This window comes from Chlorocebus sabaeus, chromosome X, assembly GCF_047675955.1.
Source record: "Chlorocebus sabaeus isolate Y175 chromosome X, mChlSab1.0.hap1, whole genome shotgun sequence".
Taxonomy (NCBI): domain Eukaryota; kingdom Metazoa; phylum Chordata; class Mammalia; order Primates; family Cercopithecidae; genus Chlorocebus; species Chlorocebus sabaeus.
Window position 1 is genome coordinate 100,678,077 of NC_132933.1, and position 72,089 is coordinate 100,750,165.

The window sequence follows — 72,089 nt, forward strand, 5'->3', positions numbered from 1 at the left end:
AAGTCCTCTATTACTATTGTATTTCAGTCTATCTCTCCATTCAGATCTGTTAATGTTTGCTTTATATACTTGGAAGCTCTGGTGTTGACTGTGTAGATATTTATAATGGTTATATCTACTTGCTGAATTGATCCCTTTATCATTTTATAGTGACCTTCTTTGTATCTTTTTATAGCCTTTGATTTGTAGTGTATTTTATGTAATGTAAGTATAGTTGATATTGCTCTTTTTTGGTTTCCACTTGAGCAGAATATCTTTTTCTGTTCCTTCACTTTTAGTCTGTGTTTGTCTTTATTTGTGAGATGGGTTTCTTGTAGGCAACATACAGTTGGGTCTTGTTTTTATCCATTCTGAAACATAGAGTTTTATGTTTTTAATTCGAGAATTTGGTTCATTTGCATTCAGTGCTATTATTGGTAAGGACTTACTACTGCCATTTTGTCGCTTGTTTTCTGGTTGTTTTGCAACTTCTCTGCTTCTTCCTTCCTTTCTTACTGTCTTCCTTTGTGGTTAAATGATTTTCTCTGGCACTACATTTTAATTCATTGCTTTTTGTGTATCTATTACAGTGTTTTGCATTGTGGTTACCATGAAGCTTGCAAAAAATATCTTATAGATATAACAAGTTATTTTAATGAGGTGACAAAAGTATTAGAAACAAATAAAAGTAACCCTCTACACTTTAACTCCATCCCTCTACATTTTGACTTTTTGCTGTCTCAAGTTACATATTTTCATATTGCCTATCTCTTAACAGGTTGTTGTAGCTATTATTGTTTTGATAGATTTGGCTTTTGGGTTTCATACTAGAGATATGAGTAGATTGCTCACCACAATTACAGTATTAAAGTATTCTGGGTTTGTCTGTGTACTTAATTTTACCAGTGGGTTTTATACTTTCAAATGATTTCTTGTTGAATATTCAGTGGCTTTTTCTTTCAGATTGAATAACTCCCTTTAGAATTTCTTGTAAGATGGATTTGATGGTGGAAAATTCAGCTTTTGTTTGTCTGGGAAAGAATTTATCTCTTCTTCATTTTTGATGAGTAGCATGGCTGGATACAGTATTATTAAATGACACATTTTTTTCAGCATTTTGAAAATGTAATAAAACTCTCTCCTGCTCCCAATCTGCATGGTTTCCATTGAGAAGTTTATTGCCAGATGAATTGGAACTCCTTTATATGTTACTTGCTTCTTTTCTTTGCTGCTTTTAAGATTCTCTCTTTGCTCTTGACCTTTGATAGCTTGATTATTATATGCCCTTGGGTAGTTTTATTTGAGTTTTATCTGTTTGGTGTTACCTAAACTTCCTGTACCTGATATATTTCTTTTCTTCTCAAGTTTTGGAAAGTTTTCTGTTAGCATTTCTTTGAATACACTTTCTACCCCTTGATCTTGCTCAAATTCCTCTTGAATACCAATAATTCTTAGATTTGTTATTTTGAGGTAATTTTCTGTATCTTGCAGATGATCTTCATTCCCTATCATTCTTTTTTCTCCTTTGACTATGTATTTTCAAATAGCCTATCTTTGAGCCCACTGATTCTTTTTTGTTTGATCCAGTCTGCAGATGAGGGCCTCTAATGAATTTTTCAGTTCATTAGAAAATAAAGATTTCTGTTCCAAAATTTCTGTTTGATTTGTTTCATTATTTCAATCTCTGTGTTAAATTTCTCTGATAGGCTGGGCATGGTGGCTCATGCCTGAAATACCAGCATTTGGGGAGGCTGAAGCAGGCAGATCACTTGAGGCCAGGAGTTTGAGACTAGCCTTGGCAATATAGAGAGACCCCGTCTCTACAAAAATTAAAAATACATACATGCATACATACATACATACACACATAAATTTATTTCTCTGATAAATTCCAGAATTGATTTTCTGTGTTATCTTGGAGATCACAGTATTTCCTTAAAACCACTATTTTGAATTATTCGTCAGAGAGCTCACATATGATCATCTCATTAGGGTCAGTCAGTTGTTTCTTGGTTTGTCCATTTGGGGAGGTCATAGTTCCCTATCTGCTGTTGTTTCTTGTAGATGTTTCTGTGAGACCTTACGCTAGTCTCATAGAAAGTAGGAGGTCCTTATTTAGGCCTCATTTTATCTCTAAGAACTTTTTTTTGAAGTAAAAATAGAGCTTTTATTTCTAAGTTGAGTATACAAAAGACAAAAATTAGATATTTTTCATATGGAGGACAGAAATACACCAAGTTATAATTCTTTTTTAGTTACCAGTATTATTGTCAAGTTTAAGCTTTTTTTTCTGTTTATTGACAAGTTGAATAATTGTACATGTTTTTAAGCATATATAGTGTTCATGGATGGTATTTAAAGTTTTAAGTTTCAGTCTCAATTAACATAAGGCTGATCTCAATAGTTTAGGCAAAAATACAAGTAAAATTATTGCATGGGAACACTTTGTATAGTTTTGTTTTTGAATTTTTTAACAAAAATATTTATTCTTATAATGATTTCCTAACAGAGATCTTAGAAACTGAAAAACAACATAATCAGTCTTAAGTTAAAAATTACCTGAAAAATATGCCATTTCTGGAATTTACTTTGAGTAAAGTAGTTGTAGATTCACATAATATCTGGCACGGTCTGTAAATTATAATATACTAGTTGGACACATACATCTAGGTTTGCCTAATCTTAAATATTTATGAATGCAATATACTGATTTTTCAAATCAGGATAGGCTGAGTATCCCTTAACCAAAAAGCTTATGACCATAAGTGTTTCAGATTTGGGGATTTTGTTTGTTTGTTTGTTTGTTTGGTTTGCATTTTGGAATATTACCATATACATAATGAGATATCCTTAGGTATAAGATCCTAGTCTAAACAGGAATTTCATTTATGTTTTGTGCACACCTTATGCACATGGCCTGAAGGTAATTATATTTCTCCTTTAAGGATGCTGAATAAACTGAGTTTTAGGTGCCTGTGTTTTTTTAAAATTTTTTTTATTATACTTTATGTTCTAGGGTACATGTGCACAACGTGCAGGTTTGTTACATATGTATACATGTGCTATGTTGGTGTGCTGCACCCATTAACTTGTCATTTACACTAGGTTTATCTCCTAATGCTATCCTTCCCCTGACCCCACAACAGACTCCAGCGTGTGATGTTCCCCTTTCTGTGTCCAAGTGTTCTCATTGTTCAATTTCCAACCATGAGTGAGAACATGTGGTGTTTGGTGTTCTGTTCTTGTGACAGTTTGCTGAGAATGATGGTTTCCAGCTGCATCCATGTCCCTACAAAGGACATGAACTCATCCTTTTTTATGGCTGCATAATATTCCATGGTGTATATGTGCCACATTTTCTTAATCCAGACCATCACTGATGGACATTTGGGTTGATTCCAAGTCTTTGCTATTGTGAATAGGGCCGCAATAAACATACGTGTACATGTGTCTTTATAACAGCATGATTGATAATCCTTTGGGTATATACCAAGTAATGGGATGGCTGGGTCAAATGGTATTTCTAGTTCTAGATCCTTGAGGAATCACCACACTGTTTTCCCCAATGGTTGAACTAGTTTACAGTCCCACCAACAGTGTAAAAGCATTCCTATTTCTCCACATCCTCTCCAGCACCTGTTGTTTCCTGATTTTTTAATAACTGCCATTCTAACTGGTGTGAGATGGTATCTTGTTGTGGTTTTGATTTGCATTTCTCTGATGGCGAATGATGATGAGCATTTTTTCATGTGTCTGTTGGCTGTATGAATGTCTTCTTTTGAGAAGTGTCTGTTCATATCCTGTGTCCACTTTTTGATGAGGTTGTTTTTTTCTTGTAAATTTGATTGAGTTCTTTGTAGGGTCTGGATATTAGCCCTTTGTCAGATGAATAGATTGCAAAAATTTCCTCCCATTCTGTAGGTTGCCTGGTTACTCCAATGGTAGTTTCTTTTGCTGTGCAGAAGCTCTTTAGTTTAATGAGATCCCATTTGTCAATTTTGGCTTTTGTTGCCATTGCTTTTGCTGTTTTAGACATGAAGTACTTGCCCATGCCTATGTGCTGAATGATATTACCGAGGTTTTCTTCTAGGGTTTTTATGGTATTAGGTCTAACATTTAAGTCTCTAATCCATCTTCAATTAATTTTTGTATAAAGTGTAAGGAAAGGGTCGAGTTTCAACTTTCTACTTACGACTAGCCAATTTTCCCAGCACCATTTATTAAATAGGGAATTCTTTCCCCATTTCTTGATTTTGTCAGGTTTCTCAAAGATCGGATGGTTGTAGATGTGTGGTATTATTTCTGAGGGCTCTGTTCTGTTCCATTGGTCTATATCTCTGTTTTGGTACCAGTACCATGCTGTTTTGGTTACTGTAGCCTTGTAGTATAGCTTGAAGTCACGTAGCGTGATGCCTCCAGCTTTGTTCTTTTGGCTTAGGATTGTCTTGGCAATGTGAGCTCTTTTTTGGTTCCATATGAACTTTAAAGTAGTTTTTTCCAATCCTGTGAAGAAAGTCATTGGTAGCTTGATGGGGATGGCATTGAATCTATAAATTACCTTGGGCAACATGGCCATTTTCACAATGTTGATTCTTCCTATCCATGAGCATGGTATGTTCTTCCATTTGTTTGTGTCCTCTTTTATTTCATTGAGCAGTGGTTTGTAGTTCTCCTTGAAGAGGTCCTTTATATCCCTTGTAAGTTGGATTCCTAGGTACTTTATTCTCTTTGAAGCAATTGTGAATGGGAGTTCATTCATGATTTGGCTCTCTGTTTGTCTGTTACTGGTGTATAAGAATGCTTGTGATTTTTGTACATTGATTTTTCATCCCAAGACTTTGCTGATGTTGCTTATAAGCTTAAGGAGATTTTGGGCTGAGACAATGGGGTTTTCTAAATATACAATCATGTCATCTGCAAACAGGGACAATTTGACTTCTTCTTTTCCTAACTGAATACCCTTGATTTCTTTCTCTTGCCTGATTGCCCTAGGCAGAACTTCCAACACGATGTTGAGTAGGAGTGGTGTGAGAGGGCATCCCTGTCTTGTGCCAGTTTTCAAAGGGAATGCTTCCAGTTTTTGCCCATTCAATATGATATTGCCTGTGGGTTTGTCACAAATAGCTCTTATTATTTTGAGATAATAAATTCGTCAATACCGAAATTATTGAGCGTTTTTAGCAAGAAGGGCTGTTGAATTTTGTCAAAGACCTTTTCTGCATCTATTGAGATAATCATGTAGTTTTTGTCTTTGCTTCTGTTTATATGCTGGATTATGTTTATTGATTTGAGTATGTTGAACCAGCCTTGCATCCCAGGGATGATGCCCACTTGATCATGGTGGATAAGCTTTTTGATGTGCTGCTGGATTCGGTTTCCCAGTATTCTATTGAGGATTTTTGCATCAATATTCATCAGGAATATTGGTCTAAAATCCTCTTTTTTTGTTGTTTCTCTGCCAGGCTTTGGTATCAGGATGATGTTGGCCTCGTTAAATGAGTTAGGGAGGATTCCCTCTTTTACTATTGATTGGAATAGTTTCAGAAGGAATGGTACCAACTCCTCCTTGCACCTCTGATAGAATTTGGCTGAGAATCTGTCCAGTCCTGGACTTTTTTTGGTTGGTAGGCTATTAATTATTGACTCAATTTCAGAGCCTGCTCTTGGTCTATTCAGGAATTCAACTTCTTCCTGGTTTAGTCTTGGGAGAGCGTAAGTGTCCGGGAAATTATCCATTTTTTTAGGTTTTCTAGTTTATTTGCATAGAGGTGTTTATAGTATTCTCTGACAGTAGTTTGTATATCTGTGGGGTTGGTGGTGATATCCCCTTTAACATTTTTTATTGTGTCTATTTGATTCTTCTCTCTTTTCTTTATTAGTCTTGCTAGCGGTCTATGAATTTTGTTGATCTTTTCCAAAAACCAGCTCCCACATTCATTGTTTTTTTGGAGGGTTTTTTGTGTCTCTATCTCCTTCAGTTCTGCTCTGATCTTAGTTATTTCTTTCCTTTTGCTAGCTTTTGAATGTGTTTGCTCTTGCTTCTCTAATTCTTTTAATTGTGATGCTAGGGTGTCAATTTTAGATATTTCCTGCTTTCCTTTGTGGGCATTTAGTGCTATAAATTTCCCTCTACACGCTGCTTTAAATGTGTCCCAGAGATTCTGGTATGTTGTATCTTTGTTCTCATTGGTTTCAAAGAGCATCTTTATTTCTGCCTTCATTTTGTTATGTACCCAGTAGTCACTTAGGAGCAGGTTGTTCAGTTTCCATGTAGTTGCGTGGTTTTGATTGAGTTTCTTAGTCCTGAGTTCTAGTTTGATTGCACTGTAGTCTGAGAGACAGTTTGTTATAATTTCTGTTCTTTTACATTTGCTGAGGAGTGCCTTACTTCCAACTATGTGGTCAATTTTGGAATAAGTGCGATGTGGTACTGAGAAGAATGTATATTCTGTCGATTTGGGGTGGAGAGTTCTGTAGATGTCTATTAGGTCCGCTTGGTGCAGAGTTGAGTTCAATTCCTGGATGTCCCTGTTAACTTTCTGTCTCGTTGATCTGTCTAATGTTGACAGTGGGGTGTTAAAGTCTCCCACCATTATTGTATGGGAGTCTAAGTCTCTTTGTAAGTCTCTAAGGACTTGCTTTATGAATCTGGGTGCTCCTCTATTGGGTGCATATATATTTAGGATAGTTAGCTCTTCCTGATGAATTGATCCCTTTACCATTATGTAATGGCCTTCTTTGTCTCTTTTTGATCTTTGATGGTTTAAAGTCTGTTTTATCAGAGACTATGATTGCAACTCCTGCTTTCTTTTGTTTTCCATATGCTTGGTAGATCTTCTCCATCCCTTTATTTTGAACCTATTTGTGTCTCTGCATGTGAGATGGGTCTCCTGAATACAGCAAACTGATGAGTCTTGACTCTTTATCCAATTTGCCAGTCTGTGTCTTTTAATTGGACCATTTAGTCCATTTACATTTAAGGTTAATATTGTTATGTGTGAACTTGATCCTGTCATTGTGATATTAGCTGGTTATTTTGCTCGCTAGTTGATGCAGTTTATTCCTAGCATTGATGGACCTTACAATTTGACATGTTTTTGCAATAGCTGGTACCTGTTGTTCCTTTCCATGTTTAGTGCTTCCTTAAGGATCTCTTGTAGGGCAGGCCTAGTGGTGAAAAAATCTCTAAGCATTTGCTTGTCTGTAAAGGATTTTATTTCTCCTTCACTGATGAAACTTAGTTTGGCTGGATATGAAATTCTGGGTTGAAAATTCCTTTCTTTTAGAATGTTGAATATTGGCCCCCACTCTCTTCTGGCTTGGAGAGTTTCTGCCGAGGGATCTGCTGTTAGTCTGATGGGCTTCCCTTTGTGGGTAACCCTACCTTTCTCTCTGGCTGCCCTTAACATTTTTTCCTTCATTTCAACTTTGGTGAATCTGACAATTATGTGTCTTGGAGTTGCTTTTCTTGAGTAGAATCTTTGTGGCATTCTCTGTATTTCCTGAATTTGAATGTTGGCCTGCCTAGATTGGGGAAGTTCTCCTGGATGATATCCTGCAGAGTGTTTTCCAACTTGGTTCCATTTTCTCCGTCACTTTCAGGCACACCAATCAGACATAGATTTGGTCTTTTCACATAATCCCATATTTCTTGGAGGCTTTGTTCATTTATTTTTCCTCTTTTTTCTCTACACTTCTCTTCTTGCTTCATTTCATTCATTTGATCTTCAATTGGTGATACTCTTTCTTCCAGTTGATTGAGTCAGTTACTGAATCTTGAGCATTTGTCATGTAGTTCTCATGTTATTGTTTTCATCTCTATCAGTTCTTTTAAGGACTTCTCTACATTGGTTATTCTAGTTAGCCATTCATCAAATCTTTTTTCATGGTTTTTAGTTTCTTTGCGCTGGTTACATAGTTCCTCCTTTAGCTGTGAGTGGTTTGATCGACTGAAGCCTTCTCTCAACTCGTCAAAATCATTCTCCGTCCAGCTTTGTTCTGTTGCTGGCGATGAGCTGCGTTCCTTTGGAGGGGGAGATGTGCTCTGATTTTTTGAATTTCCAGCTTTTCTGCACTGCTTTTTCCCCATCTTTGTGGTTTTATCTGCCTTTGGTCTTTGATGATGGTGATGTACTGATGGGGTTTTTATTGTGGGCATCCTTTCTGTTTGTTAGTTTTCCTTCTAACAGTCAGGACCCTCAACTGCATGTCTGATGGAGTTTGCTTGAGGTTCACTCCAGACCCTCTTTGCCTGGGGATCAGCAGTGGAGGCTGCAGAAGATAGAATTTTGCTGAACAACGAGTGCTGTCTGATTCTTGCCCTGGAAGCTTTGTCTCAGAGGTGCACCCAGCCATGTGACGTGTGAGGTGTCAGTCTGCACCTCAGTTGAATATGCAGAAATCACCCATCTTCTGTGTTGCTTACAGTGGTAGCTGGAGGCTGAAGCTGTTCCTATTCGGCCATCTTGGGTGCGCCCCCTCCCACATTTTCTTAGTCCGGTCTGTCACTGATGGACATTTGGGTTGGTTCCAAGTCTTTACTATTGTGAATAGTGCCACAATAAACATACATGTGCATGTGTGTTTATAGCAGCATGATTTATAATCCTTTGGGTATATACCCAGTAATGGGATGGCTGGGTCAAATGGTATTTCTAATTCTAGATCTTTGAGGATTCGCCACACTGTCTCCCACAATGGTTGAACTAGTTTACAATCCCACCAACAGTATAGAAGTGTTCCTATTTCTCCACATCCTCTCCAGCACCTGTTGTTTCCTGACTTTTTAATGATCACCATTCTAACTGGTGTGAGGTGGTATGTCAATGTGGTTTTGATGTGCATTTCTCTGATGGCGAGTGATGATGAGCATTTTTTCATGTGTCTGTTGGCAGCATAAATGTCGTCTTTTGAGAAGTGTCTGTTCATATCCTTTGCCCACTTTTTGATGGGGTTGTTTGTGGGGTTTTTTTGTAGATTTGTTTGAGTTCTTTGTAGGTTCTGGATATTAGCCCTTTGTCAGATGAGTAGATTGCAAAAATTCTCTCCCATTCTGTAGGTTGTCTGTTCACTCTGATGGTAGTTTCTTTTGCTGTGCAGAAGCTCTTTAGTATAATTAGATCCCATTTGTCAATTATTCCTTTTGTTGCCATTGCTTTTGGTGTTTTAGCCATAAAGTGCTTGCCCACGCCTGTGTCCTGAATGGTATTCTAGGGTTTTTCTTCTTGGTTTTCTTCAAGGGTTTTTATGGGTTTAGTTCTAAGCTTAAGTCTCTAATCCATCTTGAGTGAATTTTTGTATAAGGTGTAAGGAAGGGATCCAGTTTCAGCTTTCTACTTATGGCTAGCCAGTTTTCCCAGCAAAATTTATTAAATAGGGAATCCTTTCCCCATTTCTTGTTTTTGTCAGGTTTGTCAAAGATCAGATGGTTGTAGATGTGTGGTATTATTTCTGAGGGCTCTGTTCTGTTCCATTGGTCTATATCTCTGTTTTGGTACCAGTACCATGCTGTTTTGGTTACTGTAGCCTTGTAGTATAGTTTGAAGTCAGGTAGCATGATGCCTCCAGCTTTGTTCCTTTGGCTTAGGATTGTCTTGTCAATACGGGCTCTTTTTTGGTTCCAGATGAACTTTAAAGTAGTTTTTTCCAATTCTGTGAAGAAAGTCATTGGTAGCTTGATGGGGATGGCATTGAATCTATAAATTACCTTGTGGCCATTTTCATGATATTGATTCTTTCTATCCATGAATAAGGAATATTCTTCCATTTGTTTGTATCCTCTTTTATTTCATTGAGCAGTGGTTTGTAGCTCTCCTTGAAGAGGTCCTTCACATCCCTTGTAAGTTGGATTCCTAGGTATTTTATTCTCTTTGAAGCAATTGTGAATGGGAATTCACTCATGATTTGGCTCTCTTTTTGCCTGTTATTGGTGTATAAGAATGCTTGTGATTTTTGCACATTAATTTTGTGTCCTGAGACTTTGCTGAAGTTGCTTATCAGCTTAAAGAGATTTTGGGCTGAGATGATGGGGTTTTCTAAATATACAATCATGTCATCTGCAAACGGGGACAATTTGACTTCCTCTTTTCCTAATTGAATTCCCTTTATTTCTTTCTCTTGCCCAACTGCCCTGGCCAGAACTTCCAACACTATGTTGAATAGGAGTGGTGAGAGAGGGCATCCCTATCTTGTGCCAGTTTTCAAGGGGAGTGCTTCCAGTTTTTGCCCATTCAGTATGATATTGGCTGTGGTTTGTCATAAATAGCTCTTGTTATTTTGAAACACGTTCCATCAATACCGAATTTATTGAGAGTGCTTAGCATGAAGGGCTGTTGAATTTTGTCAAAGGCCTTTTCTGCGTCTATTGAGATAATCATGTGGCTTTTGTCTTTTGTTTTGTTTATATGCTGGGTTACGTTTATTGATTTGCATATGTTGAACCAGCCTTGCATCCCAGGGATGAAGCCCACTTGATCATGGTGGATAAGCTTTTTGATGTGCTGCTGGATTTGCTTTGCCAGTATTTTATTGAGGATTTTTGCATCGATGTTCCTCAGGGATATTGGTCTGAAATTCTCTTTTTGTGTTGTGTCTCTGCCAGGCTTTGGTATCACGATGATGTTGGCCTCATAAAATGAGTTAGGGAGGATTCCCTCTTTTTCTATTGATTGGAATAGTTTCAGAAGAAATAGTACCAGCTCCTCCTTGTACCTCTGGTAGAATTCAGATGTGAATCCATCTGGTCCTGGACTTTTTTTCATTGGTAGGCTATTGATTATTGCCTCAATTTCAGAGCCTGCTATTGGTCTATTCAGAGATTCAACTTCTTCCTGGTTTGGTCTTGGGAGAGTGTATGTGTCCAGGAATTTATCCATTTCTTCTATGTTTTCTAGTTTACTTGAGTACAGGTGTTTATAGTATTCTTTGATAGTAGTTTGTATTTCTGTGGGGTCGAAGAACTTTGAATTTGACATTTAGATGGTGCAAGTTGAAAACCCATCCCATGCCCAAGTCGTTGGCTTCTGCTATTTCTCAGTTAGAACTGACCACTTAAGTCCTCTTCAGTAATTACTCCCCTATATCTAAATAATCGTCTTTCCTTGCATGCAATTTTAAAAGTGTATCTCACATTTTACCATTTCCTTGAAATAGACAATATACATCACTACTGCTCTTTTGAGAAATCTATTATAGCTATTACTAAGTAATATTTTGAAAATATTTGGCACAATACTTTTTGGCTTCTTACCAGTCACCACCCACACTCCCCACAAAAAGAGCTTAAGATAAAAAGGGATTATTTGAGTATAATTTTTTTCTTAATAACCACTCTGAATCAGCCTGATAAGTATTCTGGTTGATCAGGCACTTGGTTAAGTCTGTATTAACTGTTCTAAGGCTGCTAGTTACCAATGGACAACCAATGCTGGACTCCTACAAGTTGTCATGATGGTTTTTTCCTCTGTCCTTCCCAAATAAATACCATTGTAAAGCCATACCCATGCCACATGCACCATTAAAAGGTAGCCAGACATTAATCATTGTAAAATTTAAACTACCCCATGTTTCAGGAGAAAGGAAAGGAAGACCTTATGCGAAAGCTAAAATCACAGAATTACAGAGGCTTCAGTATGGGAAGCATTTCTCTATTAGAGCTCATTCAACTATGCAAAATATTGCCCATAATACTCTTTCAAGGTCAAGTAACAATTCAGGCCTATGGTGAATTAAAACACTGTGGACCTTTGGAAAAATCAACATTTAAAGAAAACGACTGTTTGCTCTGAGTCTCCTTATTCTCACAATACCTGCAAGAACGTTCTTGGTATCTAATGATCATGGTTCCAACATTTTCATGGCTTGTGAAATTAAATTCTCTATTTCATTTTATAAGTCTGATATAATGAATCTCCAATACTAGCAGCAGGGCACATTCCATTTGGAATTCCTTGTTTTATCACTGAGAAAACGATTCAGTTTCACCCCCTGTGCCCCATTGTGGGGAATTCTCCATGGCATATTATACAAAAGGCTCAATATTTTGTTCCTTTTTTCCTTTAACATCAATGCATACATCAGTCTACTACCTTTGCAATATGTGTTTCCCACACAGACACATGAATGCAGCTTGCTTCTGAAAGTGGAGTGCCTTCTTGTCCTTGGCCCTTTCCCTGCAGCTTTATTACTGATGAGATGTTGGCAACTAGCTTTTCACCAAAAGCAGTGCCTAAAGTGGGACCTTTCTTATGTTAAGTTTTACAAACAGCTTTAATTTCTCATAGCTAATGTTAAAAGTTTGTGGTAAGGAAAAGAAAAGGGGAACTTATGGAATTTCATATTTTGATCACTGCACAGCCATCAGGAAGACACGTTTCTGTGCTTTCTTTCTGCTCCTGGCTTTCTGCTTGTCACCTTGTGGTACAACCTCCTGTCTCTCTCCTCCATCGCTCCCTCATCTCCCCTGCCTCTGCTCTCTCTGTTTGTTGCTATCTATTATCTATCAATTATCTATCTATCTATCTAGCTAGCTAGCTAGCTATGTATCATCTATCTATCTAGCTCCCTTTCTTTCTCTCTCTCTTCCCCTCCTTCCCGCATCGTTTCAGTCCTCCAACTGACTTTTCATTCCATCCTTTTCCCATCCATGTTTTCTCCTTCTATATTCCAGGCTTGGGACTCTTTCATCACTTTGCTCTCCCACACACATCCCTGTCTGTTTCCCCACTACCAGGGAAGCCAACATGTGGGAAGACCATCAGTACATACATATATCCACCAGTCTCTCTGTCAAACCATGCATCTTTTCCATTTGGTTTTTCAACTCATTCATTCATTCATTCATTCATGCCTCCAACAAACATATTTGAGATTCTAATATATAACAAGCACTGGACTAGGCAGGCTCTTAGGATATACAGTGGAGAAGAAAACAGACAATGATAACTTTCACCCTGGGGCTTTCACTGCAGTGGGGAGAGAGATGTTTCAAAACGAATCCCTCTAAAAATATATATCATTATGACATATATTGGGATAAATGGTATAGAGGAAGTTTCCAGAGCACTAAGAGAAAGTAAAAGAGCAAAAATAATTTAAATTGAGGGTGAAGTGGTTTGTGGCCAGAAAATGCTATCATGAAGTAGTGACATTTAGGCTGAGGACTTGGAAATAAACATGAGGTATACAGGTGAACAGCAAAGAGGGTGACCAGTTCAGGGGTATTGGGAGCAAAGCTATAAAGTCAGTCACTAAGACCAAAAAGCATGGCTTCAACAGCGGCCTAAGAGAAGGTCAGAATAGTTCAAGCAAGGGGAGGGCGGGGATACGGTAGGGTTAGAGGGTTGAGAAAACCATTTCCAGCTCATATCACTGTTCTTGCCATTCTTTTAGGCAAGGCCCCCTTCTTGTTGCCATTCATTTATATGATCCTTTTGTTTGCATTCTCTACTCCCACTTCCCACTCTGCACTGCTCATCTAAATGTACCATTCTAATATGTTTATCATTTATCATTTTTCTTATGTGATGAACAACATGTAATGTGTGACATGTTCTTACTTTATGTAAGATTATCTTTAGCTATATCATTATGCATGTTATATAATATGATATATAGATAGATATGGATATCTCATACTGTGTCTATTTTTTATTTATTTATTTTTTTTTAGAGACAGGATCTCACTCTGTCACCCAACTTGCAGTGCAGTGACATCCTCTTAACTTACTGCAGCCTGGAACTCCTGGGCTCAAGTGATACTCCTGCCTCAGTCTCCCAAGGACTACAGGCATGTCCCACCACACCTGGCTAATTTTTAAATTTTTCGTAGTGACTGGGTCTTACTATGTTGGTCAGGTTGATCTTCAACTCCTGGCCTCAAGTGATCTTCCTGCCTCACCCCTACAAAGTGCTGGGATAACAGGTGTGAGCCACCATGCCTGGCTTCTTTACAGCTTTATTAATTATAATCGACTTATGTTAGACTGAGCGTATTTCGCATATACGATCTAATAAGTTTTGGTATCACACCTGTGAAACAATCATTATAGTAAAGATAATGAACATCTGTATTACAAGCAAAAATATCCTCGGGCTCCTTTGAAATTCCAGAATTTTAATAGATGTAATCTTATTCCTGCACCCTTTTTTTGGTCAACTTCTTTCAGACAGCATATTTTCAGATGCATTTATGTTGTCCTAAGTGTCAACAATTCATTTCTTTTTAATGCGCTGTAGTATTCCATTCTATGGACATAGCACAATTTCATAATTCATCTCCCTGTTGATGGACACTTCGGTTGTCTTCAGGCTTCGGCTCTTACAAATAAGCTTGCTATGAATATTCACAAACAAGTAATCATATGAAAATATATTTTCTTTTCTCCTGTGTATGTCTTGGAATGGAATGGCTGGTTTATGGGAGGTGAATATTTAACTGGGTAAGCGACCACCAAACCATTTTCCGAAGTGTTTTCATGACTCAGAAGCTCCACATCATTGCTAGCACTGGGTACAATCAGTTATTTTAATTTCAATCATGCTCGTGTATCTACAACGGTATTGACATTGATTTTAATCTGCATTTCCTGAATGATAAATGATGGTATCTTTTCGTGTGGTTATTAGCCATCTATATCTTCTTTGGTGAGGTAGTCTGTCGGAGTCTTTTGTCCGTATTTACGGTTGAGTATTTGCTTTCTTATAATTGAGTTATAAGACTTCTTTAGAGTCTAGAAGTGTCCTGCGTTGGATATAGATATATGAATTCTAAATATTTTATCACAGACTATGGATTTCTCTTTTATGGTGGAATCAAATGTATTAATATTTTTTCCTTTATAGTTTGTGTTTTGGGTGTCTCATTTTGAAAATCTTTGCCTAAACCAAAAAGATGAAGAAAGTTGTAATTTCCCCAAAGAGGGCATTACATAAGGGTAAAGGATTCAATTCAACAAGAAGACTTAGCTACCCTAAATATATACGTACCCAACAATAGGAGCACTGGCACCCAACAACAGGATCACTCAGATTCATAAAACAAGTTCTTAGAGACTGACAGAGGGACTTAGGCAACCACAAAATAATAGTGGGAAACTTCAACACCCCACTGACAGACAGCATTCGACAGATCATCAGGCAGAAAACTAACAAAGTTATCCGGGATCTGAACTCGATACTTGACCAAATAGACTGAACAGACTATTCTACAGGACTCTACGCCCCAAAACAACAGTATGTACATTCTTCTCATCTGCACATGAAACATACTGTAAAACTGACCACATAATTGGCCATAAATCAATTTTCAGCAAAAGAGAAAAAAAAAAAATTACCAACCACCCTCTCAGACCACAATACAATAAAAACAGAAATCAATACTAAGAAGATCATTGAAAACCACACAATAACAAGGATATTAAACAACCTGCTCCTGAGTGACTTTGGGGTAAACAATGAAATCAAGGCAGAACTCAATAAATTCTTTGAAATTAATGAAAACAAAGCTACCACATACCAGAATCTCTGGGACACAGCTAAAGCAGTGTTAAGAGGAAAGTTTTTAGTGCAAAATGCCCACGTCAAAAAGTTAGAAAGATCTCAAATTAATCATCTAACATTATACCTAGAGGAACTAGAAAAACAAGAGCAAGTCAACCACCAAGCTAGCAGAAAACAAGAAATAACCCAAATCAGAACTTAACTGAATGAAATTAAGTTGCAAAAAACCACACAAAAGATCAATGAAACCAGGTGTTGGTTATTTGAAGGAAAAAATAAGACTGATAGACCACTAGCTAGATCAATTTTAAAAAAAAAAAAAAGAGGGAAGATCCTAATAAACACACTCAGAAATGACAGAGTGGGCATTATCACTAACCCCAGAGAAATACCAAAAAACCCCAGAGACTATTATGAACACATCTATATATGAACACGAACTAGAAAACCTATAAGGAATCAATAAATTCCAGGATACATACACACGCCCAAGACGGAGCCAGGAAGAAATTGGTTCCCTGAGCACACCAATAATGAGCTCCAAAATTGATTCAGTAACCAATAGCCTACCAACAACAACAACGACAACGACAACAACAACAGGACCTGAGGAATTCACAGCTAATTCTACCAGATGTACAAAGAAGAGGTGGTGCCAGAAACTATTCTAAAAAAACTGTGGAGGAGGGACTTCTCCCCAGCTCATTCTATGAGGCCAGCATCATTTTGATACCAAAATCTGGCAGACACACACACACACACATACACACACACACACAGAAAACTTCAGGCCAATATCCTTGATGAACATCGATGCGAAAATCCTCAACAAAACACTGGCAATCCAAACCTAGCAGCACATCAAAAAGCTAATCCACCACGATCAAGTAGGCTCCATCCCCGGGATGCAAGTTTGGTTCAACATATGAAAATCAATAAATGTGATTCATCATATAAACAGATCTAAAGACGAAAAACGTATGATGATCTCAATAGATGCAGAAAAGGCTTTTGATAAAAGTTAACATCTCTTCATGGTAAAAACTCTCAATAAACCAGATATTGAAGGAACATACGTCAAAATAATAAAAATCCATCTGTGACAATCTCACGGCCAGTATCATACTGAATGGGTAAAACCTGGACGCATTCGCCTTGTAAACCGGCACAAGACAAGGTTGCCCTCTCTCATCACTCTTACTCAACATAGTATTGGAACACCTGGTCAGGGCGACCAGGCAAGAGAAATAAATAAAGTGCATCCAAATAGGAAGAAAGGAAGTCAAACCACCTCTGTTTGCAGATGACATGATTCTATATCTAGAAAGCCCCATAGTCTCGGCCCAAAAGCTCCTTCAGCTGATAAACAACTCGAGCGAAGTTGTAGGATACGAAGTCAATGTACAAAGATCACTAGCATTCCTATACACCACCAACAACCAAACTGAGAGCCAAATCAGAAAGGCAATTCCATTCCCAATTGCCACACACACAAAAATAAAACACCTAGGAATACAGCTAACCAGGGAGGTGAAAGATCTCCACAATGAAAATTACAAAACACTGCTCAAAGAAATCAGAGCAGGCAAGAACATATGGAAAACCATCCCATGCTCATGGAAAGGAAGAACAAATGTCATTAAAGTGGCTACACTGCCTAAAGCAATTTATAGATTCAATGCTATTCCCATCAAACTACCAAGGACATTCTTCACAGAGCTAGAAACAATTATTTTTAAATGTACATGGAACCAGAAAAGGAGCCCGGATAGCCAAGGTAATCGTAAGCAAAAAGAACTGTACTGCAAAGCTACAGTCACCAGAACAGCATGGTACTGGTACTGGTACAAAAACAGGCACATAGACCAATGGAACAGAATAGAGAGGCCATAAATAATGTCGCACATCTACAACAAGCTTTTCTGTTTTTCTGACAAAGCTGACAAAAACAAGAGGTGGGAAAAAGACTCCATATTCTATCAATGGTGCTGGCTAGCCATACGCAGAGGATTGAAGCTGGACCCCTCCCCTTACACTATATACAAAAATCCACATGAGGTGGATTAAAGGCTTTAATGTAAAACCCAAAACCATAAAAACCCTGGAAGACAACCTAGGCAATACCACCCTGGACATAGGCGCGGGCAAAGATCTCACGACAAAGGCACCAAAAGCAATCACAACAAAAGTAAAAATTGACAAATGGGATCTAATTAAACTTAGAGCTTCTGCACGGCAAAAGAAACTATCAACAGAGCAAACAGACAACCTACAAAGTGGGAGAAAATTGTTGCAGCACTATTCATCTGACAGAGGTCTAATATCCAGCATCTATAAAAAGCCTAAACAAATGTACAAGAGAAAAACAAACAACCCCATTAATAAGGGGGCAAATGACATGAACAGACCCTTCTCAAAAGAAGACATACATGTAGCCAAGAAGTATATGAAAAACAGCTCAATATCACTGATCACTAGAGAAATGCAAATCAAAACCACAACGAGATACCATCTCACAACAGTCAGAATGGCTATTACTAAAAACAGAAAAGAGCAGATGCTGGCGAGGTTGCCGAGAAAAAGAAACCCACACACACTGTTGGCGGGAGTGTACATTAGTCCAACCATTGTGGAAAGCAGTATCGCAATTCCTCAAAGAGCTAAAAGCAGAACTACCATTTGACCCAGCAATCCTATTACTGGGTATATAGCCAGAGGAATATAAAGCATTCTACCATAAAGACACATGCACCCGGACTATTCACTGCAGCACTGTTCACAATAGCAAAAACATGGAATCAACCCAAATGCCTATCAATGACAGACTGGATAAGGAAAATGTGGTGCATATACACCATGGAATATTATGCAGCCATAAAAAAGAACAAGGCCATGTCTTTCGTGGGAACATGCATGGAGTTAGAGGCTATAAGCTCAGCAAAGTAACGCAGGAACAGAAAAGCAAATCCCACATGTTCTCACTTATAATTGGGAGCTAAATGATAAGAACTTATGAACACAAAGAAGGAAACAACAGACGCTGGGGTCTACTTAAGGGGGAGGGTGGGATGACGCAGAGGAGCAGAAAAGAGATAACTATTGGACACTGAGTTCAATACCCAGGTGATGTAGTCATGTGTGCAACAAACCCCCGTGACACATGTTTATCTATGTAACAAGCCTTCACATGTACCCCCAAACATAAAAGTTTTAATAAATGTTACAGTGCGAGTCTATTGATGATCAATTCTTTCAACTTCTGTATGTCTAAACACCTATTTTAACTTCATTTAAAAAGGTATTCATTGAGTACAGACTTAACAGTTGACATTTATTTCTATTTCACGATTTTAAAGATGGTGTGCCACATGACTTCTGACTTGCACATTGCTAATGAGAAGTGTGCTGTCATTCATTTCTTTGGACATCTAAATGTTTCTTATGTTTTTATCGGATTTTCTAGTTACTTAGGAGAAAGGATATATCTCTGGGAGAGCAGATAGGTAAAATGTCAGGAATGCGCCCCATGGATTCTCTGTGCATAGCCCCTTGGATATACTTTAGATTATGCGTGGCAACATGGATGCATCTTGAAAGCACAGGGCTCAGTGAAATACTTGTATTTCCAGCCATGATGGATTAACAGGAAGCGGATTTACCGTCTCGCCTAAATACGTACAAATCAAAAAAATTATAAGGCTTGACGTTATGGCACCACCTGCATATGGGACAGTGACCGCGGAGAGAAAGGGAACCTGACCAGGTGAGCACTCTGATCACCCAATTCCACCAACTTGTTGCCCAGAGAGAGTTTGCAGGCTGCAGCACAGGGGAGCCGAACAGGACAGAGCCTGGCGGACAGTCTGAGTGAAGGAGACAGAGTTGAGAGTTCAAGAGGTCCATAGGACCAGAATTTGCCGGGAGTAATGGAGAGGAGGCAGCTGCACAGAGAGGCAGCTCTGGAGACCCTTCAGAGCTTGCCTGTCTGGATGCAGTGTATGAGAAAGGGGGGAGTGGTGATCGATGACTCCCAGTTTCTGGAGTGAGTGGTTGTGTGGATAATGGTGCCATTTACTGAGATTGTGAAGATGGGTGGGGCGGGGGGATGTGTGAGTGTATGGGAGGAGTGAGTATACCAAGTGACCAGTTTTGGACAGGTGAACCATGAAGAGCCCTTGAGACATCCAAGTGGAGATGCCACGTGGGTGGGTGAATGTATGTACTTGGACCTCAAAAGTGAAGTTCAGACTGGGGTTGTAGATTTTTGGAGTGATTAGCACGTAGCACTTCCTGAAGGCTTTTGTTTGTAGGGTGTGTTTCTCTCCCGCAGAGGACATGTTACAGGGGAAGGGCTAAAGAGACACAGGCAGATGACAGGAGAGATTGATATACAACAGCTGGAGAAAGCCACAGAGACAGGCAGAATGGATACCGGTCAGCGGAGAGTAAAAGCTGCGGTCCTAGCAATACCTTCCATTCATACACAGGGGTTCTGGTGAGGCTGACGTAAAAACAAATATAAAAATCTACTACAAATTTTACAAACAGTCCAGGTTCGACTGCAGATGAGACCACAGCATTTTCTGCCTCAAAAAACATCCGAGCGGAGATGTCACATAGGAGGGTGAATGTACTATGCACTTGGACCTCAAAAGTGAAGTTTGAACTGGGCTTGTAGATTGTTGGAGTAATTAGTCAGACACACAGGTGTCCGATTGTCCTGACAGATACCAGCAGGGTCTCAGCGGCAGCGTGATTGTATCACTGATAAGGAAGAGGCCTGACAATCTAAGCAGAGAGTGGACCCGGTGGAGCAATTCTCATACCTGGATGGACCCACGTAGAGCCGCAGAGGCGGGGGGGCGGGGAGGGGAGAGGGTGGGGCTCTGTCTCCCTGTGTCCTGAGTGCAGAGCATGAGCTTAGGCCTTCTACAGCACAAACCTTGCTTCTTTGGGACAGATGTTGGGGTGGGAGATCTGTCACTCAAACGGAGGTGCCTCAGTCCCCAGGCCAGCAGGAGCAGGAGGTGGGCTTTGGAGTCCGGAAGACCCAGGCCCAAATTTTGCATCTTCTGTTTCCTGGCTCTGTGGTCTAGTTCATGCAATGTGTCTGTGCCTCAGCTTCCTGATCTGTCAAATGGGGATGCTGACATCCACCTCCCAGCACTGCTGTGAGAGGAAGAAAAGCCCCAGCACAGATCCCTCTGTGACATACAAGCTGCATAAAGGGTAGCTGAGGAAGCAGATGTTCCCAGGACGTCTGGGGGCCAGAGAGTTGGCTAGTGGAGAAGCACACAAAGCGAAGTGCCATCCTCTGGCCATGTCCATTTCGTAGCCCCGCAGGTTGAGGATTTCCACTTGTTGCAGTTTAGAGACCCAGCTTATTAATTGTGAGACCTCGCTAATTGTGACCTAAGGCGTCGTGCCGGGGAAACGGGGCATAGTGTATCCCAGACCAGGCTGGAGGAGTTTGGGTGAAAGGGCAGGGCAGGACAGAGAAGCATTGTGCAAAAGTGGGGGGATTGAGAAGAGATGATTGGGTGGGTCGAGCTGCACTGCAGGGTATGAGTGTGCGCGCCCGCAGTAGGAGGAGGAGGAGGAGGAGAGGTGAAGCGGGTCTGGCGGGAAGAGCGCCCCCACCCTACCTTCGACCCCACCGCCCACCCACCCGCGGAATCGCATGCGCACTGGAGACCTGGAGGAAAGGGCTTTTGTTGGGAAAGCGGGCGGGCTGGAGGGGTCCGCGCATGCGCAGGCTACCCAGCCGCGGGGGGTGCACGGAGAAAAGGGGCGGGGTGGTCCGGGCTGCTGTGCTGGCAGCAGTAGGCGAGGGCGCGGCTGCGGGGTTCCTGGTGCTGAGGACGGACGCCATTGGAGCCCCAGAGAAGGTAAGGATCCAGCCCCAGACAGGACCGGGAGAGGGCGAGTGGAACCCGACACGCTGCGCCCTCCCTCCGCCTCCGGATCTGAACAAAGCCCAAGCACTCAGAACCGGAACCCCATTAGACCCAAGGTCTAGATAGGAGCCCCCATCACCATCAGACCCAGGCGCCCCGACCTGAGCCCTACTGAAACCGGAGCCCAGGATCCTCACCCCTTTAGCGGACCCCTGTGCTGCGAGCTGAGCTCCCTTGGAGCGGAGGCCCCACCCCCACCCCAATCACTCCTAGATTACTCGAACCGAGCTGACCGCTTGCCCCCTTCCTGGAGTGCCCAGTCCTCGCGTTTGAGATCTCCAGCGCTCCGATTGGAGCCTCACCTAGGTCTGAGGCCCCCACTCCATCCGCCTCTAGTGCTCTAGTCTGAGCCCCACCTAGGCCCCCCGCCCGGACCTAGCCAAAAGGTCCCTGGGATTCTGTTTCGCAGAGCTTGCCGCTTGCCGCTGTCCGCGTTGTCTGAGCTCTCCCATCTGCTCCCCCGTCATCCCGGTCCCCTTCTCTGGCCCTTAAATCCAAACCCTTTGTTTCTCTCTTCCCCAATGCATCCCCTTCGGGACTCTTCGGACCCCAGCCCTCCAGAACAGCCCCTCTTCAAATCTAGCCGCTGGGATGGCGAGTCTGCCCATCCTAAACTCCGCTTTCAGTGCGGCGCCTCCTGCGACCTCCTCTGTCCCTTTCCTTGGGCTCTGTCCCTGACCAGGTCTACCCCATCAGAGAGCCAAACCGTCTTCCCCCCACCTCCCCCCCTGCCCCCTACTGCCTAATATTGCCTAGTAACCTGATGATTGTCGCCCCTCACCTCCCGGGAGATCCCGCCTCCCGTTGGATCCCGCCCCCTCCCCCTGCAGCTGCTTCACCCTCCCTCTCAGGCTTTGCTCTCATCTCCCTGGGACCCGCAGCATGGCTGAGGGAAGCTTCGGCGTGCAATCGGAAAGCTACAGTGTTGAAGACATGGATGAGGGTAGCGACGAAGTCCGGGAGGAAGAGATGGTTGAAGGCAACGACTATGAAGAATTCGGTGCGTTTGGTGGCTACGGCACCCTCACCAGCTTTGACATCCATATCCTCAGAGCCTTCGGAAGCTTGGGTCCAGGGCTTCGCATCTTATCGGTGAGGCCACCTGCTGGCCTGGGCCTTTCCCCTGTGAATGGGGGAGGGAGGAGGGGGGAGCAAGGAGGGTTGTGTGGGAAAGGACTGCCCAGCTTCCCCAAGCCTTTCCTCCCCTGCTCGGAAGAAGAGGATTTGGGAAGGTCTTGGGGTGTTCAGGGCTGACTGCTGGGAAGAGGCTGGCCAGCACAGGCAAGCTAACACAAGTGTGTCGTCGAGTGACCTGCCTTCCCCAACCCCTCTCTCTGGCCTTGCAGAATGAGCCGTGGGAACTGGAAAACCCTGTGCTGGCCCAGACCCTGGTGGAGGCATTGCAACTGGATCCGGACACACTTGCCAATGAGACCGCCGCCCGTGCTGCCAACGTAGCCCGCGCCGCCGCCTCCAACCGTGCGGCTCGGGCCGCTGCCGCCGCTGCCCGTACCGCCTTCACTCAGGTGGTCGCTAGCCACCGGGTGGCCACGCCGCAGGTCTCAGGAGAGGATACCCAGCCCACGACCTACGCCGCCGAGGCTCAGGGGCCCACCCCTGAGCCACCCCTTGCTTCTCCGCAGACCTCCCAGATGTTAGTCACCAGTGAGATGGCTGCCCCCGGGGCCCCGGTAACCTCCACTAAGTCCCAGACAGGCTCCCCGGCCCAGGAGGCTGCTACCGAGGGCCCTAGTAGCGCCTGTGCTTTCTCTCAGGCTCCGTGTGCCAGGGAGGTGGACACCACCCGGCCCAGCACAGCCTTCCTGGGTCAGAATGATGTCTTTGATTTCACTCAGCCGGCGGGGGTCAGTGGCATGGCCTTCCCACGCCCCAAGAGACCTGCCCCAGCCCAAGAGGGGGCCACGGAGGGCTCCAGTGCTGCCTCCGGTGTGCCCCAGACTGGACCTGGCAGAGAGGTGGCAGCCACCCGGCCCAAGACCACCAAGTCAGGGAAGGCGCTGGCCAAGACTCGGTGGGTGGAGCCTCAGAACGTTGTGGCAGCAGCTGCTGCCAAGGCCAAGATGGCCACGAGCATCCCTGAGCCGGAGGGCGCAGCTGCTGCCACTGCTCAGCACAGTGCTGAGCCCTGGGCCAGGATGGGAGGCAAGAGGACCAAGAAGGTGAGATCCCCCTGCCCCCTGCCACCTCCACACCCCCTTGCTCCTGCCCTTTCCTTCTCCTCCCTTTCCTGCTCCTCTCCTCCCTCTCCTCTCCCCCTTCTTCCTCTCCTCTCCTCTTTCCTCTCCTTCTCTCCTCACCTCCCCTCTCCTCCCCTCCTCTCCTCTCAGCTAGTCCATGTTTCTCCAACACAAGTTTGCTGAGCATGTTTTCACTCCACGTAGTCCCTACCCTCAGGACTGGTGGGAGAAGAGGCTGGCTCAGTGCCTGGCACTTAGTAAGCATGCAGCACATGCCAGCCGCTGCTGGTACTGCTCTCATTTCCAAGAGCCTGCTACGGGTGAGGTGCGTGCGGGGCGCTTTGGCACGGGGAGCCTGGTAGCCCTGGGTCTCTCCTCTCTCCAATGATACAGTCCAAGCACCTGGATGATGAGTATGAGAGCAGCGAGGAGGAGAGAGAGCCTCCTGCGGTCCCACCCACCTGGAGAGCATCACAGCCCTCATTGACGGTGCGGGCTCAGTTGGCCCCTCGGCGCCCGGTGGCCCCGAGGTCCCAGATACCCTCAAGGCACGTACTGTGCCTGCCGCCCCGCAACGTGACGCTTCTGCAAGAGAGGGTAAGAAGCCCACCCTCCCCCATCTCCCTCCTCTCCTCCCTTGTGGGCCATGTCTCTGCCCTCACCCATGCCTTGACCTCCCCGCGTGTTCCTCCTTCTCCAGGCAAATAAGTTGGTAAAATACCTGATGATTAAGGACTACAAGAAGATCCCCATCAAGCGTGCAGGTAGGCAGCCTGTGCCCCCTTCGCCATCCCCTAGTCTGTGGGCATCCCTTTGCTTGGGTGCTGCGGCTGGTCCCCTCCGTCGCCACAGGACGGGGTCCTGGCTGCACCACCCTCGGCAGGGTTGACCGAGGGGCTACAGCTCTATGACCCCTGCTCAGCCCAGGTGCTTTCTCCAACTCTTCCCCCTCCTGCAGACATGCTGAAGGATGTCATCAGAGAATATGATGAACATTTCCCTGAGATCATTGAACGAGCAACGTACACCCTGGAAAAGGTGGGTGCGGGATGGGAGTAGCTCTCTGGAGGAAGAGCGGGCATAGAGTGGGGCGACCCTGCAGCCCCTCAAGGCCCAGTCTCTGGAGCCATCTCTAGCCTCTCCGACTCTGAGCTTCCACTGCACTGGCGGTTTGACTCGTGCTTCCTGCCCTTGGCTTCTCTCTCTCATGCTCTCTGAGTGTCTCGCCATCTTGCGAGGTGGGTCTCATCGCCTCTGCCAGCGTCAGCTCCCACAGCAAAGGTCCTCCGTGTGCTGTCTTCTTCCGCCCTCGCTCACGAGTTTGGATTCCTTGCTGAGGAGCAGTTCTAACAGGGAATCACTGTCTGCCGGCAGTGGGGTTTGGATCTCACACTCTGTTTTGCCCAGCATGGGGTTTGGATCTCACACTCTGTTTTCTCCCCCATGTAGAAGTTTGGGATCCACCTGAAGGAGATCGACAAGGAAGAACACCTGTATATTCTTGTCTGCACACGGGACTCCTCAGCGCGCCTCCTTGGAAAGTAAGAAAGGGAAAGCGGGTTGTGGCCTTCCTCGGTGGTGTCCCTTCCCTGCCCACACCCCTTCAGTGAAGCAGGAAGACAGGGCTTGAGTGCGGTGCACGGCTCCCACACACAGTGAGGGCTGCCTGGCGACTGCTGGATGAAAGGAATGATACCTGGGGTGAGGCCTTGCTGCCCTCAGGTCTCCCCAAGCGGCTGCCGGGCTTTACCCGCAAAGCTTCGGAGGAAAGTGGCTTGCCTCTTCCTCCTGCCTGCCTGGCCTGGGCCCGGCAGAGCTGGCCTAGGGGAGAGCTTCCTCTTCAGTGTAGGTCCTGATGTGGAAGGGGCAGGAAAGGTCTGGAGCCATCTCTGGACACACGTTTGCCATTTGCAGAGCTTCGGCTCCCTGCCTCGCCCTGTGCTCTGCAGAACCCTGTCAGGGAAGTGTTAGTACCCATGTTATAGAGGAGGTGATTAAGTCTCAGGCGGAGGTGCGAATGGTCTGCCAGCAGCTAGTGAACCGTGCCTGTCCTGGGAAGAGTTCCCCTCAAGCTGGGAAACCTGAGAGAGGCTAGTTGGGAAAGCCTGGTGGTGTCTCTCAGGCAAATAGCTGCTACACAGGATTTCTCTTTCTACACCTTTAGAACCAAGGACACTCCCAGGCTGAGTCTCCTCTTGGTGATTCTGGGCGTCATCTTCATGAATGGCAACCGTGCCAGCGAGGGTGAGTGGCTGGACCTGCAACTGGGGGGCTGCCCATAGTCTCATCTTCTGGGTGCCAAACTCTCGTACCTCCTCTCCCCTCGCAGCTGTCCTCTGGGAGGCACTACGCAAGATGGGACTGCGCCCTGGGTATGATTGGCCTCTCCAGCTCCTCCCCTCGGTGCTATCCTCTGGCCAAAGAGGTCCCGGGATTGCAATAGCCTGGTGGTCTGGCGCAAGGGTGTGGGGCCCCCTGGGCTCGGTAGAGAGCAAAGGGTCTCACCGGGGCGGACGGGGAAGCAGTGCCGGACGCTGCTCGGCCCCCTCTCTGCTCTGTGGCCCCAGATGACATCTAAGAGAGACAGTCAGAGTCAGGGGCTCCATCAAATCCCTACCCGGGGCATCCCTGACCAACAGTCCTCTGGCCTCTGCTCCATGCCCAGGCCTCCACGGCGACTCCCCGTGGGCTGGGAAGTCATAGTCGTGCTAGGGAGGGCCCTTGCCACCGCCTCTGCTCATGGATTCCTTTCCTTGCCCTCAGGGTGAGGCACCCATTCCTCGGCGATCTGAGGAAGCTCATCACAGATGACTTTGTGAAGCAGAAGTAAGTATCACCTGAGCTAACTGCAACGCTCACTCGAGCATCCCTTGTGTGCTGGTCTGGCTGAGAAAGCAGTTCCCTATCCCACATCTTCAACTGGAGGGATGGGTGCCTCTGGCCTGGGAGTGAGTGGCAGTGGGGGTATGCGAGTGTGTGGGGAGCCGAAGGTCAGGGGGGTCTTGGGAAAAGGGAGCGCACGTCACCTGAGAACACGGTGTGGGGTGTGATAACGGCCACCATCTCCTTGAGCACCTGCCCTGTAGACTGACACGAGAGTTCCCCCTGGTTTACACCTAAGGAACCTGGAGCTCAGAGAGGGGACGCCTCTGAGCGTGGCTCCCAGCTGGTAAGGGCCTCAGCCCGACTCTCCTGATTTTCAGGCCAGGGCCCACCCTCTCCCCGTCCCTGGAGGACTTGCCAACGCACAGGCGCGCATGCACACCAACAAAGGGTCAGGACTTGAGGAGGATGCCTGGAGCACGCTTCTCCTGGCTGACTGTTTCTTCCTTTCCAGTCGTTTCCTCTGGTGGGCCTCTCCAGGGCTCCGCCGGGGTGTGGCCAAGACCCTCAAGGTGGGGTGTGCTCAGAGCAGGCGGCCTGAAGAATGGCTCCTCTGTTTACAACACACCCAACAGGAAGCTGGGGCCATTGTGATGAGGGGCACAAACTTGTGGCCTCCCTACAGACAAATGCCCTACATGTGGCCCCCCTGCACCTCCGCATGGCTTCCGGGGAGGACCAATGGCAAAAGGCTTTGAAGGCCTCACTTTTGCAGGCAGAAGTCCTGGGAGTGGGTTTGGGAATGAGTGAAGGGCTGGAGGGGCAGGGCAGTCCTCTTCCAGGAGCTGAGCTGCATCGGGTTGAGGAGGGGCCCCCTGGAACCCATCCGTTCAGCAACAGGTCTGCTTGGCTAGAAGCAAAGTTCACTTTCCTCTCATGCCAAGGTACCTGGAATACAAGAAGATCCCTAACAGCAACCCACCTGAGTATGAATTCCTCTGGGGCCTGCGAGCCCGCCATGAGACCAGCAAGATGAGGGTCCTGAGATTCATCGCCCAGGTAAGGGAGAGCCTCTGTCGGGTGCCCGGCACCGGGGGTGGTGCTCTCCATACCTTGCTTGTTTCTTGGTTGAGGCCTCCTTCCCATTACCCCATATTCCAGTGAGGGTACCGAACACTCACAGAGGCACCTGAGCACCCTACGCAAGGTCACAGATGGGGTAAAATCCCAGGTCTGGCACAGGATAGTAGGAGCCCCTGATCCCTGTGGTCCTGATTTTGCCGTCATTGCGCAAAGCACACGGGATGGCGTGAGGCGGGCGGTGGGTGCTCAGCCACTGTGGGGTAGCTCTGTGTCTATGCTTGCCCTTTTCCTCCACAGAATCAGAACCGAGACCCCCGGGAATGGAAGGCTCATTTCTTGGAGGCTGTGGATGATGCTTTCAAGACAATGGATGTGGATATGGCCGAGGAACATGCCAGGGCCCAGATGAGGGCCCAGATGAATATCGGGGACGAAGCTCTGATTGGACGGTGGAGCTGGGATGACATACAAGTCGAGCTCCTGACCTGGGATGAGGACGGAGATTTTGGCGACGCCTGGGCCAGGATCCCCTTTGCTTTCTGGGCCAGATACCACCAGTACATTCTGAATAGCAACCGTGCCAACAGGAGGGCCACGTGGAGAGCTGGTGTCAGCAGTGGCACCAACGGAGGGGCCAGCACCAGCGTCCTAGATGGCCCTAGCACCAGCTCCACCATCCGGACCAGAAATGCCGCCAGAGCTGGCGCCAGCTTCTTCTCTTGGATCCAGTAAGAGTTTCAGCAGAGAAATGAGACTCTGCAGGAGGGCTGCGGAGGGGGGTGAGATGTCAGAGGGAGGGCCGGGATGGGGGCGTTGGGGGCAACGGCAACAGCATGGACGGACACTTATTTTGTTACGTATATCCCTCCCTGGTTCGCATGTGTCCATGGATGTTGTCACTTTGGTTTCTTGTGCTTTTACAGGCACCGTTGACGAACTGCAGCGATCTGACTGGCCAAGCCAGAGTGCCTCCTCTCAGATTCCTTCTCGACACAGCACCCTAGGCAGCTTCTTCCTGTCAGTCAGAGGTGGCATGCAAGATGAAGCTCTCTTTGCTCTTCCTGCTTTCATTTTGTGCTTTTCCTTGCGCTTTCATGTTTTGGGTATCAGTGTTACATTAAAGTTGCAAAATTAATTTGGACGTTTCTTCCTTTACCTGCACACCCGTTGCTATACCTGGCCATGCTTGGGCTTGTAGCAAGGAAACTTCTTCAGGCTCTCTGGGATAGGTGGGCCCCACCTCTGCCAAAAAGACCCACAGGGACAGGTGGGATGCTGGGAGGTGCAGAGGTTGGTTACACTTGAGTGTGCGACCAGGAGTTTGGAGAGGCCCCAGTGCTCACAGTTATGTGATTTTCTAGAAGCCTTCCTTGCTCAGCAGCCCCAGGGACATGGCAAGAGGGGAGGGCCAGAGCAGGGGTTGGGCGGAAGACTGCAGCTTGGTGCCACTGCCCCTCCCGCCGAGGGACAGGGTCCAAGGCTCTCACCAGGATCCACCTCCCACACCCCCTCCTTGGAGACGATGTTCTGGAACCCTTGGCTCATCATCCACACAGTTCAGGACCCCGTCCTCGGTACCGAGTCTGACAGACAATGAGGTGGGCCCCGCAGTGATGTTCGCAGCCCTCCAGTGGGTAGAAGGAGGGGCTGTGATTGCTGAGGGAGCAGGATGTAATAAAAACAACGCACGGTGCACACGTACACAGCCCCTTGCCGGTGATGGAACGCCGGCCTGTTTGGGGCTTCACAGCCCTTCTCCCACAGCAGCAGGGCTCTCCCAGTGAGGACACCACCAGGCCTACCTAGGTCCCGGTGTGTTCAAGGGCTGGGTGACGTCTGGAGGGGTCTGAGGTAGGGCTGCACATGCTTCAGGTACAAGACAGTGAGGGCAGAGACAGTTTGGTCTCCTGGGAAGGGCTCAGTGGCAGGCAGGGACAGTGTCCAGGGCTTTCTGGAGTTCCCCGGTAATGTCCAGGGCTTGGGAGGACAGAGCCCTAGATAAGGAGGGAAAACATAGCAGTGGAAGGCTCCCTGCCTCCCACTCCCCACCCAGCCCCAGCTTCTGTTTCCCCAGGAGGGGCTGCCATCTCCACCATGGCCAGATCCTGACCCAGACCGGGCTGCCTAATTTGGGAGGCCCAGTGGAAAATGAAAACATGAGTCTCCTTGTCAAAAACTACGAAGGATTTCAAAACAGCAACAGCAGAGCATGGAGCCACATAGGGAGCCCTGGTGAGGGTTGGACTGCATTGGTTGCACACCCCAGAAGCTGTCCGTCAGAAAGGCTTTGGGTGGGTCTCCATATTGGCTGTCGCTGTGATTTCTGCTTCTCTGGTGCTTGGGTCCATGCTTGGCAACACTGACATTCTGGGACTCTGACAGAAATCCAGTCCCAAAGTTTTACTGGAACACACACACACACACACACACACACACACACACAATGGAGTCCCCTGGTCTGTGGTCTGGGCTGTGGAAGAGATTAGGGATGCCTGGGACTCCACCCCTGGCATCATAAATTTAATGCTATTTGGCCAGGACCTCCCCAGACACCCTTGTGCACATAGCGGGCACATGCCTGTCCTTGGATCAGGGTGGGGGTCGTCACCATAAGCCACAGGAGTGAGTTTGAGCACTGTGTGTGGAAGGCACTTGAGATACGAAAGCTCCACCGGAAAGGAACAAGCAGCAGCCCTCAGAGGCAGGGTGCTGGCCAGGTCACGGCCTCCTCAGGCCTCCAGGCTTGCTGGACACTCCCCCTTTCACGTCACCTTGCAGAGGTGGGGCCTCACCAGGGACCCACTCCCTCTACCCTGTAGGGGCAGCGCTGAGGGCACCTGGGAAGAGAGGAGGAGAGCAGGGAGGCAGGAGCACCTTGGTGGGAAATGGGGGTGGACTGGACTGCGTGTCCTGCAGGAGGGTCAGATCGGCCACCCTGGAGATGGCCACCACCTCGCTCACATGGCAAACAGGAGACCCAGGCAGGCTTCCCTCCTGCCCCCAGCCTGGGACCTTCTGTAGACCCCACACCGCAAACGCCCACAGTCCATGTCAGCAAGTGTTTTCTGAGGCCCTGCTGTGGCAGTGGACAGCACTCACAACCTTCTCCCAGCCGGGCCTGCTTCTTCTGATCACTCCTGCCCCAGGCCTGGTGATAGACGAGCATTGGTGCATTCGCTTGTTTCCAGCTATTGATATCATGCATAAAGTTGTTCTGAATATTCATATACAATTTCTTGTCTGGACCTATGTTTCCATTTCTCGGGCAAGTCTGAGAGGTGGGGGCAGTAAGGCCATTTCATGGTCTCAGCCAACTGAGGCTCTGAGAGGGAAGACGCTCTCCCCAAGTCACACAGCCAGGAAGTGGCAGAGCACAGACTTGAACCTGGGACCCTCTGAGGTCGGGGTGCGTGCACTGGGCCCTGCTGTCGGCCGCTCCTGCCATCCAGGGGCTCGCAGTGTCCTGGGGGTGATAAACCCACCTGCTGCGCGCTCTCTCCTGACACCCACCCTCCCGCCCATGTGCACATACCGCTCCCCATCTCCCTTCATTGTGCATGATCGCCACCCCTCACGGCTTCCCTGAACGACAGGTTCCACCCTAGGTTTCTGAGGCCTGCCACCGCCCTCCCAGCCTCCTGAGACATCAGGTTGGGTGTTTTCCTTCCTGGGCATCCATCCTGCTGCTCCTCTTTGTTTTCGTCGTCATCAGGCCCTGGGCCAAGGGCGTTTTGCCCACTACCTCATGACACCCTCAAAGATCGTCTGAGCTACTACTGTGCATTTGAGGAAACAGACTCAGAGAAGGGAGGTGACTTGCCTGAGATCTCTGACCCAGCTTTGCCGCTGCCTCCACTAGTGACCTTGGCCCAGCCTCTTCTCTTGACCAGTTGTATATCGTTTGGTGTGGCATGTGAAGAACCATTCACATGGTTGGCACATTGATTATGATTTGTCGTCTTAATACTGAAGTATAAGAGTGCTTTTTTGCGTGCAAACTTTTCCATTGTCGGGTAGTATATATTGCAAACATTGCCACAATGAATGGTTTGCTTTTTCATTTCTCTAATGATGAAAAGCCAGATTTCTAAATTTGATGAAATTCCCTTAACGTGTTTTTGCGTGGCCATTGCTTTCTGTGTCATAGCTAGAAGAGTCCCTCGCCTACAGCAAGTTTTTCAAGGCTTTATCCTGAATTCTCTTCCAGAGGTCTTATGCTTTAGCTTTTGTGTTGACATTTAGGATCTTCACAAACTTCAGAGGTTTGAAATCATACCAATTATCTTTTCTGACCACAATGGAATGAAACTAGAAAGCAATACCAGAAGGAGAATTGAAAATGTCACAAATAGGTGGAAATTACAACACTCTCTTCAATAACCAATGGGTCAAAGAACAGACCACAAGGAAATTAGAAAGCATCTTGAGACACATGAAAATGAAAACACCACATACCACAACTAAGGAGATGCAGGGAAAGCATAGTGTTAAGAGGGAAGTTTATTGTGGTAAATGCTTACAGTGAAAAAGAAGACAGACCTCAAATCAACGGCCTGTCTTTATGTTTCGAGAACTAGAAAAGGAAGAACAACGTAAACCCAAAGTTAGCAGAAGGAAGGAAGTAATAAAGATTAGAGCACAAATAAAGGAAATAGAGAATAGACAAATAATAGGGAAAAAAAAAACAGTGAAACTAAGAGCTGGTGTCTCTGAAAAGGTCAACATAGGTTAAGCAGATTCAGAGAAAAACAGAGAAGGGTCAAATAACTAAACTCAGAACGACGGAGGGGCATTACAATTGATACTACAGAAACAAAAAAGATTAGAAAGAGAAGACCAGGAACAACTATATCCCAACAAATTTGATACTCTAGAAGAAATAGATAAATTCTGAGAAACACACGCTGCCAAGACCGACTCCTGAAGAAGTAAAAAATCTCAGCAGATCTCGACAACTCGTAAGGAGACTTAACCAGTATTCATCAACCTCCCAACATAGAAAACCCCAGGACTAGATGGCTTCAGTGGAGAATTCTACTAAACATTTAAAGAAGAATTAGGACCAGAAACATACGGACACACACACACACACACACACACACACACACACTTCCCAAAAGAATGTTTATGCATACATATTCAACAAAAGCCTAGCACACCGAGTTCAACAGCACATGAAAGGCCCATGACCACGTGGGATTTATTCGTGGAATGCAAGGAAGTTTCGATCAATGAAAATCAACTAATTTAGTGTACGGTATCAACAAAATGAAGGACAAAACCACATGATTGGCTCAATTGATGCACTAAAAGCATCTGACAAAAGTCAGCTCCCTTCGTGACAAAAACACTCAAACTCCTTGGAACAGAAGGAAACAACCTCAGCGTTACAAAAGTCCTATATAAAATACTCACTGTGAACACTGTACTAGATGCCGAAAGAGTGAAAGCTTTTCCTCCAAGATCACGAGCAAGGCAGAGATGCCCGCTTTTGCTACTTCTTCTCAACATAGTCCCGGAAGTTCGGAGGGCAATTAGGCAAGAAAATGAAATAAAAAGGCATCCTTTTTATTTCACTTCCTTTTATCTTTAGAAAAGGCATCCTTTTTATTTCCTATTTTCTAAATAACCCATAGCTCAAGGAAAACATCACCAATGAAATCACAAAGTATTTTGAACCTGATGAAAACTTATGGGATATATTTTAATTGTCTAGATTGCATGAAAAAGAAAGACACAACATTTGCATCTTTCCCAACCATGTTGAGCAACAGATTAAACCTGAAGAAAGCAGAAGAAATGAAATAACAATAAAAGTACAAATCAGTTAAAGATAAAACAACACAGCCAGAGGTGGTTTTTTGTAAAGATGATGTGATTAAGACATGCCTTGTGTGGGCCTGAACAAAAAGGAGAGAAATAATGAAGCAACCAGTGTCTGGAGTGGCTAAGAAAACATCACTATGGGCAACGAAGATATTAAAGAGATCATTATTCAAAATCATGAACAGCTTTATGCCCACAAATGTGAAACTTTGGATAACAAAATGACAGAAAACAGACTAAACATCTGAATTGTCCTACAAATTCTAAACGGGCGGAATCTGAAGGAAACAACAGCAACAGCCACAAGAACCTACAGGCTCTGATGCCGCCACCGATTGATTCTACAAAACATTTGTGAAGGAAAGAATGTCAATCTTATCTTCTTGCCAGGTAACATAAAAAAAGGGAAATGCTTCCCATCCCATTTTATGAGGCAAAAACCTTAAAGGGCATGGTAAGAAATGAAATGCACAGGCCTATCTTTCACATAAGCACAGAAGAAGAAATCTTGGATAAAGCATTAGCAAAACAAATCAGTTAAATCTCCAAAAATGAAAACGTATCACAAACAAGTCGAGTATTCTCGAAATGAAGCGGTTCAGCGCTTGAAAAATCTCTCTCAGAAGTAATGTGTGAAAGAGAAAAAATATGATATTCCCTACAGATGCAGGAAGGGTATTTCACGGGTTTGATTTTTTTAAATGACCACGCACTTATGATAAAACCTCTTAGCCAACTGCAAATAAAAGGGAACGCTCTTGATTCAGTTGGAATATTTTTTAAAAGCCTACGAAAACAACGATACTTGCTGGTGACATGTTGACAGCTTTCCCTCCGAGATCAGGGATAAATAAATAAATAAATACCGCTACATCCACTGTCACCACTTACAGTGCCATGAAGGAAGAAAAAGTAATCAAAGCAGTCCTGCAAGCACAGCCTTAAATGCAAAAGCATGTCAACTAAAGGACATCCTTGTGAACGTGCACCACAATAATAACACTAACACTCCAGCGCTGGAAACTACTGAAGAGTCCATTAGAAATAAAAGGCATGAATAAATTGTGGCATTGTCATACAATTCAAAATACTGCGCAGGAAGGCAAAGAAACGAAATTCAGCTACACAGCACGACAGAAGTCAATAGTAAGGAGAAAAACCTTACTGAAAACCCAAGAGAAACCCAGATTACAAAATATGTACTGTAAAATATGTACTGTACTGATTCTACGTACCTGTAATGCGTTCACAAACAGGCGGGATTATCTTCAAGTGTTAAAAGTCACAAGAGTGGTTAGATTGGCCGAGGTGGAAGACAAGAGTGACTGGCATGAGAGTGCTTTTGAGCTGCCAGCAATACAGTACACCATTTCTTAACCCAGATCGTAGGGGATCAGATGTCCCTGTGGAACCATTTACTGAGCGGTACCTTCATTTTTCATGCAACTCCATTTTTGTATTATATTCCACTACAATGTACACAAAGATATTTAAATGAATACAATCCCAGGAATGTCCATAAACAATGGATTCTTCAGCGATTTGTATATTCTCTGACCACAATGCCACAATGGGATCTAGAAATCAATAACAAAAGATCATTACAAACCCCCGTATGTGTTTGTAAATTAAGAAACATCCTCCTTAGTAACCCATGGCTCTAAGAAAAACTAACGTTGAAATGAGAAAATGTTTTGAGCTTACTAACGAAGCAAACTCCAGAGGTCTTTGCCTGCCAATATTACTAAGTCTCCTCTCAGGGGAAGTTTAGATTACACAGGAAGACTCTCCTGCATCTCTGAGAAGGGGCAAGATGCCAGCAATCTGGACGCCAAACTCCAGCGGAGGTGAGGGACTGCAGATTGCTGTAGACAGCAACTGAAATCCCTACGCTGGGTTGGGATGTATGCCTTCAAGCGAGTCTGAAGTTCCAAAGCCCATAAATCTGCTGGTTCATGCTGTGCAGACAGTACATTTGTCCTCCAACTCCCAGAGTTGGGGGAGAGTGATTTGTCATGCTACGAGGAGCTGAGAGGGGATCTGGGTGTCTAAGTGATTTTTAACTACACTTTCTAGAGCAATCATGCAATTTACAGCCCCCACCATTACCAACAAGATGCAGGGATACACGGCAATGCCAGTGTGGTAGACAGCTGGAAGGTCTGGTGACAGGGGTAAGTCGGTTGCTTTCCGGCTGTCCTCACTGCCAGTTGATGCTCAAGCTCTCTTGGCAACACAAGTGAGACTCTGTCTCTAAAAAAGCAAAACATAAAAAAAAAAAAAAAATTAACATGTAGTCCCAGCTACTCTGGAGGCTGAGGCTGGAGGATCCCTTGAGCTCAGCAGTTCGAGGCTACAGGGAGCTATGATCGTACCACTGCACTCCAGCCTGGGGGACAGAGCAAGCACCCGCCACGCCCTCCAAAAAGATCAAGCTCTCTTAATCAGCTAAGTCAGATGTCACTCACCTGTTTCCTTACCATCTTCTGCTACTTTCTTTCTTTTGTCTCCTCAGCCAGTTTCTTTGTCTTTATGGGGTAAAGCCTTAAGAAAGAAGGATGTAGCCAGGAAAGAGGGAGGGGGAAGAGAAGGGAGAAGTGAAGGTGAAAAAGAGAAGAGGTGAGTGAAGTACATGACCAAAGGTGCCCTGGGGAACCTGGGAGCAAGAACAAGGGTCCCCAGGCGAGTTGAAACTACCCCTCGTGCTCTTTGGTCTGTTGGGTGCTCCGGTTGCAGGGAATGAGCATCCGGTTGGACTTCAGGAGAACTCACACTTTGGGGTGTGGAGGGCAGGACACCATGAGAGGAGTCCCACCCTGCTGCAAAAGATAGAAGAGGAGAGTTGTCCCCAACATAAAAGGGAAGGCAGTGCCAGAAAGAGGCAAGCAGAGGATGGTGGATGGCAGAACAGAGACTATCATCAATGACATTTTCTTCACTGAGCCCACCCCAGAAATGAGCTCCCTTCCTGTGCACTCTCACAGCTCCTTGTTGAATCTCATATCACTGATGGTAATTTGCAGAGGAATAATTAAGTTGGTGATTCACTTTAGGATGTACTGCCCTCCGAGGCTGAAAGCTAAACACATAGGGCCCACGTTACGCCCAGTGCCACTTAAGGAACTAAGGATTAGTCACTGGGTAAGTATCAGGGGAAGGGAGGGTGGGGAGGGTGAGGGGAAGGAACGGCGTACAGAGAAGGAAAAAGCAAAAGGAGGGGGAAACCAGGGAGGACAACATGCGAAAGGAAAGAGGGAGAGAAAGGGCAGTGAGGGATATGGGAACTCGGAGGGAGGACAAAGGGAAAGACAAGGCATGGAGGCGAGAGAGCAGAGAGGGGAGATGAGGGGTGATGACGGAGGCTGAAGTGAGGTAGGATGAGAGAGGAAAGAGGAAAGAAGTGTAGAGGAATGGATGAGGGAGTAAAGAGAGAGGAACAAGGGGAGAGGTCCTTTACCAAAGGGTGATTGATGAGCGGGGGGCAAGACGAAGGGGCAGTGAGGGAGAAAGGGTAAGGAGGAGAAAACTGCCAGCGTTGAGAACTCTACTGTGCCTCTGGAAAGAGGGGATCCCCATTCCAGGTCAATCTGGGGCTCCCCATGGGACTATCTCAGAGGGAGGAGCTGGATAAGCCAAGAGCAAAGGGTGCACGGGACCCCTCTTGCCTGGCTGCATGTGTCATTCGGGGCCTTCCCACCCAAACAGGGCAACCGGTCACATCAACAGCCACCTCTGATGAATCCAAGCTCTGCACCGGATCCTCCTTTACCCTGCCTGTTTCAACAAGCAAATTTAAGGGAATCACTCCCCTTCCTGGGATCCCTCCCTGACTGTATCAGTTGCAACCCCTTTCATGGTGGCAGAGACCTGGCCTCTCCCACAAGAACCCTACGGGCCAGCCAGTGTGATGCACCGTACATCATCTCTGTTCAGGATGAAGCCTGTGTGTGTGTGTATGGGGTGGGAGTGTGTGTGTGGGGTGTGTGTGTGTGTACTAATAATCGCAGGGATCAATACATCTGTGGGAATTGTGAATTCTTTCGATGTGACTGCCTTGCTAGAATCCCCTCTCCCAGGGGCCTTTATTTCAAGGACCAACTCTGCTTTTCTCCCACAGCCCAATGAATGCATCAGACACTCAGCTTCAGTTCCCATGGCAACAGGGGCTAATGGTCTAGAGACTAAGGATGAGACAAAGACAAACGCAGAGAAATGTGCGTGTTCTGTCTTCCTCTGAGGTACGCAAGCCCCTATTCAGGGATTGAAAAGAACATTCGCTTTAGTTCTACCCTGCCCTCCCCTCGATGCTGGGTGGAGGAGGGCAGAAATGCAGACGGGCCCGACATGAATCCAGAATTTCTACATCCTCTCAATGCACCTGCACGGCTTGGAGACAGGCTTGTTTGTCCCCGAGCCATCATGTTACCAACAATGTATTGTACCTGTAAACCATGCCTGTGGAACCTAGGATTCCCGCTACCCCAACTCACTTTCCTCTTTCCCACCCTCTAGCCTCTATCATAGTAGGGGAGTTTTTTCAGTCATTCTGATTTTCTGACAGGAAGTTCCAGCCAGCCGGATTTCAGAAGCGCTGTCTCAGAAGGGCTCCCTGATCCTTCCTGCCAGAGTCACATAGGACACACCTCCTCCCTCTTCTCCTCTGTGGCCTGTTAGACCTCCGCCCAGACCATGGGACCAGTTCCTAGGACTCCCCCTTCCTGCCACACTCCTGTTCCGCCTAGCCTTGGGGAGACTCCGAGGAGGGAGGTTTCTGGTAGTCTCCCACTTCTGGAAGCAGCCCAACTAATGAGAGGCCTCTTCCCTGCCCCTCTTCCTGAGAAGCCCAACACCTCCTGTGTATTGGCTCCCCTTACCAGAGGCTGGACAAACAGGGTGCCAGGCAAGACATGAGACGTCTCACACTGTAGATTTGTGATAAACAACAACTCAAAAGCTGGGCAAATGCCCCCAACTTCCCCTCTCTTCTTTCCGTTTATTCCAGCGAGTGTCAGAAATCCCTTTGTCCAGCTGCACTCTCCTCTCCTGGGACCCAGCCGCCCTCCATTTCCCATGTCCTGGAACCCCTCAGTCCAAAATATCTAAATAAACTCCACTTCACTGCAATGGTGCAACCCACACCCGTAGCCATGCCCTATGCCAGAAGGAACCACATGAAGTCCTGCCCATCTTCCCCACCTCCACGGATGTTGCACGACATCCAGTCTCCTCTGGGTCAGGGGGTTTGTCTCATATGCGCTCCTGAGTGCTCACCTGCCAGTGACTCCCCTGTGTTTCACACCCCTCTCAGGGGATCTCAGATCCACTCGGCTGCTGGTCTCTGTCTGGATGACCACGACCAGTTTCCCCTGGAGAAGGACCGATGCGGAATGGCAACGCCAGGAAGGCAACGCTTCGCTTGACTGCTCTGCTCCATAAATCCCCAAAAACACCACTCACAGGACTGTAGATGCTATGCCAGTTACAGACTTCAGTGAAGGATCAATAGTGACTACATGAAATGACAGTGGAACAAACTACTAGCGAGCGATGGCTAAGTATCCATGCTGCTAACATCCAAAAAGAATCACCCACCCCCTGCCTCCCACGGAAAAGATAAGATCTTCTGAGGACATTCCATTTCCGGTGAATTCCTGTTCATGGCTTTTCTTCCTGTTTTGAGCACTGCCCTTTTCTCTCCCTGGAAAGGAGGAAGTCCCCTCCATTAATCTGCTTCATTGTAGGGATTTCTTTATTTCTCAGTAATGGGATCTGTCTATGTCTCCACCTCCCTGTGAACACATGAACAGCCAGAGACAATCCCCAAACACCAAGGAGCTATGAGTGTCACATAATCCCTCACCTAGCTCTGTGCAGTGGCTCACACCTATAACCCCAGCTATGCAAGACACTGAGGCAGGAGGATTGTTTGAGGCCAGGAGCTGGACACGAGCCTGGTCTATGTAGTGAGACCTCATCTCTAAAATTATAAAAATCGAAAAAATTAGCCTTATATGGTGGCACGCATCTGTGGTCCCAGCTACTCGGGAGACTCACGTGGGAGGATCACTTGAGCCCAGGAGTTTGAGGCTGCAGTGAGTTATGACAGTACCACTGCATAGAGCTTTGGGAGGCTGCACTTTGAAGCCATGAGTTCAAGACCAGCTTGGGCATCACAGCGAGACCCCATCTGCAGAAAAAAATAAAATTAAATTTAAAAAATTAAAAATATCTCTGACCGATACATTTCTCAAAATTTGAATTTGTCAGTTTACATTAACCTGCGTTACTCAGCCTGGATCCTATGGACTTCAAACTTCATTTTCTCATCCTCTGGACATCTCTGCCCTGGCAATCCCTCATTCTCAGTTTGGCCATCCCCGGGGATGGAGGTTATCAGTATGGCTTTAACTGAGAGTATGACGCATGGGGCTGGTGGCTCATATTTTCAACAAAGTCAGCCTCTCTGGTTGATCCTATTTTTACCCCTCACTGTTTCACAGTTTGTATTCCTGCAGATGTCCACTGTTTCTCTGCATCTTCACATTCTCCTGCTCCAGCGGTTATTCCCATCAGCATACAATTATGCTCCACTGTCCTCCATTTTAAACAAATACCTTCCCTTGGCAACACTTCCCTACCGGCTGTTCTCCTACATACCTGCTGCCTTTCACAGCAAAACTTTTCTGGTAAGTTGTCTGAACAGGTTGTTACCACTTCCTCGTCTCCACCTCCGATGTCTTGCATGGCCTTCTGTCCTCCAATATGCTTTTTTTGTTTTTCATGTTCTTTAATAACTTACACGATGTCAAATCCAATTATCATCCCTCTGACCTGGCTTGCCCTCTTAGTAGCATTGAACGTGCTGCCCACTATCGATCTCTTGAAATCTTGTGGATTCCATGAAACCATCCTCTTCTGGTGATCTTCCTTCCAGGATAGATCCTATTCTTTGAGTTATTTCCTGTCTCCTCTTCTTCTAAACTCCTCTACTTGTTGATATGCTCCAGATTGTGGCCTTGTTTCCTCTTTTTCTACATTTTTTCTCTAAGAAATTTCCTTTCACTTTATAGACGTAAAGAACACCTACATCTGCCACCTCCTGTATCCATCAGTATGTTTGGTTAGAAACAACAGAAAAACACTCACGATTGCTCAACCAAAAAAAAAAAAAAAAAAATGGCTGCAAGAATACCAGGTTGCACATGGAGTCAGTAAGAGGGCTGCATAACCAGGATTGGAAAGCAGGTAGGATTCATGGGAGTCTGAGACATAAAAACAATCACGAAGGTCATGCCTGAGAAATAGCTTTGTCTAGACATGGTTCTTGGAACCTTGCTACTCTGCCAGAGAGGCCGCTTTGGAAGCCTCCTACCGCATTTAATTTTTCAGCCTTCTGGAAGTCTTCATATAGGTTTCATTTTGTAATAATTCAAAAATATCCCTCCGACTTGTATCCTAATATATTAGCACGTATGTTAACTTAGGAATAAGTTATGAACATTTTGAATTCCTTCAGCGATTCTTTCCTCCTTCATTAAAAGAAACAGCTTTATTGAGATATAATTCAGATACCACAAAGCTCACCCTTTAAAAGAGTACAGTGCAGTGTTTGTTAGTATATTCAAAAAGTTGAGCAACTCCCATTCTGTAGGCGGCCTTTTCACCATGTTGATTGTTTCATTTGGTTCACCATAGGTTTTTGGTTCGACATAGTGTCACCTATCTAATGTGGCTTTTTGCTGCTTGTGCTTTTTGTCATATTCGAGAAGTCATTTCCAAGTCAAATGCCATGGAACTTTTCACCTATGTTCTCTTCTAGGAGATTTATTGGAAAAGATATTTGAAAAGGATATATATGATAAAGGATTAATATCCAAGCTATACAAGGAACTCCTACAACACAATACCAAAAAAGAAGACAACAAACTGACTAAAGAATGGGCAAAAGACTTGAATAGACGTTTCTCCAAAGAGGACATGCACATGCCCAACAGTGTATGAAAAAGTGCTCAACATCACTACTCATCAGAGAAATGCAAATACAAACCACAATGAGCTACCACCTCACACTTTGAAAGATAGCTATTATCAAAACAAGAAAGAAAAAGAAAAAAATGAGAGAAAGAAAGGAAGAAAAGAAAGAAAGAAGGAAGGAAGGAAGGAAGGAAGGAATGAAAAGAAAGAAAGAACGAACGAACGAACGAAAGAAAGAAAGAAAGAAAGAAAGAAAGAAAGAAAGAAAGAGAAAGAAAGAAAGGAAAAAAGAAAGAACAACAAGTGTTGTTTTGGAGAAGATGTGTAAAAATTCCAACACGGGCACACTGGGGTAGGCACGTAAAGTGGTGCAGCCACTATGGAATACACCATAGTGGTTCCTCAGAAAATTAAAAATAGAATGACCATATGATCTGGCAATCCCACTTTTGGGTATATAACCAAAAGAATTGAAATCAGGACCTTGAAGGGAATATATGCACTCCCACCTTTATTGAAGCATTACATCTAACAGTCAAAATTTTAAAACAATATGGAAACAACCTAAATGTTCATCGACAGATGAATGCATATTAAAAATGTGGTATATACATAAAATGGCACATTACTCAGCCTCCATGAAGAAGGAATTCCTGCCATCACACACAAATAATGTGGGTTCTAAATATTTCAGCTGTCTAAAATAGTCAATCTTAAAATCCAGAGTGCAATGTCGGCTGCTTGAACCTTGAGGGAGGGGGAAACAGGGAGTTGCTGTTCTATGGGTATAAAGTTTCCATTGTGCAAGGGGAATACATTCTTGAGATCTCCTGTACAAGCCTGTGCCTATGGTTAACAATATGGCATTCTGCACTTAAAATTTTAGTGAGGGCGGATCTCATGTTACATGTTCTTAGTACAATAAAATAAAATTTAGAAAACAGAAAGTTGTGCAACTATCACAACCATGTAATTTAAAAACTGTTTTATTTAAAAAAACACACTGTATGTATTTAAGTGACTTAATCTCCCCTCTTCTTCAAACCACTGGTACCCTCTGATCTATCTTCTGGCTCTCTGATTTTGCATGTAGTGAATGTTTTTTATAAATCAGATCATACAATACATGACCTTTTTGACTGGCTTTTTTCAGCAAGCACTGTGTTTTCCAGATTAATCAATGTTGTGGCTCGTACATTTGATTAACTACCATATAATGGTTACTCATTCAACTGTTGATGGACATTTAGATTCTTTCACTTTTTGGGTTTTATGGATGAGGCTGTTATGGACACTCTTGTACAGGATTTTACCTGAGTTACTTTTTCAAATCTCCTGGGTGAATACCTAGAGTGGACTTGCTGGGTCATAAAGGAACTCTAACTTTTGGAGGAACTGCTGCACCCTCCCCCAAAGTGATTGAACCATCTTACAATCCCATGAGAAATGTCTTAAGATTCCAGTTCCTCCACAACCTTGCCAACATTTGTCATTGTCTGTTTGATTTCAGCCATCTTAGTGAGTGGGAAGTGGTATCACAACGTGGATTTGACTTGCACTTCCCTAATGACTAATGACACTGAGCATCTTTTCTTGAGCTTATTAGCCATTTGTGTATGTTCTTTAGAGAAACATCTATCACAATCCTTTCCCACTTTTATTTGGGCTGTGTCTTTTTTATTAGGCAGTCGTAAGTGTTTATTAGATATTGCAAATAGAGTCAAATATGAGATATATGATTTTCCAGTCTTTTCAATCATCTCATCTCATAAGTTGTCTTCCTTGTCCTTGATGGTGGGCTTTGAAGCACAAAAGTATTTAATTTTAATGAAGTACAGCTCCTCTGTGTTTCATGTTCTTCACCCGTGATATGGGTACCATATCTACAAAGCCAATTCCAATTTCAAGGTCATGAAGATTACCCCCAAAGTTTTTTTCCCAAAGTTACATAGTTTTTTTCCCCTTAGGTTTATGTCTGTCATTCATTTTGAATTAATTTTCAGACATGGCATGAGATGGTGGGTCCGCTTCATCTTCCCCACGGGCATAACCATTTGTCCCAGCACCCTTGGTGGAAAATGCTATTCTTTCTCACTTTGAGTTGCCTTGAGACACCTGTCGAAAATCAATTCAACTTAAAAGAAGAGGTTTATTTCTAAAATTTGCATTTTTATGACACTGATATATACCTAAATTTATGCCAGTACCACAACACATTGATTACTGTAGCTTTGCAGTAAGTTTTGAAATAGAGACGTGTGAGTCCTCCATCGTTGCTCTTTTTCAAGATTGTTTTGGCTTTTCTGGGTACCTTGCATTGCCAGGAGAACGCTAGAATCAGATTGTCAATCATGGCAAGAAAATCCTGGTGGGATTTTAAACAGAGAGTACGTTGTATCTGTAGATCCACTTGTGGACTGTTGCTATTCTAATGATACACAGTCTTCCCATCCATGCATAAGGGACACCTTCACATTTCTTTAGGTCTCCTTTAATTTCTTTCAATAAGGTTTTGTAGTGTTCTCTGTACAAGTCTTACACTTCTTTTGTGAAATTTATTTCTAACTATTGTGTTTCTTTGGATGCTATGATAAATGGAATTGTTATAAAAATATCCTTTATTGGATTATTCATTGGTAGTATAAAGAAATAAAATTGTGTGTTTTACATTGATGTAGATATTATATAGAATAAACTCAATGACTCGTCCTAATAGTATTTTATTTTCTGGCTTCTTTAGTGTTTTCTACGTACATGATAATGTCATCTGTGAGCAGAGAGAGTTTTACTTATTCCTTTCAAGTCTGGAGGTCTTCTATCTCTTTTTCTTGCCTAAATGCATTAGCTAGAAGCTCTTGTACAATGTTAAATAGAAATGGTGAGAGCACACATTGTTGCTTGTTGAGGGTGAAAGTTTTCAGCCTTTCACCATTAATCATGATGGCAATTGCGGGTTTTTCATAGAGTCTACTGAGTTGCAGAAGTGCCTTTTTTCTCCAGTTTTTTCATATTTTTTTTAATTGTGAAATGGTTTTGGATCTGTCACAAGTTTTTCTGTGTCTATGGAAATGATGATATGGGATTTTTATTTGGTTAGTGTGGTATATTATATTGATTGATTTTTGTACGTTGAACCAACTTTACATTCCTGGAGCAAGTTCCACTTGGTCTTTGTGTGAAATCTTTGTGTGTGTGTGTGTGTTCGCACGTGCACGTGTGTGTGTTGCTGAATTAGGTATGTGTGAAATTTGTGGAGGAGATTTGTGTATACATAACAGATATTCACCTGTAATTATGTTGGTGATCTCCTTCTGATGCCTTGTCTAATTTTGGAGTTTGGTTAAAGCTGGGCTCAAAAACCTAGCTGGGAAGGTTACCCTTCTGTTCTTGAACAATCTTGTGAAGCCTTGGTGTTAAGTGTTCTTTAAATATTTGGTAGAATTCCACCAGTTACCTCTGGACTTTTCTTTGGGGAAATATATCTGTTAGTAATTCAATCCCTTTACTTGTTGTAAATCAGTTCAAATCTTCTACTTCTCCTTTAGGCAGTTTCAGTAGTTTGTGTGTTTCTGGACATTTGTCCTTTTCAGAAGATTATCTAATTTGTTGATATGCTGTTGTTCACAGTATTTCCCATAACCTTTTTATTTCTGTAAGATTGTATTAATATCCTATATTCTAGTTTTGAGTTTTGTAATATGCATCTTTTCTATTCTTTTGTAGTCTGGCAAAAGCATGTCAATTTTATTGATCTTTGTTAATGAACCAACTGCTGGTCTTTTAAATTTTCTCTATTATTTCCTATATTATTTTTATTTCTATCACTCTAACAGTACTTATTTCCTTCCTTCTGCTTGTTTGGGGTTAGTTTAATTTTCTTGCTCCTGTATCTTAACATAAAAATTTAGGAGAATTGTTTGAGAGCACTACTCTTTTTTTTTTTAATATAGGCGTTTATAGCTATACATTTGCATCTAAGAGCTAATTTAGCCACATCCTACAAGGCTGGGATCTTGTGTGCATCTTTCTCCCTTCAGTTGTGTCCATTTTTGCTTCATGTATTGTGGGGGCACTATTGCTATGTGTCTATATATTTTTGTAACAATCTTTACATCTTCTTGATGGATTGAGCACTCTACCATGATAAAACGTCCTTCTCTGTATCTAAATCAAATTGTTGTCTCGAAGTATATTTTTGTCTCAGAGAATATTAGTAGAGCCACTCCAACTCTCTTTTCATGATTGTTTCCACACTATACTTTTTCCATGCTTTTATTTTAAGCAATTTATGTCTTTGAAAGTAAAGCACACCTCTTCTAGACAGCATGTAATTGGAGCATTTAAAAAATCTGTTCTGCCAATCTCTCCTTTTGGTTTTGTTGAGGGCATTTTCACCTACATTTATAAAAGATAATGTTCTGTGGTATGCTCTTCTTGTGATGTCCTCTTCTGCCTTTGGTTTCTGGGTAATATTGGTCTCATAGAATGACTTAAGTGAGTTTGAGCAAGTTACTTAACTTTCGTGAACCTCAAAGACTAAGAGGGATGTGAATGGGCTGAGTCTGGAAGGTTTTCTGTTTCTCTAAGCAGTCTTCTCCAGGTGGTGGTAGGGCGGAGGCACCTGCTAGGAGTAGAATGCGGAGCGGATGGATAGTGGGGTCAGATATCATCTTGTGCACCCCTTATCTCCCAGGTCCTCCCTTCACCTTCTTGCCCATCCTGTCTCCCTCCCCATTTACATCTACCACAAGGAATTCGAAGGAGTTTGCGGAACTTTAGGTGAAATTTCTCTTTCTCCAAAAGTGGATTGGATAAGAGGCGCACAAAATATTTCTGAACCCAAATAGTTTTCAGAGAACGTAGGATGATGAGGAAACAATGTGCCGCCATTGAACTTCTATTCTTTCTTCCACACAGTGAAAAGCTTATTTAGTCTTTATTATAGTGGGTAATAAAATCCCTGAGTCCAGAAAATGAAACCTGGGGCAATGAAGAGGCTTCACTGAGGCTTCAGTATTTTGGCTAAGGAAGGGCTTGCTGGGGCACTAGGAGCAGGACTGATGACTGTAGAATCACACGCCATACAGAATGGATGATCGGGCTTCCTCTTACCATGGGAACTCCCAATCTGGTTTGAAAAAGGGGACCCATACATGACATTATTCAATATAATGAAAGGTGCTACATAAGTTGAAGAGCCTTCGAAAAGATGGATGAGAATTAGTCACTGCCATTGAGAAGTTCAGAGTCTGGTGGGAGAGATAAGGCTCATAGACAATGATACTTATCATAGTCAGTATTACCTTTCTTACAGGAACAAAGAGGAGGGAAGAAACAACTTCCTGAGGGAGTCAGAAGCACTTACTCCAAGTTTAAGGGATGAGTTGCAGGTTATCAACCATCAAAGCTGTGGGAATGACATTCCGGGAAGAAGGAACAGAATTTGCACAGAAGGAAGCTGATTTGACACACATTTTTTGAGAACTCTGTCTTCCCCAAATACTGTGCAAGGTTTGAGAGCTACAGAGGAAATCAACAATGCCTCTGTCCAGATCACTAAAGAATCCATGTACCCTGAGCTGGCAAGGGAAACATTCACAAACCAGTTCTCATCATTTTAAAAGGTATAATGACTCCAGGGATGCCTGGGGAAGGCCATCTCATCATTCAGTCAGGTCCCCCACAGGGGAAGTCAGTACCATGCTACGATCACCATTGTTCCCAGTTTTGTAGGTCCAGCAATTAAACGTTGTCCACACATCCAGAGGGAATTGGGCTACAGAAGACTGCCTCACATTGATAAAATTTACCAAAATTATACCCAAATGGTACACAAAATGAGGTCAGGTGCATCATTTGAATGAAACATTGACAATTTTAAAACACGTTAAATAATTTTTCCTAAATGATACATTTTGCCTCACTTGCGTTTGTTTTTTACAGTAACTTTCTATTTACGACAAGTGATGTTGGATTTCCACTTATGGTAGTGATATTAAGTCTCCTTTGAAAGTATACTTACTGATGAAAAACTATTTTGTTCAAAGGAAAACACTGTGCCTTCTAAACACGACAATGAAGATAGCACGTGATATTAATGAATTAAAATTCTAAGCAAACTATAAGAAATGCAAGTGAAGTATTAATGTAGATAGGAAGCATTTGGTATTATAATAGTTTTATCACAATTAAATATGGCGAAAAGAGTGAAGGTAGTAAACGGATGATTACTGAAATCAGGGACCAACTCGAATTTTCTCCCAGAGTCCAATGAATGCGTCAGACACTCAGCTTCGGTTCCCATGGTAACTAGGACTAACGGTCTCGGGACTAAGAATGAGACAAAGAGAAACACAGAGGAATGTTCACATTCTGTCTTCCTCTGAGGTACACAAGCCCCTATTCAGAAAATGAAAAGAACATTCACTTTAGTTCTGCCCTGACCTCCCCTCACTGCTGGGTGGAGGAGAACGGAAAGGCAGAGGGATCCAATACCAATCTTAAGGGTTTACATCCAGGCTTCCTTGTCCCTTAGCCACCATCTTACCAACAATGTATTGTACCTCCAAACCATGCCCGTGGAATCTAGGATTCTTGCTATCCCAATCCACTTGCCCTGTTCCCCACCCACTAGCCTCTATCATAATATGGGAGGTTTTCAGTCATCCCCATTTTAAGTCAGATAGTTCCAGCCCGATTTCAGAAATGCTGCCCCAGAAAAGTTCCCTGACCCTTCCTGCTAGATCACACAGAACAGAACAGACTCCCTCCGTTTTCTCCTCTGTGGCCTGGGAGACCTCAGCCAGATCATGGGACCAGTTCTTAGGGCTCCCCCTTCCTGCCAGACTCCCATTCCACCAGGGCCTGGGGGAGACCCAAAGGAGGGAAGTTTCTGACAGTCTCTTGCTTTGGGAAGCAGCCAAACTAATGAGGGGCCTCTTCCCCATCCCTTTTTCCTGAGTAGCTATCTCCTTTGTATTGGCTCCCTGTATCAGAGGGTGGACAAACAGGGTTCCAGGCAGGACATGACACATTCCACACCATAAATTTGTGAAGAAAAACCACGCAAAAGCTGGGCATAGGCCCCCAACTTCCACTCCCTTCCTTCCATTTATTCCAGCGAGTCTCTGAAGTCCCTTTGTCCACCTGCACTCTCCTTTCCTGGGACCCAGCTGCCATTTCCCATGTCCTGGAAACTCTCGGCCCGAAATATCCAAGTAACTTCATTGTACTATTCCTTTCTTGCATTGCTGTAAAGAAATACCTGAGACTGGGTAATTTATAAGGAAAAAAGGTTTAATTGGCTCACAGTTCTGGAGGCTGTACAGGAAGCCTGATTTTTGGCATCCGCTCGGCTTCTGGCAAGGCCTCAGGAAACTTGCAATCCTAGTGGAAGGCAAAGGAAGAGGGAGCACTTCACAGGGGGAGGGAGCACTTCACATGGGCGGGGCGGAAGGAAGAGAGTCAGGAGGAGATGCTACACACTGTTAAACAACCAGCTCTCATGAGAATTCTATCGTGATAACAGCACTAGGGAAATGATGCCGAATCATTAGAAACCACCTCCATCATCCAATCACCTCCTATCAGGCCCAACCTCCAACACTGGGGATTACAACTGGACATGAGATTTTGGCGGAGACACAGGTCCAAACCATATCCCTCCTCTTCACTGCAATGGAGCAACCCACACCCATAGCTGTGCCCTCCACCAGAAGGAACCACATGAAGGTCTGCCCATCTTCCTGACCTCCATGGACAGTAGGTGACGTCCAGTCTCCTTTTGATCAGGGGCTTTGTCTCATATGCACTCCTGGGTACCCACCCACCAGTGACTCCTCTGTGTTTCACACCCCTCTCAGGGAATCCCAGATCCACTTTGTGTTGGTCTCTGTCTGGATGACTAGGACCAGTCTCCCTTAGAGAAGGGCCAATGGGAAATGGTTATGTGAGGAAGGTAATGCTTCACTTGACTGCTTTGCTCTTAAGTCCCCCAAAAACACCACTTGTTTACAAGACTGTAGACTCTATGCCAGTTACAGACTTCAGTGAAGGGTCAATAGTTTCTATATGAAATGATAGTGGGACAAACCACTAGTGAGCAATGGCTAAATATCATTGCCCCAGGAGTCCACAAAGAACCACCCATCTCCTGCCTCCCTGACGCCTGCAATCCCAGATACTTGGGAGGCTGAAGCAGGAGAATCACTTGAACCTGAGAGGCGGAGGTTGCAGTGAGTCAAGATTGCACCACTGCACTCCAACCTGGGCAACAAGAGTGAAACTTCAACTCAGAAAAAAAAAAGAAAAAGAAAAAGAAAAGAAAAGAAAAAGAAAATATGTCAAATGTTGAAAGTGGGGTGTCAAAGTCTCCAACTATTATTATATTGTTTCTTATCTATCTCTTTAGCTCTAATAATATTTGCTTTATACATCCGGGTGCTCCAGTGTTGGGTGCGTATGTATTTAAAATTGTTATATACTCTTGCTGAATTGATCTGTTCATCATAATACAATGATTTTGTCTCTTCTGATAGTTTTCATCTTAAAATCTATTTTATCTTATATGAGTATAGCTACTCCTGTTTCTTTTGATTTTCATTGGCATGGACTATCTTGTTCCATCATTTTATTTACAGTCTACGTGTGTTTTTATAGGTGAAGTGTGTTTCTTGTAGGCCACAGATCCTTGGATATTATTTTTTCATCCATTCAACTACTCTGTCTTTCTTTTGGAAAGTTTGGAAAGTTTAGTCCATTTACATTCAATATTATTATTGATAGTATGAATTTATTCCTGTCATTTTATTATTTGTTTTCTGATTGTAGTCTTCTCTTCCATTTTTCTTTTCTTCCTATCTTCCTTTTAGTGAAGGTGATTTTCTCTGGTGATATGATTTAGTTTCTTGATTTTTATTTTTTGTGTATTTATTGTATTTTTTTACTTTGAGGTTAACATGTGGCTTGCAAATACTATCTCATAGTGCATTATATTAAGCTAATAACAATTCTGTTTTCTTTAACAAATAAACATACAAACAAGCAAAAAGAAAGGTAATAAATTCTGTATGCCTTAACTTTGTCCCCCAGTTTTTTAATATTTTTGTTACTCTTTATATCTTTTCATATCGTCTGTGTCTTGAACAGTTGTTGTAGTTATTATTTTTAATTGGTTTGCCATTTAATATTTCTTCTTAAAACAAGAGTACTTTACACACTACAGTTACAGTGTTATACTATTCTGTGTTTTTCTGTGTACTTACTACTACCAGAGTGTTTTGTACCTTCAGATGATTTCTGACTGCTCATCAATGTCCTTTTCTATCTGATTGGAGTACTTCCTTTAGCATTTCTTGTAAGACAGGTGTAGTATTGATGAAATCCCTCAGCTTTTGTTTGTCTGAGAAAGTTTTTCTCCCTATGTTTCAAGGATATTTTCACCAGAAATGCTATTCTGGAGTAAAAGGTTTTTTCCTTCAGCACTTTATTTTTTTAAAAATTTTACTTTCAGTTCTGGGATACATGTGCAGAATGTGCAGGTTTTTTACATAGGCATATATGTGCCACGGTGGTTTGCTGCACCCATCAACCTGCCATCTAGGTCAGCACTTTAAATATGTAATGCTACTCTCTCCTGATCAGTAAGGTTTCCACTTAAATGTCTGCTGCCAGGCATATTGGAGACCCATTTTATGTTATTACTTTTCCCTCCGCTTTTTCTCAAGCAGGGGTCTTGCCCTGCAGCCACCACAGCTGAGAATGTTCTGAGTCTAACCTGAATCCAGCAAGTCTTAGAGTATTGTCCAAGGTCCTTGATGTAGTACCTGGATATCATTGCTGGTTATTCAGGACCTAAGGGCTCTTCAGTTAGCAGGTGATGAATCCTGACAAGACTGAGTGCTTCCCTTCAAGGTATTACGTTCCCTCCTTGTCCAGGGCGTGTTTAGAAATTTTGTCCATGAGCTAGGTCCTAGAAAGGGGGATTCATGACTCTACCTGTTGCCTTATCCTACTGTGGCTAAGCTGGTATCCAAGATGCAAGAGAAACTCCTCCTCACTCTGCCCTCTTCTCCCCTCAATTATTAGGAAGGAACCTCTTTTGGAGCTACACGCTGTGCAGCCTGGGGTGAGGGAAGGGGTGATGCCAGAACTCCCTTAGAATCCTGGCTGGTGTCTCAGTAGGTTGTGTGTCCCCCTAGTCCTCTGGCTCTGGGCCCTGTTCAGCAGTAGAACTTGCCTAGAAGCTGTAGTCCTTGTGGCTTAGACTGCGTTTCATGTTATTTAGTATCCTAGAGAACTTTAGCCCATGGGGGCGAGATTTGCTGGAATTCAAGTTCTGACTGCTGGGATTGGTGATTCCTATCTGATTAAGGCTGATTTAAATGCTCTTTCCATGGGTGGACATCTGCTAAGTTTGATCCCATTTTGCTTTCTGCTATATAAAGGGCAGCATTGAGTCCAGTGCCTCACAATTGCTGGCTCTCCCTCTCCACAGAGCACAGAAATGCTCTTCACACAATGCTGCTGCTGCTGGGGTGTGAAAGAGAGGTGGTGTCGGTGATTCACAACTGTTTTTACTGCCTCTTCCATGCCTCTTTCAGCAATATAAATTTAAAACCAGGTACTGTGAGTGTTCAGCTGATTTTTGTTCCTATAAAAATGCTTTTGTGTGTGTAGATAGTTGTTAAATTGGTGTTCTTGTTGCAGGGACAATTGGTGCATCCTTCTATTCTGCCAACTTGCTCTCCCTCCACCCTCACACCATAAATTTGTGGAAAAAGGACAACAAAAAAACAAGTCATAGGCCCCCACCTTCCCCTCCCTTCTTTCTCCTTATTCCAGTGAGTCTTGGGAAGTCTGTCCAGCTGCACTCTCCTCTCCTGGGACCCAGCTGCCTACCATTTCTTATGTCATTGACCTCCTCTGTTTGAAATACCCATGTAACCTTGTCTTCACTGCAGTGGAGCAACCCACACCCATAGCAATGCCCTACACCAGAAGGAATCACATGTGGGTGTGCTGCTCTCCCTGACCTCCAGGGATGTTGTGTGACATCCAGACTGCTTTGGGACAAGGGGTTTGTCTCATATGCACTCCTGAGTATCCACCTGCCAGTGACTTCTCTGTTTTTCACAACCCTTTCAGGGGATCCCAGATCCACTTGACTGCTGGTCTCTGGATGACCAGGACCAGTTTTTCTCGGAGAAGAACCAATGGGGAATGGCAATGCCAAGAAGGCAAAGCTTCTCTTGACTGCTCTGCTTCTTAACTCCCCAAAAGCACCACTCACAGGACTGTAGACTCTGCCAATTACAGATTTCAATGAAGGGTCAATAGTAACTACATGAAATTATAATGGAACAAACTACTGGCGAGCGATGGCTATGTATCCATGCTCCTAGAGTCCAAAAAGTATTGCCCATCACCTGCCTCCCATGGAAAAGACAAGGTCTTCTGAGGACATTCCATTTCGGGTGAATTCCTGTTCATGGCTTTTCTTCCTGTTTTGAACAGTGCCCTTTTCTCTCCCTGGAAAGGAGAAAGTCCCCTCCATTAATCTGCTTTACTGTGGGGTTTTCTTTTTTAATCAATAGTGGGATCTGTCCACATCTCCACCTCTCTGTGAACATATAAACACACACAAACTTGAAGGAACTATGAGTGGCACATAATTCCAAACCAATACATTTCTCAAAATATGAATTTGTCAGTCCAGATTAGCCTCTAGTAGTCAGTCTGAGTCTCAGGGACTTCAAACCTCTCATTTCCTCATTCTCTGGACATCTCTGTCTTGGCAATCCCTCATTCTCAATTTGACCATCCCTAGGATGTAGGCTACTGGCATGCAGGTTATCACTGAGTATGAAAGTTGGGGCTGGTGTGTCACCATTTTTACAAATCCAACATCTCCAGTTGATCTCATCTTTACTTCTCACCCTTGCAAAGTTTTAATTCCTGCAGATGACCACTGTTTCTCTCCATCTTCAAATTCTCCTGTTCTAGTGGTAATTACCATCAGTATACACTTATGTTCCATTATCCTCCATTTTAAACAAATACCTTCTTTCAATGACACTTATCCACTAGGTATACACCTGCTTCCCTTCACAGCAAAATTTTTCTTATAAGTTGTCTACATGGGTTATACTCACTTCCTCATCTCAACCTCCAATGTCTTGCATCCCATTATGTTCTTTAAACCTGCTTTTTTCATAGTTTGTAATAGATAAACCTCGGCAGAGGTAAATGCCCCTGTCTGACAGCTTTGAAGAGAGCAGTGGATCTCCCAGCATGGAGGTTGAGATCTGAGAACGGACAGACTGCCTGCTCAAGTGGGTCCCTGATCCCAGAGTAGCCTAACTGGGAGACATCCCCCACTAAGTGCAGACCGACACCTCACACCTCACATGGCGGAGTACACCCCTGAGATGAAGCTTCCAGAGCAAGAATCAGACAGCAACACTTGCTGTTCAGCAATATTCTATCTTCTGCAGCCTCTGCTGCTGATACCCAGGCAAACAGGGTCTGGAGTGGACCTCAAGCAAACTCCAACAGACCTACAACTGAGGATCCTGACTGTTAGAAGGAAAACTAACAAAGAGAAAGGACACCCACACCAAAACCCCATCAATGCGTCACCACCATCAAAGACCAAAGGTAGATAAAACCACAATGATGGGGAAAAAGCAGTGCAGAAAAGCTGGAAATTCAAAAAATCAGAGCACATCTCCCCCTCCAAAGGAACGCAGTTCATCGCCAGCAATGGAACAAAGCTGGATGGTGAATGACTTTGATGAGTCAAGAGAAGAAGGTTTCAGTCGATCAAATTTCTCAGAACTAAAGGAGGAACTATGTAACCAGCACAAATAAACTAAAAACCTTGAAAAAAGAGTTGATGAATGACTAACTAGAATAACCAATGTAGATAAGTCCTTAAAAGAACTGATAGAGATAAAAACCACAACACGAGAACTACGTGACAAATGCACAAGCTTCAGTAATTGACTCGATCATCTGGAAGAAAGAGTATCAGCGATTGAAGATCAAATGAATGAAATTAAGTGACAAGAGAAGTGTAGAGGAAAAAGAGTAAAACGAAATGAACAAAGCATCCAAGAAATATGGGATTATGTCAAAAGACCAAATCTACGTCTGATTGGTGTGCCCGAAAGTGATGGGGAAAATGGAACCAAGTTGGAAAACACTCTGCAGGATATCATCCAGGAGAACTTCCCAATCTAGTAAGGCAGGCCAACATTCAAATTCGGGAAATACAGAGAACACCACAAAGATACTCCTTGAGAAGAGTAACTCCAAGACACATAATTGTCAGATTCACCAAAGTTGAAATGAAGGAAAAAATGTTAAGGGCAGCCAGAGAGAAAGGTCAGGTTACACATAAAGGGAAGCCCATCAGACTAACAGCAGATCTCTCAGCAGAAACTCTCCAAGCCAGAAGAGAGTGGGGGCCAATATTCAACATTCTTAAAGAAAAGAATTTTCAACCCAGAATTTCATATCCAGCCAAACTAAGTTTCATCAGTGAAGGAGAAATAAAATCCTTTACAGACAAGCAAATGCTAAGAGATTATGTCACCACCAGGCCTGCCCTACAAGAGATCCTGAAGGAAGCACTAAACATGGAAAGGAACAACAGGTACCAGCTATTTCAAAAACATGTCAAATTGTAAGGTCCATCAATGCTAGGAAGAAACTGCATCAACTAGCGAGCAAAATAACCAGCTAATATCATAATGACAGGATCAAGTTCACACATAACAATATGAACCTTAAATGTAAATGGACTAAATGGTCCAACTAAAAGACACAGACTGGCAAATTGGATAGAGGCAAGACTCATCAGTTTGCTGTATGCAGGAGACCCATCTCACATGCATAGACACACATAGGCTCAAAATAAAGTGATGGAGGAAGATCTACCAAGCAAATGGAAAACAAAAAAAAGCAGGGGTTGCAATCCTAGTCACTGATAAAACAGACTTTAAAGCATCAAATATCAAAAGAGATAAAGAAGGCCATTACATAATGGTAAATGGACCAATTCATCAGGAAGAACTATCCTAAATATATATGCACCCAATACAGGAGCACCCAGATTCATAAAGCAAGTCCTTACAGACTTACAAAGAGACTTAGACTCCCATACAATAATCATGGGAGACTTTAACACCCCACTGCCAATGTTAGACAGATCAACGAGACAGAAAGTCAACAAGGATATACAGGAATTGAACTCAATTCTGCACCAAGCGGACCTAGTAGCCATCTACAGAACTCTCCACCCCAAATCAACAGAATATACATTCTTCTCAGCACCACATCGCACTTACTCCAAAATTGACCACATAGTTGGAAGTAAAGCACTCTTAGCAAATGTAAAAGAACAGAAATTATAGCAAACTGTCTCTCAGACCACAGTGCCATCAAACTAGAACTCAGGACTAAGAAACTCAATCAAAACCGCCCAACTACATGGAAACTGAACAACCTGCTCCTGAGTGACTACTGGGTACATAACAAAATGAAGGCAGAAATAAAGATACTCTTTGAAACCAATGAGAACAAAGATACAACATACCAGAATCTCTGGGACACATTTAAAGCAGCGTGTAGAGGGAAATTTATAGCACTAAATGCCCACAAAGGAAAGCAGGAAATATCTAAAATTGACACCCTAGCATCACAATTAAAAGAATTAGAGAAGCAAGAGCAAACACATTCAAAAGCTAGCAGAAGGAAAGATATAACTAAGACCAGAGCAGAACTGAAGGAGATAGAGACACAAAAAACCCTCCAAAAAATCAATGAATCCAGGAGCTGGTTTTTTGGAAAGATCAACAAATTGATAGACTGCTAGAAAGACTAACAAAGAAGAAAAGAGAGAAGAATCAAATAGATGCAATAAAAAATGAAAAAGGGGATATCACCACCGATCCCACAGAAATAAAAAACTAACATCAGAGAATACTATAAACACCTCTACGCAAATAAACTAGAAAACCTAGAAGAAATAGATAATTTCCTGGACACTTACACTCTCCCAAGACCAAACCAGGAAGAAGTTGAATCCCTGAATAGACCAATAGCAGGTTCTGAAATTGAGTCAATAATTAATAGCCTACCAACCAAAAAAAGTCCAGGACCAGATGGATTCACAGCCGAATTCTACCAGAGGTACAAGGAGGAGCTGGTACCATTCCTTCTGAAACAATTCCAATCAATAGAAAAGGAGGAAATCCACCCTAACTCATTTTACGAGGCCAACATCATCCTGATACCAAAGCCTGGCAGAGAAACAACAAAAAAAAGAGAATTTTAGACCAATATCCCTGGTGAACATCGATGCAAAAATCCTCAATAAGATACTGGCAAACCGAGTCCAGCAGCACAACAAAAAGCTTATCCACCATGATCAAGTGGGCTTCATCCCTGGGATGCAAGACTGGTTCAACATACACAAATCAATACATGTAATCCAGCATATAAACAGAACCAAAAACAAAAACAACATGATTATCTCAATAGATGCAGAAAAGGCCTTTGACAAAATTCAACAGCCCTTCAGGCTAAAAATTCTCAATTAATTCGGTATTGATGGAACATATCTCAAAATTATAAGAGCTATTTATGACAAACCCACAGCCAATATCATATTGAATGGGCAAAATCTGGAAGCATTCCCTTTGAAAACTGGCACAAGACAGGGATGCCCTCTCTCACCACTCCTACTCAACCTCGTGTTGGAAGTTCTGCCTAGGGCAATCAGGCAAGAGAAAGAAATAAAGGGTATTCAGTTAGGAAAAGAAGAAGTCAAATTGTCCCCGTTTGCAGGTGACATGATTGTATATTTAGAAAACCCCATTGTCTCAGCCCAAAATCTCCTTAAGCTGATAAGCAACTTCAGCAAAGTCTCAAGATACAAAATTAATGTGCAAAAATCACAAGCATTCTTGTACACCAGTAACAGACAAACAGAGAGCCAAATCATGAATGAACTTCCATTCACAATAGCTTCAAAGGCAATAAAATACCTAGGAATCCAACTTACAAGGGATGTAAAGGACCTCTTCAAGGAGAACTACAAACCACTGCTCAATGAAATAAAAGAGGACACAAACAAATGGAAGAACATACCATGCTCATGGACAGGAATAATCAATATTGTGAAAATGGCCATACTGCCCAAGGAAATTTATAGATTCAGTGACATCCCCATTAAGCTACCGATGACTTTCTTCACAGAATTGGAGAAAACTGCTTTAAAGTTCATATGAAACCAAAAAAGAGCCCACATTGCCAAGACAATCCTAAACCAAAAGAACAAAGCTAGAGGCATCATGCTACCTGACTTCAAACTATACTACAAGGCTACAGTAACCAAAACAGCATGGTACTGGTACCAAAACAGAGATATAGACCAATGGAACAGAACAGAGTCCTCAGAAATAATACCACACATCTACAGCCATCTGAACTTTGACAAATCTGACAAAAACAAGAAATGGGGAAAGGATTCCCTATTTAATAAATGGTGCTGGGAAAATTGGCTAGCCATAAGTAGAAAGCTGAAACTGGATCTTTTCCTTACTCCTTATACGAAAGTTAATTCAAGATGGATTAGAGACTTAAACGTTCAACCTAATACCATAAAAACCCTAGAAGAAAACCTAGGTAATACCATTCAGGACATAGGCATGGGCAAAGACTTCATGTCTAAAACAGCAAAAGCAATGGCAACAAAAGCCAAAATTGACAAATGGGATCTCATTAAACTAAAGAGCTTCTGCACAGCAAAAGAAACTACCATCAGAGTGAACAGGCAACCTACAGAATGGGAGAAAATTTTTGCAATCTACTCATCTGACAAAGGGCTAATATCCAGAACCTATAAAGAACTCAATCAAATTTACAAGAAAAAAACAAACAATCCCATCAAAAAGTGGGCAAAGTATATGAACAGACACTTCTCAAAAGAAGACATTCATACAGCCAACAGACACATGAAAAAATGCTCATCATCATTCGCCATCAGAGAAGTGCAAATCAAAACCACAACGAGATACCATCTCACACCAGTTAGAATGGCAATCATTAAAAAGTCAGGAAACAACAGGTGCTGGAGAGGATGTGGAGAAATAGGAACACTTTTACACTGTTGGTGGGACTGTAAACTAGTTCAACCATTGTGGAAAACAGTATGGCGATTCCTCAAGGATCTAGAACTAGTAATACCATTTGGCTCAGCCATCCCATTACTGGGGATGTACCCAAAGGATTATCAATCATGCTGCTATAAAGACACATGCACACGTATGTTTATTACAGCACTATTCACAATAGCAAAGACTTGGAATCAACCCAAATGTCCATCAGCGACAGACTGGATTAAGAAAATGTGGCACATATACACCATGGAATACTATGCAGCCACAAAAAAGGATGAGTTCGTATCCTTTGTAGGGACATGGATGCAGCTGGAAACCATCATTCGCAGCAAACTATCGCAAGAACATAAAGCCAAATAGCACATGTTCTCACTTATAGGTGGGAATTGAACAATGAGATCACTTGGACACAAGAAGGGGAACATCACACACCGGGTCCTATTGTGGGGAGGGGGTAGGAGGGAGGGATAGCATTAGGAGATATACCTAATGTAAATGACGAGTTAATGGGTGCAGCATACCAACATGGCACATGTATACATATGTAACAAACCTGCATGTTGTGCACATGTACCCTAGAACTTAAAGTATAATAAAAAAATAAAAATAATCACTAAAATGAGGGCAGTGGAAAAAATTCTCTGGGTTCTAATTCTGGCTCCACCATGGGATGTGTGACCTTGAAGAAGTTATTAAACAAGTCTCTTTGATTCACAGGGGTCAGTGGTGGTAACTGTGTTGATCAGGGCATATATGCATAGGAGAACTTTGAACGTATTTTTTCTTCAACTTTTCTTCTAATTCCTACCATTTAGATATCTTGAGATCATTTCTATTACTTGCTGTTTTTGTTGATTCTGGTTCACACTTCTTGGTATGTCTAGAAATGTTTTTGTGTGCAGTGTATTGTGAATAATGCATTGTTTGAAATTTGGACTTTAACATCTTTCATAAATGTTGCTCACTTTTGTTGTTTCAGGTAGTTGAATTACTATTGGGCCTTTTGGCCATGTCAAGCTTGTTTTTATTCTTTGTTAGGATGGTTATACATCAGTTTTGAACTTAGTTCTAGGGAAAGTATTCACTCTGAAATATGGTCCTTACTCCTAATGCCTGGCCTAGTTGTGGTTTGAATTGAATGCCCACGATGTTCAGCAAGGTCTCTGTGCTTAGCCCCACATCACTTGCTCTGTCATAGGTTTCTTGGACTCTTGCCCTAAACCGTTGACCAGAACTGCCTTCTCTGCAGATATGACAAGCAACTGCGAATGCTTCAGTAACCACAAACTGTCTCTCCAGCTCAGCGAAGTCCTTGCACTTTGTTTGGACTCCATCTCCTTGTGCCACAGCCTGGAACATATCCCCAGCCACATTGTATCCTGTAGAAAACATTGGTTTATCTCATGGGATTTCCTTCTCTCAAAGATCACAATTCTGCACTGCCTGTTTTACAATACTCCCAAACGGTCTCCTAATAAATTTTGTACAGTTTTACAGTTGCTTACCTTGTAAATACATGTCATGAGCTGGTTACTATGTCATAGCCCAGCTAGTGTAACTAGTTTTCCAAATCTCAGTCACCATTCTATTGAGAAGAGGAATTTAATCTCAAAAGGGATTTAACATATTTTTCATACTTTTTGCAGAACACGGGTTAATTTAGAAACAATACACGATCTAAAAAATTCTGTCTCAGTCTCTCCTGGGAAAAGGTTATCTAATCTCTACTGTCAGAGAAAAAATCTTTGAGTACATAGAATGGGATTGTGGGAAGAGAAGGACCATATTCAGCCTTCATTGGCACATAGACAACCTCCTCTTGTGAGGGAGAATGGAGGGACCTATCTTTTCTGCTTTCCCTAAATCAGTGAATGGCTGGCTGAATGACTGACTGATTTTGTAGTGCAATACAGAGAAGCATAAAGAGATATGGAAGGAAAGGTTAGTTAATATTGCAAAATTTTGTGTACCTCAAGTTATAAAGTTCTCTGTGTACTCTACATAATCCATAAACCAGAACTAGACATTTACCTCTCCGACCAGAGTTTGCTTAGTAAGTAGTGACTACAAAATTTTAAACATTGTGAAAGGCCTATGGACCTTGCCAAGAACCTGGTTTCACTAAAAGCCACTGACCTTGGCAATGGCAAAAGTGGGTTTATCCTCCAGAATGACATGGGCTGGAGGTTGAAGAGGCTATCCAGAAGTTTCAGCCAGGAGCTGATCACCAACCTGAATCAGGTTTCCCACCTGCATCCCACACAAACATTACGGAATTGTAGTAGCCTTCCTTGATTTATGTAAGGAGTCAGATTGTTCATGCTTATCTTAGAAGTTGAATTAAATACAAGTCAATCCTCTCTACTTTGAAAACACTACAAAAAGAAACCTAGGGCAGCAATGTTGTTTTGGGAGTGCTCCAAAAAACATCCTATTCTTGCTCTCACTTGCTAAGCCCAAACCCTCCTTGCTCATTCTTCATGTTCTACTGCTCTAATCCTGGGATTAAAAACTCAAGTGTTAGAGGTTTCCAAATGTGGAACATTAGGCCACCAAAAACAAGGACCCCTAGTATCTCTGAGGCAGCCCTTGTTCCTTTCCCATAATTGGCTTAGGAGATGAGAAAGTAGTTTAGAGTATTCAGGAGGTTGGGCAAAGAGAGGGAAAAGGGTGGGGAAGCAGACTTACTCCTCACTGCTGTCACCTTCTTGGTAACTTGACTTAAACTTTGCCCTAACACCTTTCAAAGAGGATTGAAAAGCACGAAAGGAAACATAAGAAATTAGAAATGCACCATCAACCCCATGGAACCAGGGAAAATTCAATTAGAACAGAAGGATAAGACTGGGAGGTTTTTGCCTTGGGCAGTTTTTACTAAACTCCTTCAGGATTAGACTGCATCCAGTTTCCCCAATGTGTAACATTTACAGGCCAGAGATACAATGCTTCGGAAAGGAGTGCCACACCTGGAAATCATGAAAAGTCTATTGCTCAGCTCCCAACCCTGCCCAGAGCAGCACTACTGAGTCAACGGGCTGCCTTCTCTTCTTGATGCAATGACAACACCATTCTTCCCCATAGGTTCCAGGGTGAACAACCAAGAATCACTGTCAATTTAGGACAAGCAAACACCAAACAGCAGTGGCTGTAAGGAGTACAGAGCAGTCACCGAAAAATAAGTTATGATCCCAGACCCTTAGGGAAGAATACATCAATGACTTAGTAAAGAACAGAGAGTTCTCTGCTGACGTGGATGTCAGGTAAAGAAGGATGGAATAAACCTCAGTTGAACAGGGTGAGAGATAAGTCTGCTAAGGTATTTTGGTGCAAATATAGAAAGTTTTTAAAAGGTACATGCCAAAGAGTTTTAACTTTATTTTGTTAGTGATGGTTGAAATAATTTTTGTCAAGGGTGTGTTTTTGTAAAATTCATATTAGAAACACTATGGGGAACACAAAAAATGATGAAGGCTTCCTCTCTTATGTAGTGAATAGCATAAACTGCTGCACTTGTCATCACTAAAAAGTTTTTCCTGGAAATTCTTTGAATATTTCATGATGAAGTATCCATGCCCCTGTCTAAGACACTGGGATGTTATCTAATCCCCTCTCTTAGCAAAATACTCATGCTGGTATTTTAAATTCATTAGATAAAAATAAATCTACTAAATAGGAAACTTACATTCAGGAGACATGAAAATGTTATTCCCCTGGCACAAGTACATATTATAAACTATGACCACTAAGCACTAAACTAAGTATTTTTTAAAGATATTTCTCAAGTTATGCTGTGTTATAATGCACCATGAACAAATATTTTGAATGCTGGCTGATACAGGGTCTTTTAGCCAAGATTATTGGTATTCTGGTGAACTCAAATGGAAAAGTGCCTCTCATCCTGAACTCATTTTACTGCACCAATGTTAGCTTTGTCATAAGGTTCTCCCAGTCCCCTTTCCTCAGTATGTATTAGGGAATACTTACTTTATGACCATTCCACTAGGGCTTAATTTGAGTGATGCCACCATGTGATACGAGTGTGATCTCAGTAGTGGGTTTATTTTGGGATGGCAAAGGAATGCAGGCTTGACCACAACCTATGAGAACAGAGAACTGATTTTCCAGTCATGGAGAAAAAGTTGTGCAGCCAGCATTATAGAACAGATTATAGAGAGTATAGGGAAGATGCCACCTGTTCATGTGGAGGCATATTTGGAAACTGATCACCTAAGATAAACTTATCTCATGTGATTTTTGACTCTGAATAATTAATAATTGACACAGGTCTGAGTGTGAGATTTTTGTGCAAGGGTAATATTATATGTTGATAAGTGGTAGTGATTCTGCAGGACATTTGGGCTACCTCTAAGAAAAAAGGAAAGTTAAAATATACAACTTAGTGATGGCTGAAAGCCATTTCTAAAAGGATGGTACTGATATGTGTCATCTCTTTCAAAGCAAATATAAAATGTGAGGTAAATAATTAACATTTGGGTGAAGAAAAACTGATAATTAGTTAAATATGTAGAAACAGTTACTGAAGATGACCAGAAATTTCTAATTTTAAATGAGAAATAGCAGAAGCCAGTGAGTCAGCCATGGGATGTTTGCCAACTTGGTCAGTGTAAATTTAAAGGTTAAACTTCTGAGAGATAAAATGAGGCCTAAATGAGGACAACCTACTTTCTGTGAGACTTGTTCTAGAACCAGAACACTGACTTTCTGGTATTTGAGGTTGGTGCATGGGCCCCAGAGGGAAAAGACAGGTTTGGGGAACCAGTGGGATTCAGGAGGCTTTGACCATCCTCTCATCAACAAACATTCAGCTTATCTTTTCACACATGAAATCTGCCAACCATGCCTGAAAACACCAAGTGCAGAGCTCTAGGTGAGGGCATGGCAACACCTGAGGGCATGACTATCTGAATGGGTACATGTGACATTTTAATGTCACTGAGAGACATCAAGTATGTGTGGTCACTGGTGAGAACTGGACAGTTTGGGGCTAGTATTTGTCCAGAAGACATAATAATGCTATACATACGACATTTTCTTTCTGCATTGTCAATGGACCGTCAATGGACTTAGGTTGTTTCCATTTATTGGCTATTATAAATAATGCAGCAATAAACATGGGGTGCAGGTACCTCTTTGAATTCATTTTCTTCTGATACATATGCAGGAGTGGTATTGCCGTATCATATGGTTAGTTGTTCTGTTTTTAATTTTTTGAGAAACCTTCGTAATGTTTTCCATAATGACTTTACTAGTTCATATTCCCACCAACAGTGTACCAGGTCTCCAATTTCTCCACATCTTCACCAACAGTTTTTATCTTTTGACTTATTGATAATACTCATCCTAACAGGTGTGAGGTGGTGTCTTATTTTGGTTTTGATTTTCATTTCCTGATTATTCATAAGGTTGAACATCGTTTCACGTACTTTCAGCCACGTGTAAGTCTCTGGAAAATTTTCGACCCAGTTCCTTTACCTAATTTTTAAATCGGGTTTTTTTTTTGCTGCTGATTTGTAGGAGTTTCTTATATATTTTAGTTATTAACTCCTTATAGGACATGTGATTACAAATATTTCCTCTCAAACTATAGGCTGTCTTTTCATTTCATTGATTCTTTTTTCCTTTGCTGTGAAGGAACTTTTTAGTTTGATGTAACTCCACTTGTTTATGTTTGCTTCTGTTACCTGTGCTTTTGGAATGTTCTTTGTGTATAAAAATGTGATTTTAATTTGGTATATTGATTTTGTATCTTGTATTTTATTGAATTTACTTATTAGTTCTAATAGTCTATTTTTGTTAAGTCATTTGGGTTTAGGTTTAGGGCTTTCTATGTGTATGATCATGTCTTCTGGAAATGGAGATAATTTTTCTTCTTCCTTTCTGATTTGAATGATTTTTATTTCTTGTCCTTACCTAGTTGCTCTGGCTAGCAATCCCAGCGCCATGTTAAAAATAAGTGACAAGACTGCAAAAACATACCAAATTGTAAACACCATCGACACTATAAAGAAACTGCATCAAATAATGGGCAAAAAAAAAAAAAAAAAAAAAAAAAACCCAGCTAGCATCATAATGACAGAATCAGATTCACATATAACAATATTAACCTTAAATGTCAATGGGCTAAATGTCCCAATTAGAAGACATAGACTGGCAAATTGGATAAAGAATCAAGACCCATCAGTGTGCTGTATTAAGGAGACCTATCTCACGTGCAAAAACACATATAGGCTCAAAATAAAGGGATGGAGAAATATTTACCAAGCAAATGGAAAGTACAAAAAAAGCACGAGTTGCAATCCTAATCTCTGATAAAACAGACTTTATACCAATAAAGATCAGAAGAGACAAAGAAGGGCATTACATAGTGGTAAAGGGATCAATGCAACAAGAAGAGCTAACTATCCTAAATACATATGCACCCAACAGTGGAGCACCCAGATTCATAAAGCAAGTTCTTAGAGACCTACAAAGAGACTTAGACTCCCACACAGTAATAGTGGAAGACTTTAACACCCTACTGTCAATATTAGACCGATCAATGAAACAGAAAATTAACGAGGATATCCAGGAATTGAACTCATCTCTGCAGCAAGCAGACCTAATAGACATCTACAGTACTCTCCACCCCAAATCAACAGAATATACATTCTTCTCAGCACCTCATTGCACTTATTCTAAAACTGACCACATAATTGGAAGTAAAACACTCCTCAGCAAATGCAAAAGAACAGAAATCATAACAAACAGTCTCTCAGAGCACAGTACAATCGAATCAGAACTCAGGATTAAGGAACTCACTCAAAACCGCACAACTACATGGAAACTGAACAACCTGCTCCTGAATGACTATTGGGTAAATAACGAAATGAAAGCAGAAATAAAGATGTTCTTTGAAACCAATGAGAACAAAGACACAACGTATCAGAATCTCTGGAACACATTTGAAGCAGTGTGTAGAGGGAAATTTATAGCACTAAATGTCCAGAAGAGAAAGCAGGAAAGATCTAAAATCAACACCCTAACATCAAAATTAAAAAAACTAGAGAAGCAAGAGCAAACAAATTCAAAAGTCAGCAGAAGACAAGAAATAACTAAGATCAAAGCATAATTGAAGGAGATAGAGACACAAAAAGCCTTACAAAACATCAATGAATCCCAGAGCTGGTTTTTTGAAAAGATAAACAAAATTGATAGACTGCTAGCAAGACTAATAAAGAAGAAAAGAGAAGGATCAAATAGATGCAATAAAAAATGATAAAGGGGATATTGCCACCGATCCCATAGAAATACAAACTACCATCAGAGAATACTATAAACACCTCTATGCAAATAAACTAGAAAATCTAGAAGAAATGGATAAGTTCCTGGACACATACACCCTCCCAAGACTAAACCAGGAAGATGTCGAATCCCTGAATAGACCAATAACAAGTTCTGAAATTGAGGCAGTAATTAATAGCCTACCAACCAAAAAAAATTACAGGATCAGATGCATTCACAGATGAATTCTACCAGAGGTACAAAGAGGAGCTGGTACCATTCCTTCTGAAATTATTCCAAACAATAGGAAAAGAGGGAATCCTTCAGAACTCATTTTATGAGGACAGCATCATCCTGATACCAAAACCTGGCAGAGACACAACAAAAAAAGACAATTTCAGGCCAATATCCCTGAAGAACAATTATGCAAAAATCCTCAATAAAATACTGGCAAACTGAATCCAGCAGCACATCAAAAAGCTTGCCCACCACAATCAAGTCGATTTTATAGCTGGGATGCAAGACTGGTTCAACATACACAAATCAATAAATGTAATCCAGCATATAGACAGAACCAAAGACAAAAACCACATGATTATCTCAACAGATGCAGAAAAGGCCTCTGACAAAATTCAACACCCTTCATGCTAAAAACTGTCAATAAACTAGGTGTCAATGGAATGTATCTCAAAATAGTAAGAGCTATCTATGACAAACCCACAGCCAATATCATACTGAATGGGCAAAAACTGGAAGCATTCCCTTTGAAAACTGGCACAAGACTGGGATGCCCTCTCTCGCCACTCCTATTCAACATAGTATTGGAAGTTTTAGCCAGGGCAATCAGGCAAGAGAAAGAAATCAAGGGTATTCAAATAGGAAAAGAGGAAGTCAAATTGTCTCTGTTTGCAGATGACATGATTGTATATTTAGAAAACCCCATCATCTCAGCCCCAAATCTCCTTAAGCTGATAAGCAACCTCAGCAAAGTCTCAGGATTCAAAATCAATGTGCAAAAATCACAAGCATTCTTATACACCAGTAACAGACAAACAGAGAGCCAAATCATGAGTGAACTCCCATTCACAATTGCTACAAGTAGAATAAAATACCTAGGAATACAACTTACAAGGGATGTGAAGGACCTCTTCAAGGAGAACTACAAAACCCAGCTCAAGGAAGTAAGAGAGGACACAAACAAATGGAAAAACATTCTTCTCATGGATAGGAAGAATCAATAGCATGAAAGTGGCCATACTGCCCAAAGTGTTTATAGATTCAATGCTATACCCATCAAGCTACCATTGACTTTCTTCACATAATTGGAAAAAGCTACCTTAAGCTTCATATGGAACCAAAAAAAGAGACTGCATAGCCAAGACAATCCTAAGCCAAAAGAACAAAGCTGGAGGCATCACGTTACCTGACTTCAAACTATACTACAGGGCTACAGTAACCAAAACAGCATGGTACTGGTACCAAAACAGATATATAGTCCAATGGAACAGAACAGAGGCCTCAGAATTAACACCACACATCTACAATCATCTGATATTTGAAAGACCTGACACAAACAAGCAATGTGAAAAGGATTCCCTATTTAATAAATGCTGTTGGGAAAACAGGCTAGCCATATGCAGAAAACTGAAATTGGACCCCTTCCTTATGCCTTATACAAAAATTAACTTAAGATGGATTAAAGACTTAAACGTAAGACCTAAAGCCATAAAAATCCTAGAAGAAAACCTAGGCAATACCAATCAGGACATAAGCATGGGCGAAGACTTCAAGTCCAAAACACCAAAAGCAATGGCAACAGAAGTCAAAATTTTCTAATGGAATCTAATTTAACCAAAGAGATTTTGCACAGCAAAAGAAACTATCATCAAAGTGAACAGGCAACCTACAGAATGAGAGAAAATTTTTGCCATCTATCCATCTGAAAAAGGTCTAATATCCAGAATCTATAAGGAACTTAAATTTACAAGAAAAAAACGGACAACTCCATCAAAAAGTGGGCAAAGGATCTGAACAGACACTTCTCAAAAGAAGACATTTATGCAGCCAACAGACATGAAAAAATGCTCATCATCACTGGAGAAATACAAATCAAAACCGCAATGAGATACCATCTCACGCCAGTTAGAATGGCAATCATTAAAATGCCAGGAAACTACAGATGCTGGAGAGGATGTGGAGAAATAGGAATGCTTTTACACTGTTGGTGGGAGTGTAAATTAGTTCAACCACTGTGGAAGACAGTGTGATGATTCCTCAAGGATATAGAGCTAGAAATACCGTTTGACCCAGCAATCCCATTATGGGTATATACCCAAAGGATTATAAATCAGTCTACTATAAAGGCACATGCACACATATGTTTATTGTGGCATAATTCACAATAGCAAAGACTTGGAACCAACCCAAATGTCCATCAATGATAGACTGGATAAAGAAAATGTGGCAGATATATGCCATGAGATACTATGCAGCCATAAAAAAGATGAGTTCAGGGGGGCGGAGCAAGATGGCCGAATAGGAACAGCTCCAGACTCCAACTCCCAGCGCTAGCGACACAGAAGACCGGTGATTTCTGCATTTTCAACTGAGGTACTGGGTTCATCTCACTAGGGAGGGCCAGACAATCGGTGCTGGTCAGCTGCTGCAGCCCGACCAGTGAGAGCTGAAGCAGGGCGAAGCATCGCCTCACCTAGGAAGCACAAGGGGGAAGGGAATCCCTTTTCCTAGCCAGGGGAACTGAGACACACAACACCTGGAAAATCGGGTAATTCCCACCCCAATACTGCGCTTTAAGGAAACGGGCACACCAGGAGATAATATCCCACACCTGGCTGGGAGGGTCCCACGTCCACGGAGCCTCCCTCATTGCTAGCTCAGCAGTCTGTGATCTACCTGCAAGGCAGCAGCGAGGCTGGGGAGGGGTGCCCGCCATTGCTGAGGCTTAAGTAGGTAAACAAAGCTGCTGGGAAGCTCAAACTGGGTGGAGCTCACAGCAGCTCAAGGAAACCTGCCTGTCTCTGTAGACTCCACCTCTGGGGACAGGGCACAGTAAACAATAACAAACGCAGCAGAAACCTCTGCAGACGCAAACGACTCTGTCTGACAGCTTTGAAGAGGGCAGTGGATCTCCCAACACGGAGGTTGAGATCTGAGAACGGACAGACTGCCTGCTCAAGTGGGTCCCTGAACCCTGAGTAGCCTAACTGGGAGACATCTCCCACTAGGGGCAGTCTGAGACCCCACACCTCACAGGGTGGAGTACCCCCCTGAGAGGAAGCTTCCAAAGCAAGAATCAGACAGGTACACTCGCTGTTCAGAAATATTCTATCTTCTGCAGCCTCTGCTGCTGATACCCAGGCAAACAGGGTCTGGAGTGGACCTCAAGCAATCTCCAACAGACCTACAGCTGAGGGTCCTGACTGTTAGAAGGAAAACTATCAAACAGGAAGGACACCTACATCAAAACCCCATCAGTACGTCACCATCACCAAAGACCAGAGGCAGATAAAACCACAAAGATGGGGAAAAAGCAGGGCAGAAAAGCTGGAAATTCAAAAAATAAGAGCACATCTCCCCGGCAAAGGAGTGCAGCTCATTGCCAACAACGGATCAAAGCTGGACGGAGAATGACTTTGACGAGATGAGAGAAGAAGGCTTCAGTCCATCAAACTTCTCAGAGCTAAAGGAGGAATTACGTACCCAGCGCAAAGAAACTAAAAATCTTGAAAAAAAAGTGGAAGAATTGATGGCTAGAGTAATTAATGCAGAGAAGGTCATAAACGAAATGAAAGAGATGAAAACCATGACACAAGAAATATGTGACAAATGCACAAGCTTCAGTAACCAACTTGATCAACTGGAAGAAAGAGTATCTGTGATTGAGGATCCAATGAATGAAATGAAGCGAGAAGAGAAACCAAAAGAAAAAAGAAGAAAAAGAAATGAACAAAGCATGCAAGAAGTATGGGATTATGTAAAAAGACCAAATCTACGTCTGATTGGGGTGCCTGAAAGTGAGGGGGAAAATGGAACTAAGTTGGAAAACACTCTTCAGGATATCATCCAGGAGAACTTCCCCAACCTAGTAGGGCAGGCCAACATTCAAATCCAGGAAATACAGAGAACGTCACAAAGATACTCCTCGAGAAGAGCAACTCCAAGACACATAATTGCCAGATTCACCAAAGTTGAAATGAAGGAAAAAATCTTAAGGGCAGCCAGAGAGAAAGGTCGGGTTACCCAAAAAGGGAAGCCCATCAGACTAACAGCAGATCTCTCGGCAGAAACTCTACAAGCCAGAAGAGAGTGGGGGCCAATATTCAACATTCTTAAAGAAAAGAATTTTAAACCCAGAATTTCATATGGAGCCAAACTAAGTTTCATAAGTGAAGGAGAAATAAAATCCTTTACAGATAAGCAAATGCTTAGAGATTTTGTCACCACTAGGCCTGCCTTACAAGAGACCCTGAAGGAAGCACTAAATATGGAAAGGAACAACCGGTACCAGCCATTGCAAAAACATGCCAAAATGTAAAGACCATTAAGGCTAGGAAGAAACTGCATCAACTAACGAGCAAAATAACCATTTAATATCATAATGGCAGGATCAAGTTCACACATAACAATCTTAACCTTAAATGTAAATGGACTAAATGCTCCAATTAAAAGACACAGACTGGCAAACTGGATAAAGAGTCAAGACCCATCAGTCTGCTGTATTCAGGAGACCCATCTCACATGCAGAGACACACATAGGCTCAAAATAAAGGGATGGAGGAAGATTTACCAAGCAAATGGAGAACAAAAAAAAGCAGGGGTTGCAATCCTAGTCTCTGATAAAACAGACTTTAAACCATCAAAGATCAAAAGAGACAAAGAAGGCCATTACATAATGGTAAAGGGATCAATTCAACAGGAAGAGATAACTATCCTAAATATATATGCACCCAATACAGGAGCACCCAGATTCATAAAGCAAGTCCTTACAGACTTACAAAGAGACTTAGACTCCCATATAATAATAATGGGAGACTTCAACACTCCACTGTCATCATTAGACAGATCAACGAGACAGAAAGTTAACAAGGATATCCAGGAATTGAACTCATCTCTGCAGCAAGCAGACCTAATAGACATCTACAGAACTCTCCACCCCAAATCAACAGAATATACATTCTTCTCAGCACCACATCGTACTTACTCCAAAATTGACCACATAATTGGAAGTAAAGCACTCCTCAGCAAATGTACAAGAACAGAAATTATAACAAACTGTCTCTCAGACCACAGTGCCATCAAACTAGAACTCAGGACTAAGAAACTCAATCAAAACCGCTCAACTACATGGAAACTGAACAACCTGTTCCTGAATGACTACTGGGTACATAACAAAATGAAGGCAGAAATAAAGATGTTCTTTGAAACCAATGAGAACAAAGATACAACATACCAGAATCTCTGGGACACATTTAAAGCAGTGTGTAGAGGGAAATTTATAGCACTCAATGCCCACAAGAGAAAGCAGGAAAGATCTAAAATTGACATTCTAACATCGCAATTAAAAGAACTAGAGAAGCAAGAGCAAACACATTCGAAAGCTAGCAGAAGGCAAGAAATAACTAAGATCAGAGCAGAACTGAAGGAGATAGAAACACAAAAAACCCTCCAAAAAATCAATGAATCCAGGAGTTGGTTTTTTGAAACGATCAACAAAATTGACAGACTGCTAGCAAGACTAATAAAGAAGAAAAGAGAGAAGAATCAAATTGACGCAATAAAAAATGATAAAGGGGATATCACCACTGACCCCACAGAAATACAAACTACCATCAGAGAATACTATAAACACCTCTATGCAAATAAACTGGAAAATCTAGGAGAAATGGATAATTTCCTGGACACTTACACTCTTCCAAGACTAAACCAGGAAGAAGTTGAATCCCTGAATAGACCAATAGTAGGCTCTGAAATTGAGGCAATAATTAATAGCCTACCTACCAAAAAAAGTCCAGGACCAGATGTATTCACAGCCGAATTCTACCAGAGGTACAAGGAGGAGCTGGTACCATTCCTTCTGAAACTATTCCAATCAATAGAAAAAGAGGGCATCCTCCCTAACTCATTTTATGAGGCCAACATCATCCTGATACCAAAGCCTGGCAGAGACACAACAAAAAAAGAGAATTTTAGACCAATATCACTGAAGAACATCGATGCAAAAATCCTCAATAAAATACTGGCAAACCAGATTCAGCAACACATCA

At 43.0% G+C, this 72,089-nt stretch overlaps 1 protein-coding gene, 1 long non-coding RNA gene and 1 other non-coding gene across 5 annotated transcripts; 2 read left to right on the top strand and 1 right to left on the bottom strand.

The window, feature by feature from the left end:
• The first annotated feature begins 21,256 nt into the window (after positions 1-21,256).
• On the top strand, positions 21,257-28,673 carry LOC140710871 (melanoma-associated antigen D4). 3 transcript variants are annotated; one of them, XM_073013686.1, is made up of 13 exons: positions 21,257-21,365; positions 22,316-22,526; positions 22,781-23,614; positions 24,026-24,229; positions 24,333-24,396; positions 24,591-24,670; positions 25,082-25,173; positions 25,797-25,876; positions 25,962-26,004; positions 26,396-26,458; positions 27,400-27,514; positions 27,836-28,266; positions 28,462-28,673. In XM_073013686.1, exons 2-13 carry the CDS (start codon positions 22,317-22,319, stop codon positions 28,469-28,471), a joined length of 2,226 nt encoding a protein of 741 aa, XP_072869787.1. In that variant the 5' UTR covers positions 21,257-21,365; position 22,316; the 3' UTR covers positions 28,472-28,673. The 3 variants fall into 3 exon arrangements, with proteins under 3 accessions (XP_072869787.1, XP_072869786.1, XP_072869788.1); XM_073013685.1 differs by having other exon boundaries at positions 21,258-21,365; positions 22,286-22,526; XM_073013687.1 differs by lacking the exons at positions 27,400-27,514; positions 27,836-28,266; positions 28,462-28,673 and adding an exon at positions 26,836-27,228 and having other exon boundaries at positions 21,258-21,365; positions 22,286-22,526.
• LOC140710918 (small nucleolar RNA SNORA11) lies at positions 27,030-27,157 on the top strand. Its single transcript, XR_012092100.1, has one exon. It is a non-coding gene; the product is annotated as a small nucleolar RNA SNORA11 (small nucleolar RNA).
• Positions 28,674-34,568: 5,895 nt separating the features above from the next.
• Positions 34,569-36,115, bottom strand: LOC140710777 (uncharacterized). Its single transcript, XR_012091848.1, has 3 exons — positions 35,833-36,115; positions 35,474-35,617; positions 34,569-34,941 (listed from the first exon to the last, which is right to left on the bottom strand). It is a non-coding gene; the product is annotated as an uncharacterized lncRNA (long non-coding RNA).
• Positions 36,116-72,089: the final 35,974 nt, after the last annotated feature.

Excerpts from the sequence above, each read along its gene's own strand:
- LOC140710871 (XM_073013686.1), top strand. The coding sequence starts at position 22,317 with ATGGCTGAGGGAAGCTTCGGCGTGCAATCGGAAAGCTACAGTGTTGAA. Across the intron at positions 22,527-22,780 it reads CAGGGCTTCGCATCTTATCG|AATGAGCCGTGGGAACTGGA; the intron begins GTGAGGCCACCT and ends CTGGCCTTGCAG. Across the intron at positions 24,671-25,081 it reads CAACGTACACCCTGGAAAAG|AAGTTTGGGATCCACCTGAA; the intron begins GTGGGTGCGGGA and ends TCCCCCATGTAG.